The following is a 71,757-nucleotide window of genomic DNA, read 5'->3' as shown; positions in this document are numbered from 1 at the left end:
TAAATTTTTCCAAATAAATAATGAACCCTTTTGCTCAAAAACTCCTTACCTACGATCAAGAAAAACTTCCTCGTGCAATAATACATTCGGTTTTCGATAAAATGAACCAGGTTAATTTCTTAATATAAAATACAAATATGTAACTACTTCCTCGCGATAATGTAATTTTCACTTATCATAGAAGCGTTTAATGGAACCTGAATAGATTCATTGTGACCAGAGACGGAGCCAAGAGGGGGTGGGTGCGACCGCCCCCTCGATTTTTTAATTTCAACTAAGCATGTTCATATTTTCTTCACGCATGCAAGAGATATTAAACTCACCATTTTCTTCCAATTCATCATAACCATCTTCATATTCATAATCATAGACATCATATGCATCATCATAATCAACACTGTAGCCCGCTTGACGAGGCATGTTCACGAACCCTGCCACATACAGAAGAGCATCTACCAGTTATGAACATACAAATCTGAACTATCAACATATTCGAATATTTGAAGTAATTGCCACTGCCATAACAACATAGCAACATCACTCTTTGAAATCGATAGAAGAGTTGAGACACGAGCAACCTCCTACCTCAGAAATCAGATGACCAACCCACAATAAAGTGTCATATCAATATCCAAACACTCTGCATTTGTTTTTTATAAACGATAAATCATCCCCGAAAGGCCTAAGCGTCTAGGGTTAAAATAAGGTAAAATCCCGAATCCAATCTGAATTTGGATATGTGTGGAAGCAAAAATCTAGAGAGATTTGTGAGAATTTAGATTTGTAAATTTTAGTTTTAACAGTTTGTTAGTTGGATTTTATAGATATAATTGGATTTTACTGGTTAGATTTGATCGGATTTGGATTTAAATAAATTTAAAAAAATATTCATAATAAATTTTTTAAATTACTGTGAAATGAATAAATTATTTTTTATTTTAGTATATTTGATTTTTGAGATTTATTTTTATAGTTGTCATGAATATTAAATAATTTTTTATTCATTAATAATTTATTTTTTTATTTATAAAATTAAGATATGATTGAATATTTAATTTTGAAATAATCTATTTCTTAAAATTTAAATTTGAATGTTTAGATTTTATGCTTTATTATTTTATTTTAATAATTTATTTTATGTTCATTAACAGTAGTTGATTATATAAGAGTTTATATAGTTTGTATAACATAAATATATAATTGAAACGGTATAAAAAAATAAATGTTAAAATTAATTTTAATTTTTCAATTTTTTAATAACGTGAATAATATATTTTAAATATTGATTTATGTAAAAGAAAATTAAAGTTATTTTAATAAAATTTAAATTTTCAAATTCAATTCTTGTTTTTTCCAAACAAGAAATGAAATTTAAATAAAATTTTTAAATTTCAAACCAAACACAAGATAAAATTATAAATCTATGGATTTTCAAATCCAATTCCAAATACAATTCTACTTCCAAATCCTAAATCCAAAATTTTAAACATCCAAATACATTGTTAAATTTTGGATGGATTCTAAGTAGAATTCGTGTTTATATATTCTTAAATAATTAGTTAATAAAATGTAAAACTAATAATTTCGATCTATTTATAAATTCAATTATAGATTATAAATTGAATGAATAATATTATTACGTTCACATATCTAAATTGGGAGTTAATATTAAAAATCGATTGGACTATCACTAATGTATTTTCGCATGTATTTATCACTAAAAAATCTTTCTTATATTTTAAAAGGTTAGAATTACATTTTGATTTAAATATAGAAATTAGAATTCTAAACTATTATTATTGAAGAAAATAATTAAATCTCCCAAAGTACAAAATGGGTAAATATAAAAGTATTAAATATTAATTGTCCGCAAAGATGGGGTTAACATGGGCAAAGTTTTAGGTTTATCTTTTAATATCTAAAATATTAAAGAATGTTTTAGAGCAAAATATAAACTCGAAAACATTTTCTTTATCCATATCTCATAAAAAAATTCTTGAAACTTAGTCTTCATATAGGATTAAGTGGATATCCATCGTTTATCCTTAAATTTAGTAGTATAAATAGACTTAAAACTTTATTTGTAAATCATCCCAAGTTTTTAGAATAGTTTAAATTAAATTAATCTTTAAGAATATATAGGCTTTCATAAATTATTATTAAATAAAACATGAAATTAATCAGTTAATAAAATATAAAAAAAATCTTATATAAATTATTATTATAATTTTACACACAAAACATATGTGCATAATTTACTAATTATTATAATTAGATTATGATTATAATTTTACACACAAAACATATATGCATAATTTACTAATTATTATAATTAGATAGAGACTAGAAGAGTTTAATCATACTTGATTTCTTTTCGAAAAAATAAAACAAATTATACTCGATTTACTTCTCCGGCTATTATGATTTTGATTCAAACACAATATATAAATTATCTTCAAACAGATTATTATTCACAAATTTATATTCACGGTGTCTGTATGCCGCACGTTGTAATGAGATTATTTGATCTATTTGCGGCCCTGATTATTTAATGGACATAAAAATCTTATGGTGCAATTATTTTTTTTTAGAAAAAGAAATTTACTTATCCGGCTATTATGATTTTGACTCAAACACAATATATAAATTATCTTCAAACAAATTATTATTCACAAATTTATATTCACAGTGTGTGTACGCCGCACGTTGTAATGAGATTTAAAACTGTGATGCTACGGACCAAAACGAACAATATCACAAGTGGGTTGGGCCGTTACATTTGGTATCAGAGCCAGTGTGTGTGGACGTCATACGTTATGACGAGTTTTAAACCTGTGAAGCTGCATGCGAAAGCGAACAATATCATAATCAGCATACCTATATATAACAAAACTACAAATGCACATACACACACAAATCAAATATCATAATTGACATTTGAAAAAAAATAAATCAGTATTTTACATCTCTCTTTCCATTACAACAAATGTTCAGCGGATTTATCCTTTCACAACCGAATGCAAACAAAACAATATAAAGTTTGCCACATGAACTAACACAAAAATAAAATAAAAAAACCTTTAACGATTTGGTATTAGTCAATATTGAATTCAATAACAAATAATCAATCGACCTTTAAATTTTAAAAATCGAAAGGCGATCAATCGAATGAAACAGACCAGACATCAACACTCAGATAAAGAATTAAAATGAGACATGAATTACGGCATTCCATTGCCTACATCTACGAGAGTCACCAACTTCATTAAACCAATTCAAGTTTTACAATTACAAACAACGATTCAACATAAATGAAAGATTAAAGTAAGTACTTTATTCCTCTAACCAATTTGACAGCCTTTCACTTGAACTTCTTTGAATCTTGTTCCCTTGCTCCTCGAATTTCAAGATGTGAATTCTCTGTGTGTTTTATCTTGAAGAATGGAAGAAATCGAAATAATTCATAACCGAGAAGAATAGTTTTTATAATTTTCAACTGATTAGTCACCATTGGCCGATTCCATTTTTCCTTATTGGGCCTAACTTAATGACTTGGCCCATGTATTTAACTAAGTCCATTGTCCAATAACCTTCCTTCCGCCTTTCTTTGAACTCTTCATCCAACTTGATAGACACCACTTCAACAAATTCAGATTGAAATGCCTAAAATCTATATGTGAGTGCATTAATTTAATCAAGAATATTAGACTATATTTAGTAATTATATTTTGTTTCGGAAAAATATCATTTAAAATTTTGATGGATTAATAAATAATTTGTAATATTCTCATAATATAAGTATACTTTTTAAAATTTGATTTATGTTATCCACTTAATAAATTTAAATATCAACTAACTTGTTTCATAAGTAATTATTAATTTACATGATGATAGAATAATTAAATGTTCTAGTTTTATATATTTTATTTATATTTATAGTATTATTTTATTTCCTACTCTCAATACTAAATAAAATTCAAACCAATTTGAGTTATCCATGAATTGATTTATCCATGGATAAAAAGTGGAAATTACGTTTTTTATCTCGTAATTAGCACGTTTTCTAGTTTTGGAGCTGTTATAAATCAATTTACAGTTTTAGTACACTAACCCACTTTTTTTTTTTTGCGATTTCCGACTTTTCTGGGATCCCAAGTGATGACCGTAAAATGCTTGTTTGGCAATCAAATATGCTAACGCATACTAATAAAGTGAGCATTTTTGGATTTTGGAGGAAGAATTAATACTTTTTACACATAGTCATAAAACATTAACTGTTAACTAATAAATATGATATTCAAATAATATGAGAAATCTTTACACATTGAAATCAATAAATTTGTTACGAAAATGAAATAGTGGTCCACACTTAATTCTGTAGTTATGTCGATGCTCACCAGATTCCGGTGGGATGATCCCCTTGAATCTTCATTGTAACTTCGATTTAGTCGTTAGTCTAGGGTTTTGATTCGGGTTTGTGATGTGAATGAATGTGTTGATACTTTTGGGGAAAATGGAGGAAGACATATATTTCAAAATTTCACTAATGATAAATTTATTCGAGAATTTTTAATTTATAATAACACACATAATAATTACGAACTATATAAATATTTACAATTTTTTTGTAATTTTCTTACAAATATATATTTACATAAAGTTTTGATATGTTGCACACCCACCGTACACGCTTATGTGAACACCGATGAGGTGACTCTCATCTATTGAATTGAGCAATCGAAACGTGACGTTTGTGCTGCTGTGCGGTTTAAAAATTTGAGTTGTACCATTAGCATGAGCTATAGTTTATAATAAAACAACAAACAATCGGTCCTACAATTGGTATAAGAGTCAATGTTATGTGTTCGATTTTCATTGATTGCAATTAGTGCAATTATTGAGAGGAAGATTGTTGGGTGCAATAATTGTCGATGCTAAGTAGACCTAACCGAAACTTGACGCTTGTGCTGTTTTACGGTTTAAAAATTTGAATTGCACAATCAACACTAGCTATAACTTTAGTAAAACGACAAACACTAAATTTCCACATTATATATAGCAAGTCCGCCAAAGGTAATATGCTAAGAAAAGAAATGCACATCAATTAATGCATTCACCTTTATATATATATAAATATAAAGTAGAGTTGTTGCTATATACAGTAGATTCCCACAAAAAAACTTAATGCTAAAAAAAAGAAATAAATGAGAAATAATATCATATTTAATATTTTTTTTATTTTAATATCATTAATTACTTAGTTTTAAAAAAATAATAATACGCCCCCGATATATATATAAAAGTAGAATTATTGCTATATATAGTATACTTCTCTAAAAAATAATATGCTATAAAAAGAAATAATTATTACTGTTAATAAAACGTCTCGCTCTTTTTTTAAAATTCTACTGGACATTTTTTTTTTAAAATAAAAGCTTCACAATCTCGCAATAACATTTAAAAATGATCTTAAATATTTGACAATAAAAATAACGCAGTTTTAAAATTTCCAAACTACTCCAAAATCCAACGTAAACGTAAACGAATAAAAAGCTTAAAATCGTCAACGTATCAAAAGGTTCATCTCCTCTCAAATTTCATAAATCATAATGCGGAAAACATGCGGTCCTCGGGTCGTGTCACCGCATCAGAGCTGCCTACTCAGAGTTCAGGACCTCCAGTCTCCTCAGCAACAAGCTCACCTGCATCACACACGTCTAGTGAGTCTAAAGACTCAACACACCTGTACCAGTAATAACAAGTACATATACATAGCACACAGCAGTGAAAAATAGCATAATCAAAATACATTTCATGAGCTTAAAAACATGAACATAAGCGTGTCGTGTAAAATCGTAACCGTGTCAAAACATGTCTCATCATGTTATCATATCGTATGCGTAACTGTGACCTGTCAAAACATGGTAATAGCATGTATCATCGTATCAGCATATACGTGTTAAAATCTTAATTTGAATTCCGTTCATTAGCTGTGACTTTCGTATCATCATGTCATCATGTCAGTCGATGGATCCATCTACGTGTAACCGTGGTACCCGACGGCGGGGGACATCAGCGACACTGTCACCCGTCAACTGAGCCCGAGCCTATCATGTCATCATATCATGTCAATGAAAATACGATCGTCGGGCTCCCTCTGGGGCCTTCTCCCGTAAACGGGCTCCCTCTGGGGCCTTTTCCCTCACGATATCTCCAATCATATCATCGTGTCATCGTGTCAGTCACAACTAAATCACTTCCTTCAAAACGTGTCATCATATTCATCACTTAAAAAAAAGCATGCATATACATAATTTTTCCTTTAAACCAATCATGCACTGTATTTATCATAATTGCGTAAAAATCATAAACATGATATATAAACATTTAAAATATCATAATTTTGTGTTCAGGACGCTGCCAAGACCAAAACCTCACCCCGGGTGCAAATTACCATTTTGCCCCCGGGAACCCAAAAATTATCGTTCACCCCTGGACCTCTAAAATTGACCCGAAGCTTACCACAATCCTTAAAATATCCCAAAACATTTTTAAAAGTATTCCTAGACATCAACTCGAGCCCAAAAAACCAAACTTAATCGATTCGTTTTAAAACTTAGACCGGGGTCCCGGTTTTAATCTGAATCGACTCAGAACATAACCAAATGTCTTCCGACTTTTTATCATATCTTATAAACATTTAAAAGTCCTAAAATAATGTCATTGGGTCCCCAAATGAACTACTGAAAATTTCAGAACTTGGCCAAACAATCGGTCCTATCCTTATACACCACTTCATCCACAATTATCTCTTAAAATCTCTCGCCTCAAGCTTAACCGATTTCCCAGCCATGTGCCCGCCTATTAAGGACCTCGATCAGACCCTAAGACACCTAATACTTTATTATCCTACCCAAAGCTCTCGACTACCAATCCAGAAGAAACACAAAGCTCTCGGTCACCCCCTTTTAGTGCAATCAACAAGCCACACATGGCTCCCACCCTTGAAATATTCGGTCCACCTCCTATCACCCGTTTCCAGCCTTAAATTCTCATCCTTAAGACCATAAGAGACCCTCTAAACTAAGCTAAACCAAAGCAAGCCGCTGCCCACGTAATCTGAAACCAAAAATCCTCACACACAAGCCAAGAATGATCGGCCTTTGCTAGACCTCGACTCGATCGTGGTTCCAGCACTTACACACGTTAGATTACATCATTTCCACCCTTAGTTATCTGGACTCGGCAGCCCTTGCACAAGGAATCAAGAATCGTGAGTTTACAATTAAAATATGATCAACTTTCATGCAAAAACCGTGCATCACATCTCGAACGTGTATGATCTGATTTTTAACAAATATGGTACACACATCAGCAGTATATGGCGTGCGAGATGCAGAAATGAAAGTACATAACGTGCCTTAGATGATACGAAGACGAGGAGATCGAAGAACGAGCGTCGAGAACAAACCGGGGAATTTTCTAGCTAGCCAACGAAGGGGCCGAAGCTTCCTTGGGGAGATTCTACTGAAAACCGAGAAGAACTGATGGTGGAGAGGAGGTGTCGGCTGTTACATGTTAATTAGGTTTAGGGGAGGGTTAAACACATTATTTAAAAGGTTACATTGTACTAATGGGCTCTAACTTTGATAATTAAAAGTTTAAAAATGATTTTAAGTCCAACAAGCTTAAAAGTAGGTCCATTAAGTCCAAACGCACTCCCGATAAATATTTCATGTTGGAAAGATTTTGAAAATATTAGCCGAACCCTTAAAAAGTCTCCCGATTTGATAAAATTTGGGTACCATTAAAAACTAAAACCATGTGGGTAAAAATACCCAAAAATTCTCATTTTCGAAAAATACACTTAAAAACACCCTGTAATAATTTATTAAAAATAAATCGTGTAATTAAAATAATTTTCCTGAAATTTCTCCGGTCTCCGTTCCTCGCTCGAACGTGAAATGCATCTAGAAATCCTAATGCATGAACTTATAAAATTTCATGAATTGAATCCTATTATGCATGAATTATGCATAAAATACACAAAAATAAATAAACACAAACTAATAAAATAAACATGCATTTTATGTTTTAAAATAATTTAATAAAATACCAAAGAAATTTAATAATTTGCATGCATGTGGTTCACGTGGACCCTCAATTTTCGGGACGTTACAGTTAATGCATTCACATACCATATTAAAATATTTGAAAACAAATTAAAAATAAACGTGTAATTAAATATGAAATATTTTCAACTTCTTTTTTAAAATATAAGTTTGAATATGATATCATTGAAAATACAAACTACATTAGATGTCTACATTAGTTATATAATTTGATTTAATTTCAGTTATAATTTTGAATTTTGTGTTATTTTTATATCTTTTAAATATCTTTTTTAAAATTCAAATTTTAATCTGATCTCCTTAAAAATATAAACAACATTTAAATGTTACATTAATTATATCATTTTATTTAATTATTTATTATGATTTTAAGTTTTATGTTACTTTTTCTATATTTTCTTATCATTATTCTCTAACATTTAAATGAAATATAATTTTTTTATATAATATTATGTTTTTTTAACCATTTTAAAAAGCGTCGTCGTGAAATTTTGATGTATCAAATTGCTATTATTATTATTATTAATATTGTTATCATAATCTTAAATATAAATAATTTTAATATATTTTAAAAAATAATTAAAATTTCTATTCAATATTTATTATGACAAATTTTTTTGACTTTTTTGAAAATTTTTATTTATTTATTTTAAAATTTTAATAAATAAAATAATATATGTTTTTGAAATATTTTTTTATTTGTAATAGATCTTTTCACTCAACACCAAAACTAAAAAGTCAATTTAATAATTGAAAATTATTATCTAATTTTTGCGTTATCTTAAATGAACTAAACAATTTGATATAATATTTTTTATAATAATATTTAAAATTTAATTATATTTATTACATTATATCTATAATTTTAAATATTTATTAAAACGTTAATAGTTAATCATCTAATAAATAACAAAAATATTTATTTATTTTTTAAAATTTTGATTGATAAAATAATATATGATTTTGTAAATATATATTTTTATTTATTAGTAAGAATTCTAATCAATCAAAATAAAAAAATAAAATTTAATGATAGATTATTGTTATTTTTATTTGAATATTATCTAGATGACTCATTTTTTTGTAAATATTAAATATATTTATTGTATTATATATAAATAAATATTCAATTCAAATGTTGATATTTGTTATTTTTAATCATTAATTAATTATATTTTACAATACTCATGTTTTTTTTTAAAGTAATTTAAATTTTAAAATTTATTTCAAAACTAATTTGAAAAAAATAGGTTTTGCACAACTAATGCAATCCGTGCTTGGTAAGCGCGCACGGTGCTCCACGTAGGAGTGTCCGCGCTTACCAAGCGCGGATCCTACGTGGAGCGCCCACGTGTCCCTACTCCATTCATCCAATCCTTACCTTACCGCGCCCACGTGTTCCTACTTCATTCATCCAATCCTTATCTTACCCGATTCCTTCTTCGTTCCTTCCCTCCTCTTCTTTCCTCCTCTTATCTTTACTCTCTCATTCTCTCATTCATCGGTTTCTCAATTCCGCACCGAAATTTTTTTTGACAAAGTTGAGAAGATCTAGAGCATAGTTCAGAATGACAGATAATCGAAATCCAGAAGATCCCAGTGTCCTCTATTTACAAGCGACACATATGTCATCAAGCGTGTCTTCGTTAACAGTTGATGATATTGTCAAAGTGAAGAGGTCAGACCATTTGATTTGAAAGTTGTATACTGATAATTATTTACACAGGCGTGTACTCGCATATTTAAATCATATGGGTTTTTATGGAGTTTTAGAATGTGGCTCTCAAGTTCTTGATAATCATTTGATTACTGCGCTTGTTGAACGTTGGCGACACGAGACACATACGTTTCATTTTACATGTGGTGAAACAACAGTGACATTACAAGATGTTTCAATAATTTGGGGTCTGACAATTGATGGTGAAGCAGTAACTGGAGTAGATGTGTCACATAAAGTTGAGGAATGACAACACATATGTTTGGATATGTTGGGATTTTTGCCAGCTTCAAATTATTCGAAAGGTGGTCATCTATCTATGATTGCACTACACGATCATTGTATATCTAACCTTGTTAATGATGAAACTTCAGAAGTAGATGTTGTGAAATTTACTCGTTGAGTTGCGTTAATGATTATTGGAGGAATAATGTTCCCAGACTACCAAGGAGGGTCAGCTAGACTTATATTTTTGCAACTGCTACGAGATGTTGATAACGTGAAGTCTTATAGTTGGGGTAGTGCAGTTTTAGCATTTCTATACCGTGAGTTGTGTAACGCGTCACGTATAGAGAAGACTACAATGGCTGGACCTTTATATGTCCTGCAGGTATCATTAATGTGATGTGAATATTTAACATAATATTTTGGTTAAATTTGTTAATTTTTTTTATTATTATAAGTAGGTATGGGCATGGAGCAGGATTAAATGTGTTAACCCCGATCGAAATGGGTTAACATTAGTTGTACCTCCCGTTGATGCGGATGCTTTCATTCCAGTTTCTCCATATGGTGCACGGTAATATTTAAAATTTATGGTGGTAATATCATATATATCTTGTATATTTTGTTGATATGTATTTGTTTTTTTTTTTATAATTGTAGGTGGAAATATGGATTTAGTTACACACATTCGCCAACACATTCTGTAAGAATTATAAGGGATTCTCTAAATCGTATGAATAATAATGAAGTATTATAAAATGTTAATACGTAATATTGATGGCACGAAAACTATTTTGTTTTGATTTATTAAATGAATACTGAAATTTAATTTACTTTTTTTTTTACAGTTTAATTGGAGCGTATATCAGAAAAATGGCATAGATGTGAAGACGATTATTGATTCATACGACAATAAAATATGGCGATGTGTTTGTCCCCTTATATGCTTTGACATTGTGGAGATGCATCGTCCTAATCGTGTAATGCGACAATTTTGAAGACGGCAATCAATTCCAGGGTCTGCCGTCGATTGCCTCCATTATTGATTCAAACTTACAAATTTGATTTTGTGTGCCTGCCGCCCAGCATAAATATTTCAGATGCACGTCTTTGAATTTAGCGTTAAAGTTTGAACACACGTGTCTCAAACAAAAACGATGCACACCGTATGGAGGTTGAAAATATGGTAGCTCTGCAGTTGCGCGCACGATTCCCTTATGTCTATCAGAAATAAGACACACGCCGTTTTCACCACGAACAACATGTCTTCCTACGCTCTCCAAAAACCATTTCCAAGAATCTGTTGTTTCTTCCTCCACAATAGCGAATGCTAGCGGTAGAACCTGATTGTTTGCATCCAGAGTGACACCGATCAACATTTTATGCTTGTATTTGGTATACAAGTGTGTACCATCAACACTAATTATTTTCCGACAATGCCGAAACCCATCAACACACGGCCTGAATGCCCAGAAAACATAGTTCAGTGTCTTACTCATTTCATTGTTGGCTCTCAGATGCTTCCACTCCACAACTGTTCTCGGATTATATTTTGACAAAGCGCACATATATTTGGGGAGTAATTGCACGGAGCTCTCCCATGTACCATAAGCAATTTCAATAGCACGTTTCAGAATTCGCCATGCCTTCGTGTACGAGATTTGATATCCATATTTATCTTTCACATTTTCGATGATATACTTAATCTCGTACGAAGGATCACAACGAACAACTCCCAATAGCGTATGTGCCACCATATCACTGTTCAGATTCTTGTGGTCTATACCAATAGAGGTAGATATACATGTGTGAGGCCCGTCATATTTTGTTATTTTCCAATAACCAGTCTTGGCCTTCAAAGAAACGCGAAGTCCCCATCGACAAATGACCGTAGAAGAATTATTTTTACAACGTAACTTCCACAAACTGCGTGTGCTAACCACGACACGGTACTCACGCCTGACAACTCCGACTGAATAATCCTTGATAGATGCAATAAGATCATTCTTATCTTTAAATAACATATTGATGCATAATTCACCTCTATCCGGATTGTAATAGCTTGATTGCACTCCACAAGGAGCATCGACAGAATCATGAGGCTCTTCACCAAAATATTTATTGAAAAATGATGGCATCTCAGAAGTGTTTGACAGAAATGGTAGGGTCTGCCTCTGTAATGTGTCACGTGGTGGTTGTCGAGATGATGTACCCTCATCAGGATTTGTAAAAGTATTCACTTCATCATCAACATTCACTTCTTCTTCTTCAGACTCGCTGTATGACATATCGGGTTCGGAATCAGTCCTCCAAATATCATCATTATTGGCCTGATCCGGACAACGAGCGCTCGTATCTAATGTTGGATTCGGCCAATATGAGCATTATTTTGTTCCGACGAGACATTTATATATTGATCCCAAGGCCCACTTACATCATCGAAACTCATATTACCGAGTCCTTCAGTAACCTGTGGAACATAAGATTCTTGCTCCTGGAAACCACCATATGTAGACGTACCGGGTTGGTTATAAAAACCTGTATCGGATGCATGTGGAACGTAAGATTCAAGATCATCAAATCCAACATTATGCTCAATTGAATTTGCTTCCACGTATAGATGCAAAACATGCATGTTGTCACATTGCATTATGAACTGTAAAGCATCGTCATCAACGAGATTGACTTCAATTTCATGCCAAGATGCTCTCTCCATGAATGAATACTTTGTTGACATCTTCAGAGAAAAATTCGCTGGATCGATTGCTAACATTTTATGCACAACTTCAACTAACTCCGTCAAATTAATAGATCGTAATACTCGTATCGGTCTAACAAATGGAATGCTATATTCAATCGATCCATTATCGCTAATTACATGACCACCAAAATATAAGAGTACGTCGATGTTAGACATTTTGTCAACGAAAATCGAGAAAAAATTTAAGAGAAAGTTGATACCTCGTTCCTCGAATTTTTCATCAATTATATAGGAGAATAAAATGTGAAGACTGTATAGCTTCGAGTCTTATTTGAATTATTGGTCTTCACGTGAATTTTCAGAATCTCATCTTTCACGTGAAGTTCTCAGGCATCGACTGAATGAACGCCTTTCACGTGAAGTTGTCAGGCATGATAATGAATGAACGTACATTAAAAATCGAAAAAATATAAAAAAAAATAATTTACAAAATACACCGTCCGCGCTTGGTAGCGCGGACGGTGCTCCACGTAGGAGCGTCGGTGCTTACGTAGGAGCGTCCACGCTTGCTCCACGTAGGCACCGTCCGCACGGATTGCACTGCGTGCAAACTTAATTTGTGCAGGGCTTTCATCTGATGGAAAACTTTGGGATGTCACAGCTTCGTGCCGTACGTAATTTCATCCTTCGCTGCAAATTTCTGTATTATTATTCTTTTGATCCACAATTTATAGACTTGTGAATTGGATCTAACATATGGATTCATTGATTGGGAATTTCAATATGACTTCGTATGTATTGTTATTCATATCTGACACCATTTCCTCGGACACAAAACCATTTTTTTAAAAATTTTGTTGGCAGATGTGTGATGACTATTTCGAGTATGACCCACATGAAATGGATGTCGGTGGAGGCAGAACAAATGTGAACATCAACACCAGCATATTTAACGTCAACAAATGGGCAAATCTAGCCTTGGACTTCTACAAAAAGCAAAAAGTTAGACATATTATTTGATCTATTTGCGGCCCTGATTATTTAATGGACATAAAAATCTTATGGTGCAATTTTTTTTTTCAGAAAAAGAATTTCAATCTCGTGAAGGTTGTGAAGCTCAACAGAGGAGGTACATGTTTCTGCATGACTTTCTGGGCACATGATGCTGTAAGTGAAGAGCACCATCTTTTTCAAGGCGTTGTTTGTGTGGTGGATGAGGAGGTATTGCTTTGTGAGATTAAGGTACCATCCTCACCATGAATATCCTAGTTACTTTGATACATATTACATTAGAGTTTTTGTAATCTTTGTTATTGGTTTATATGAATGTTCGATGATTGTGTTGTGTGGTGTTTGGATGCACTTGTGTCAAACAAAATATCTTTAAAAGTCTTAAAAATTCAATCGTCAGCAAAGGCACAAAGGCTTGGCATGCCAATTCAAATTAACTTAAATAAATTAAAATTCTCAATCTGTCATCAAGAAGTTTGGATTTACAAGCTAGTTCATTTTAGCTTTTAAACATTGGGCTGTGGGGTTATTTTAACTGTATGATAAATGTGTTTTTCTTTTTTTCTGTTTTTGTTAATTTTTCAACTTTCAAAGTCCATAGCCATAAGAGATGAAATAGGGAGAGGTTGTATTAAGATTTAAGGCAAAGTAGAGATATGGTGCATGCTGGTTAGCAAGTTTTAAATGTAGCCGGCCAAATGGAGTTTGATGCTTGTGTCAAGGTGGATTTAAGCGAGTGCTTGAGGTCTTTTCTCGAGTTTCCGGCTGGTGCAGTCTTTTGCTACAGTCTGAGCTTGAGTTAAACCTAAAACTGAGTGTGACACAGACGTCAAAGCCATAAGGTGTAAATTTTAGGGTAGATTTTAAATAGGAGAAAGAGAAAGAGGAATACATTTGCCATCAAATGTTGTGCCTTTTATCATTAAACTTGTTATTGACTAAGAAGTTTGAAGGTTGATTTCTGTCTTATCTTTTAGGGGATGTCCATGAAATTTCAATTCTGATTGACTACGCGGACGATTATTTCCAAAAACTCGGTGAAAGTGGTGAAGATCAGCCCTCTAACACATGGTACAAGTTTATCCAGAAATTACTTTTTAACATGTTCCGGTGTTTATTTGCCATTGATTGAGTATTTGTATGTTCTATCTTCTACCTTTAACATTACGTTAGTTGTTAGGGCTATCTATTCATGAATGTGCTATGTAATTAATTGGGCCATGATAAATCATAAAGTTTTACTTTATTTGCTTCCATATATTATTAATGAGGACAGTGATGTCAGATTGATCAAAGCACCTTTATTTAGTCGCTATGCTTGGGGTGTTCATTGTTTTTCCACATATATTGGTCTTTTTATTTTATAACTGTGTAGTGTATCTTGGTTCCCTGAAAGTTCTCTTATAATTGAAAAATTTTTGAGATCAGGTTCATGATTGTACAACATTTTCTGAATAGCTTTTTTTTCCCATACATGAAACCAGTAAAAATGATCTTGGAGGTGGCTATGTTGCTGGTGTAATTCTTGTCTCACCCACGAGTAAGAGTTTGTAGTGAATATTTATGTTTCATCGCATTTAATTTTTATTTGCTAGTGTCAGCGTAAGCTAAGAAATTTAGGTGTGCTGGTATCCTGCTCATCCCTTTAGTTCTGTATAATTTAAGTATGTGTGAAGCTCTTTCTTATGTTTGATAGAATTGTTCTCAAATTTTTTCAATGCCACAGGACCTGTATATGATTGATGATGGATCAAACACAATAAAATAATCATGAAAACTACAATTATTAGGATCAATAATTGAATCTTTGCATAGCATTCAATGTATTTTCACTTAATCAGGTGTCGTATGACTTCATGGGGAAAATTATTTATCATTTTTTGTCTAGTTAGTCGATCCGAAATATTTTTAAAAGCCACTGATAAACAATTTGTTACACTATCAAAGCATGTGCTTGTTGGTATTCATGACCGATTATTGATTGAATAGAATTTAGATTCATATTAAATGTTTGGTATAAAAATAATATGTTGGGCATGCAAATGATGATATGATTACAATTTTTGCGACAAAAAATGGTTTCATATGGACATGATAGTTGTCTCATCGTTGAGATTTGCTTAAAGGAATTTTTTTTATTAGAAGAATGAGTGATAATGAAAATATAAAAATATTATAAATCAAAGTCCTGATGTACATCTAACATTGTACGAAGCATCCGTATTTTTCATGATGAAATTGGGGAAAAAACAAAATTGTATAGTTCTTCACGGATATCAAGATTGAAGAATTGATGATGCGAAATCATTTGTGAGGACATAGGGATGTTAGTTGAACTATGTTTGCATTATGAATGTTCTATCTCCAAAATAAAATTTCTATTTCCGTCACATATTTGCAATTTGTATTTGATCTTGGTTAAAAAATCGGTCAAATTAGTACATATCAACATCAGCATAAAACTTCAAAAGACATGTTTGCGCCGCTCTTCACCTCTTAAAAGCTCTTTACATGTGTTAGAAACAAAAACATACACGTAAGTAAAGAAAATGAAAAATATCAAACAACTTTTGGTTTTTGACTGAGGTTGTGATATGATATGATACTTATCTTCAAAGAAAGATTGTAGTGCTATCATTTCATCAATACCACCGTTTTTTCAATAAGATTATAGGTGGAAGAATTTCTTATTGAAACGGAAGTTGATAGTAATAGTTTTGCAAGTATGATTGACGTGTTGGATGCCCAATCCTCGTGAAAAGATCACTTTAATTTAGAGTAACTTGAGCATTTTGTGATTAAATATGTATGGTGGTTGTTTTATTTGTTTGAAGAAAATGCATCAATCTTTAATGCACAACATTTCATTTAAATCATTCGCTTCTATCTTCTCCTGTAGTAAACAAAAAATCCTTACACCACTGAATCACTCGTATATTATTCTAATAATCGTGTTGTTACACGCACACGCACACACACATGCACAAACACCCACACGCACAGTCACATGTATATATATATATGCAGTGTGTTCTTTCATTCCATATTTTGTTGAAATCATTGACACATAGGTATTACTCTATTGTTATTCGCATATATATATTATATGCGAAATATTTTGTACTGCGAAAAAATATTCGATTATTTGTGAATATAACTTGATTACTGACAAAAGAAATTAGATTCAATCGTATTGCTATGCTAATTTTGCAGTGTTTCATACGACTGGAGATAAATTGAACTCATATCATCAGGTATACAAATTTCTTCTTTTTTACTCCATGTGATTCGTTTCTTTGGATCTTATTCTGTCCTTGCTTAGAAGAAACACAATTTGGAAAGAATTTTCTGCAAGTTGTTTCTTACCATCATATTGTTCTTTTGACCCACAATTTGTTTCGTGAATTGGATCTAAATTGGATCTGTTAATTGGTGGAACAATCTGTGTCACTGAGTGTAAAAAACTTTAACTTTATTTAAATTTGTTGACAGATGTGTGATGATTATTTGGACTCTTGTTTGTATAAGAACTGTGGAATGATGACAGCAGTGGATATCAAATGCTTTGACTGGGTTGGAAAATACGCGGAATTGACCATAAACATCTACAATCAGAAAGAAGTTAGACATATTATCTAGCAATTTTGTAGCCCTGATTTTGTAGCACACTTCCTAATTTTGTTCTGCATATTTTTGGGACAATAACAGCAAAAGCATTTCGGTCTCATAAAGGTTGAGAGGCTCTACTCTATGTCGTCTCCGTCTTACTGCATGACATTCTGGGCACGGGATGGTAGAAGTGATGAGTGTCGTCTTTTTCGAGCTGTTGTTTGCGTTAAGGATGAGGTATTGCTTTGTGCGTGAATAATGCACGATCCTCTCGCTGTTCTTGCATACTATCCTGATTCCTAGTTTATATGAATTTTCAATGTTTGGTGTGTGTGGATTGCTGTTTCAAGCAAAATTTACAAATTTGTAGTTTGTGTTAATCATAGGTTGGTGCAAAGGCTAAGCACGCCAATTCAAACCAACTTCAATGAGATAAAATTCTCAGTTTGTCATGAAGGAATTTGGATTTAAAAGCCAGTTTTTTTTTTTTTTTTTTTTAATCTTTCACACTATGGGTCGCTTGCTTGTTGTAATTGGATGACAACTTCGTGAATATTTGTTTGATTCGATTAAAGTCTCAAGTCTATAGTCATAAAATATGAAACGGGGAGAGATAACAATGAAGGCAGGGCAGAGAAATGGTGAAAATTGGTACGAACGCCAATTCAAACCAACTTCAATGAAATAAATCTCTCAGTTTGTTCATGAAGGAATTTGGATTTACTAGCGAGTTGCTTGTCGTAATCGTAAGACAGCTGTTTGAATTTTTATCTGATTGTGTTATAAGTCTAAAGGGGAGAGAGAACCTTGTAGGCAGAGCAGAGAAATGGTCAATGTTGGTTAAATTGTAGATGTAAGCCACCAAATAAGCCTGATGCTTTTGTTGGGGTGTTTTTTTCAAGTAAATGCTTGAGGATATTTTTTGATACTGCTATCATTTCTACTTTGGTGATTCCTCTCTGATAATACAAGATTAGATGTTTCTTTTGTCCAATCACCTGTCGTTTATGTTTTTGTACGTGTATGTATGCATTTGATATTCCTCCTTTAAAATAACATACATATATATATATATATATATATATATAAGATAGGGGCTCTGCTGGTGGTAACCGTGCCTTTGCCGTCGGTTCTGGCGGTGCAGAGGGGAGCTTTGAAATATTAAATTAGTACGGTTGCCCAAAACTAACATTTCAAAATTTGTGAGTTGCAGGTGCTAGCAAGAATCAGGAGAGAGTGGTTATCAAGCATTATATTTAGAAGATGTTATTATATCGAGTTTTACTTCATTGTGAAATTTATACTCTGTTTTTCAAGCTCTTTCTTGTTACTATGTGATGTATTGTTGAATGCCACCGACTAGTATCTTATTTATGATGGATTGAAAGCCAAATATTATCGGTCACGTTTAGATAGATTTTCGGTCCTACTTTACTTGAATGTTCAAATCGAAATATTTCTTCTCAAAACATTGTTTTTTTTAATATGTCTTGATGAACTTCTCTAAACATGGCTACTGCTTATTCGCTATTCATTTGTATCTACTTTTTCTAAGTGATTTATTTCTTGCAGCTTTTTCATTCACTCACTGCGCAGTTATTTCACTACACAATACATCAATTTTTGAGTTTTATTCCAAGCACAAACACTGACTGATCGAAAATCAAACCATTGTGTACTTAATTTTACATCTGAAACTAAATTCGATGCCTAACCAAATATCAAGCCTGAAACTGAAATTTTGGGGGGTTTTTTTTAATTAAAATTATTTAATTTTTAAAGAAACAAAATTTCAAAATTAATGAGCCTGAAACTGAAATTTTGGGGGGTTTTTTTTAATTAAAATTATTTAATTTTTAAAGAAACAAAATTTCAAAATTAATGTGAACAGGAGAGTTTTGCAAAAGTATTGCAAAAATACCCTGGAACTCATTTGCAGGGTACGCCAAGCGCCAAGCACGTACGTGGTGGCGGACGCTACAATACAATGTCCATTTTTATTTTATTTTTGTGTTCTTTGGAGCCATGTGGCGAATGCTGCAAATTTTATATTTTTATTTTTTCTTAAAAAAATATGGGGTCGTGTTTTTTTATTTTATTTATTTTTTTAAAAAAATTCAATTATGTTATGACACATTATATTTATTTTGAAATATTTGATTTAAATATAATATCACAAATTTGCATCTGGTCACTCAAGCATATTGGCCACCATTCAAGAATTTTGCAAACCAAAATTCAAGGTATTTGCAAATCTTGCTTATGCATAACTTTGAACTAATAAATAAATTACCTAATTCGACAACTAAAAAGTTCACGATAAATTAAAGACTTTCAATAATTCAAATTTTATAAGAGGTTAGACGCATTGTCGGTACCTAACCAACAACGAAATTAAATCATATCAAATTTGAATAATAAGTTACTCAAATCACGGTGAATTTTCTTAAATTAAATATTAGACTCTCTCTCTAGAATAAATAATCATATTTTTATTCAACGGTCATAGATATTTTATAAAGATGTAATCGAATGAAAATGCTTAGCAATTTGGTGAAAGTTCATTTTTAACATAAACTGCATGTTGAAACTGAATAATATTCCATCAGTCATTTGATATTTTGAAGCTAAATTGACATATTCGTCTCTAGATTCACAGAAGATCATGCAAATAATTGTTCACATGCAAATTAAAACTACATCCAACGATATTTGAGAGTAGACATCAAAAAATTCAAGCAGCAGTGAATTTGACAATGCAAATAAAGTTGAATCTGCATATGAAACCAACTCTTCGATCTTTCATCTTCATTGAGAGCTCAATTTGTATTTCTTGTAGCTTTGCAGCAAAGAGTCTTTTCTTCTATCTAGTACTTTAAACTATGTTAGCAAGTTTACTGTTGGTCCCATGTGCGAAAATTTGAGATAACTTCAAGTTATCCTCCGAAATGTGTCATAGCAGTGAAGCAGAGATGATGAAGATGTCTCGAATACCATATGCATCAGCAGTGGGAAGTTTGATGTTCGCCATGATCTATACAAGACCGGACATTGCTCAAGCAGTGGGAGCAGTTAATCGATATATAGCGAATTCTGGACAAGAGCATTGGAGCACGGTCAAGAAGATCCTTAGATACATTAGTTCTCATGTATTAGGAGATTGTGTGTTCTCTTTGGAAATACAGTGAATGAGTTGAGTTGTACACCATAAAATATTATAATGGAAATCTTTTCATATTGCCCGTGTTTTTTACCCTAATAATTTTTAGGGGTTTTCCACGTAAATCTTGGTGTCCAGTTTATTCTTTATTTTCATATTTATTATCTCAAATTACCGCACGTGGGACCAACAAGTGGTATCAGAGCCTTGGTTTAAAATTTCTTAAAATTCTGAGTATGCTATGTGCTTGCAGCCTAGACTGATCTTCCACATCAGAAAAGTTTTTTTTTGAGATTTTTTATTAATGACGGGCAGGTACGAGATGACAAAGTTCAATAGAAGCAATTTTATGCTATGAAAAATAAAGATACAAACAGTATTAAGAAAAGAGAATTACTTGGCGGCTATTGGAGATAGACCGGTGGAAATTACGGATGATGGAAAGTGGAATGAGATGAATGATAATGTTATTGCCAATTTAGACTTGGCTATAGCAGACGAAGTACTATCAAGTATCTCTGAGATAAAAACAACAAAACTTATCTGGGACACTCTGACAAAGATGTACGAGGTCAAGTCACTACACAACATGATTTTCCTAAAGAGAAGGCTTTATACTCTTCGGATGGCGGAATCCTCATCGATGACCGACCATATCAACACATTAAATACTCTATATGCCCAACTCACTTCCATGGGGCATAAAATAGAGGAAAATGAACGTGTGGAGCTTCTACTTCAAAGTCTACCAGATTCATATGATCAACTTATCATCAACATAAACAACAATATTCTTATGGGCTTTCTAAGATTCGACAATATCTTAACTGCGGTTCTCGGAGAAGAAAGCCGACACAAGAATAAGGAAGATATGCTGGTAACCTCGAAGCAGGCAGAGGCTTTACCGATGATAAGAGGAAGATTCATGGACCGTGACTCTAGTGGGAGCCAAAGACGAGGTAGATCAAAGTCGAGAAGTAAGAAGAAAAATATTTACTACTTTAAATGTGGCGGTAAAGGACACTTCAAGAAAGAATGTACGGGTATAGAAAAAAATTCTCAAGGAAATGTCGTCAGTAATTCAAGTAGTGGTGAAATATTATTCAGCGAAGCAGCAACAGTTGCAGAAGACATGCACAAATTTTATGATACATGGATTATGGATTCAGGAGCGACGTGGCACATGACGTCTCGGAGAGAATGATTTGATCATTATAAACCAGTCTCAGGAGGATCTGTATTCATGAGAAATGATCATGCCTTGGAAATCGCTGGTGTATGTACTATCAAAATAAAAATGTTTGATGGCACCATTCGCACCATACAGGAAGTACGACATGCGAAAGGACTGGCGAAGAATCTTTTGTCCTTGAAGCAATTGGATGACATCGGATGCAAAACCCGTATCGGGAATGGGATCGTGAAAATTGTGAAAGGCGTGCTTGTGGTTATGAAGGCGGAAAAAATTGCTGCAAATCTGTATATACTTTTGGGAGAAACACACAAAGAGGCAGAACTAGCTGTTGCATCAATTGGTTCAGGAGAAGAATTAACAGTGTTGTGGTATAAAAAGCTCGGGCATATGTCAGAACGAGGGTTGAAAATTCTCTCAGAATGGAAGATGTTGTCGGGACTTACAAAAGTGTCACTACCCTTTTGTGAGCATTCTGTTACCAGTAAACAACACAGATTAAAGTTTGACACTTCTACTGCCAAAATCAAAAGTATATTGGAGCTGATTCATTCGGATGCTTGGCAAGCACCGGTTGTATCCCTAGGAGGAGCGAGATACTTTGTCTCGTTCATTGATGATTTATCTAGGAGATATTGTGTGTATCCAATCAAGAAGAAATTAGATGTTTTCCAAGTCTTCAAAGATTTAAAAGCGCGGGTTGAACTTCATTCTGAAAAAAAAATCAAGTGTCTGAGGACTGACAATGGAGGAAAATATACAAATGATGAATTTGATGCATATTGTCAACATGAGGGTATCAAAAGACAGTTCACGACGGCTTACACACCTCAACAGAATGGAGTGGCGGAGCGGATGAATAGAACCTTGTTGGACAGAACAAGAGCTATGTTGAGGACTGCGGTCTAGATAAGTCATTTTGGGCTGAAGCAGTCGAAAACCGCTTGTTATATTATCAATCGTTCTCCTTTAGTAGCGATTGATCTGAAGACTCCGATGGAGATGTGGACCTGGAAGCCGACATATTATTCTCATTTGCATACATTTGGAAGTCCTGTGTATGTTCTGTACAATGAGAAGAAAGATCGAAGCTGGATTAAAATCCAGAAAATGTATCTTCTTGGGATATGCTGATGGAGTAAAGGGGTTTCGCTTGTGGGATCCTACTGTTCACAAGCTTGTCATAAGTAGGGATATTATCTTCGAGGAAGATAAAGTAAAAGAAGACAAAGACACCCCGAATTCAGAAACTACTATTTTTCAGGTGAAAAATAAGACAGACGAAGGTCAAGTTTCTTGTGAAGCAGTACCAGAGTACGAAGAACAAGAACATTTTGAGTCTGAAGTTTCCAATATGAAGCAGTCAAGTCGAGACAAAAGACCACCAGTTTGGCTTTCAGATTATGTCACTGAAAGCAATATTGCATATTGTCTATTATCAGAGGATGGTGAGCCATCAAGTTTCCACGAGGCTACTCAAAGCTCGAATGTATCTTTGTGGATGATAGCAATGCAAGAAGAGTTGGAGGCATTAGACAAGAATAAAATTTGGGATCTTGTTACACTATCACGAGGGAGGAAAGCCTATTAGAAACAAAAAGGTCTATAAGATCAAGCATGATGGTAATAACCAAGTGGAGTGGTATCGTGCTAGGTTGGTGGTAAAATGATATGCTCAGAAAGAAGACATCGACTTCAATGAAATATTTTCACCTGTGGTTCGGCTTACAACACTCAGAGTAGTGTTGGCATTGTGTGCAGTGTTTGACCTACATCTAGAATAGCTAGATGTGAAAACAACATTTCTTCATGGAGATCTTGAAGAAGAAATCTATATGATCCAGCCAGAAGGTTTTGCGGAAAAAGACAAAGAGAACTTGGTTTGCAGGTTGAACAAATCTCTGTACGGTCTCAAACAGGCGCCGAGGTGTTGGTACAAGAGATTTGATTCCTATATCATGAGCTTTGGATACAACAAACTGAGTGCAGACCCTTGTACGTATTTCAAGATGTCTGGTGATGATTATATCATTTTGCTGTTGTATGTGGACGACATGTTAGTAGCAGGCCCCAACAAAGATCATGTCCAAGGATTGGAGGCACAATTGGCTAGGGAATTTGATATGAAGGACTTGGAACCAGCAAAAAAGATTCTAGGGATGCAAGTTCATCGAGACAGAAGTAACACTTGTTGGTCCCACGTGCGGTAATTTGAGATAATAAATATGAAAATAACGAATAAACTGGACACCGAGATTTACGTGAAAAATCCCTAAAAATTATTAGGGTACAACCAACGGGCAAGATGAAAAGATTTCCACTATAATATTTTATGGTGTACAACCACTCACTGTGTTTCCAAAGAGAACAGACGCTCTCTTAATACAGGAGAACAAACACCTCACAAATATTATAGAACTAAGCACTCAAATGCTATAGAATGAGAGAAAACTCGAAAAGAGATGAATGAAATGATCGAATTGTGTCTCTATTTATAATCAAATTTTGAGGTATGAAACCGCGTGCATTTATTAATTTCGTATGAAATTTCGTTTCTTCTGCAACTAGCAAAATACGACCCATCATTTCCGCAAAATTAATCACCACAGGAAATACATTTCCTATTTGCCGACATTTACAAAAATATTTGATACTAGACATCAGAAAATTTAAGCAGCAATGAACTTGAAAATAAATAAAACGAGATTTAACATGTTCAACAATAAAATGAATTGTAATTTTTTCATCATATAAATTTTTTTTATAAAATTAATCACACATACTCAAAGGCACGCCGAAGTCTCCCCCTTTTCATGTTGTTCCATAACATCCAAATGTTTGCGCTTATGAGTCACCTTGAATGATGATTTATACTATGTTAACATGGGAAGAAAATGCTAAGAAAAAAAAGTATAATAATTTCAAAATAAATTGTTCTAAAATGCTCGTGCCGCGTCGTTCCATTTCGGTTTATCCAGCTTCCAAAATTCTTTAAATACACCAGGATAGTCAAGTTTCATTACTACTAATCCTAAGAAGCCAAATGTGCATCCGTGGCTATTTTGCACTATAACGTATTCCTCACATTGGCTCTCAGCTTCGATCTTAACACTCCCAACAATTACCGTCGCCTGTTATCCGATTAGCTTTTCTGGGATTGATTTTTCATCCTCACTCGGTCCATCATATACGACTTATGCAAAAAATTGTTTCATAGTTCCGAATCATGGACAAAAGATAAAATATTATTTGCAAATAATGTCATAGATAGATTCATACTTTTCGGCAACCAATAAAGGTCCGGTAGGCAACCATGACAAAAATAACCGGGGCATCCTTCACACTTTCTGCCACCTCATAGCAACGCAACTTCTGATAGGAGCTGGTTTGACATCTTGAAGCCTATAAAAAAAGACAATTTATTATAAAACATGTTTAAACAGATATTAATATAATAACTATGTTATTTTACCTTCTCATGAAATTGAGAGACCAAGTTTTTTAGCCGTGGATCATAGCAGCAACTGGTTGGTGGTAGACCATACTTTTTAACAAATTCAAGGACAAAGTTTACTCGAGTACCTTTCCATCCCTTTACATCATTTTTCTTCTCTTTGGCCCCAGGAAGATTTGGATATACATCATACAAATTGTCAAACACATCGTCGATGTAGAAATATTGGCCGGACCACTTAGAGAGATGGACTTTTGAGATCCTAACCATGACTTCCAAACATGTTACTGTCGCCACAAAGGCACATTGCCCCCCTCTTCCTTGATTCCTCACCGGGGATAGATATTCCTTTAAAAAAATGAATGAGTGCATATTCCTCCCCAACTCCCCAAGATATTCTCTTAGATGTCTATATAACCTATCAAAAAGCAAACAAATATCTAGAAATAACTCTCGCAACATACACACATATAACAAAACTACAAATGCACATACCCACACAAATCAAATAGCATAATTGACTTTTGAAAAAACAAAACATTATATTAACTCTCTCTGTCCATTGCAACAAATGCTCAGCCGATTTAATCTTTAACAACCGAATGCAAACAAAACAATACAAAGGTTACTAATCATTAAACGATTTGATATTAGTCAGTATTGAATTCAATAACACAAAATCAATCTACCTTTAACTTTTAACAATCGAAATGCGATCAACCGAATGAAGCAGATCAGACATCAACACTTGGACCAACACAAGGTTCATGCTCAGAAATATAGCTAATCACTGGAGAATGACATTTAAAAAAAGCATTAGCGGAACTGCAAAAAAACAAAACTCTTAATGAAGCTTAGAGTTGTATTGAAATTTCAGCATTTAAACTCATGTGTAACATATGTTCAGAACCCCAATTCATTGATGGATGAATAAATATTCATGTTAGGCATCAATTCTGTCATGGAATCACTCAATATACACACAAGATATCACTAATCTGAACAAGCCAGAGAACCCAAAAACAATGAACACTCAAGAACAAAAAAATGATTATTTGTCAATCAAATATGCTGACACAGACTAATAAATTAAGCATTTTGGATTTTGGAGGGAGAATTAATACTTTTTACACCTAGACATAAAACATTAACTATTAATTAATAAATAGGATATTCAAATAATATGGGAAGGAAACATGGGAAATCTTCGCATTGAAATCAATAAATTTGTTATGAAAATTATTTTGTTTATAAAAGACAAGACATAACTACAGAAAGTGTGGACTACTATTTCTTTTTTAAAACAACGATTGCATGAAAAAACACAACAATGAACTTGAATAACACAAGATAAAATGCATTCTTTGTAATAGCATATTTACTAAAAAATTGAAAAATGCTCAACACATTCCCGTGATCTGCCCCTTTGATACTCACGAAAAATTTAGGATCCGATTCCAGCAAGTGTCACTAGTTTAGACGCATGTTTCGAATTTTTCCTGAGCCTGAAATCATGAATAAGACTGTTAGAAGGGGGCCAGGAGGGTGTCCCGACATAGCCCCTCCGACGCTCAAATCAGAGACTGAGGATATAAGTGAAGAGCAGCTAAGGGTGCTGCAGAAAAATAATATAGTGATTGCTGAATTAGACACTCAAACCTGGTATTTATAGGAGAATATCTGGGCCTGTCATGGGCCTTCCTTCTGGGCTAGAGATGGGCCGGAGGTTTGGGCCTGATCTTGAGGGCTCATTTATGGGGTATCACTAGTCTCTCTCTCCCAAGTCGAACTGAATCGTAGGTTCAAAATTCGATTAATTGTGTTGTCATCGGTTTACAACATGTGAGTTGTGTATTCTTCTGCTGCTGCTCGTTAGTCTCCAAAAATTTGGAAACAAATTAAATCACCTCCCCACTCTGATGGGGCAGATCTATGTGGGGCTCCCCTAAAAAGAGTCATCCATTCCCCACTTTATTCTCATTTCCCCAACACAGTATTTCCTCTGCACTTCATTCACCAGCTCTCCCTTGCCTACGCCTCACCCGCGCGCTAGCCCTAGCGCAGCTTCACCCTCGCCCTCGCCCTCGCCAACCTCCCCTTGCCCGATCACCTCACCAACAGCCCCGCCCATACTCACTTACCTCGATCGCAAGCGTTGCACCAGCCTTCACCCTTGCCCCTCCGCCATAACCTCCTCTCCCCACCGCCAACAACCTCTCCCCGCACCCCTCGCCAACCTCCTCTTCCCCTCCCCTCGCCCCGCAGCCACAGCCTCACCCTCGCCCACCTCGTCTCGCCAGCACCTTCGCCCCTCACCATTCCACAGCCTTGCGTGCGTCCACGCCCGTCCTTCCACTGCTAGCCCCTGACCTCGCCCCTCGCACAGCCGCCTCGCCCCGCTCCCCTTAACCAGTGCCCCGTCTTGCCCACGCCCTTCCTCAGCCTCGCCCTCGTCCCTCCACAGCCCCTAGCTGTCGCCTACATAGCTCGCCTTTGCCTTCACCATGCGCAGCGTCTCCCGGCTTCTTCTCTCCCAGCCTCGCCTGCCTCCCCTTCTCCACTCTCGCCCTGCTGTCTCGCCCAGGCCATGCCTGCTTCCCTGCACCTCGCTTTCTTTCCTCTCGACAGCCGGCCTCGCAACTCCCACCCACTTTTGCCCATAAACGTTGCTCGCCATCCTCGCCCAGCAGCCCTTGCCTCGCCCTCCTTCCTTCCTGCTTTCCCTTTCCCCCTCCAGCCCTCACCCTTACCCATATCAGTCTCACGCCCCCCCCCCCCCCCCCCCCCCCCCCCACAAACTAGCCTCCCCAACCCTCGTCCCTCGGCAGCCTCGCCATCCACCGCCTCGTCTCACGCAACCAACAGCCACTCTCGCCAAGAGCAGCCTCGCCCTCCTCCTGCACACCCTCGCCCAATACGTTGAGAATTTTATTTCGAATAGGATACAATGAAGATATTCTCTTGCGAATGATTGCAGGTCGATCCCCGCGACCTGACCGGGCAGGTCGATCCCCGTAATTTTTGCAGTGGCAAACATCGTTCATTATCGACAAACAACATACATTTTTCTAACACGGTATGCCCTCATCGCCCCCATCTTCAAGGTCCTCTACTAAGCTTTTGAAGGAAAATAATTTTCACTTCCCCATGCCCTTGACTCATCTGCTAAAATAGTCCTTAGCAGGAAAAATAAAACTTCAATTTCCTCACCCTCTAACTCCACTGCTAGGCGATGTCTTACTAGAAAAATAAAACTCTCACCTCATCATCTCGTAACTTCTCTGCTAAGCCGGACCTTAGTAGGAAAATAAAACTCTCACCACATCATCTTGTAACTCCTCTGCTAAGCCGGGCCTTAGCAGGAAAAATCAAACTTCAACGTCCTCATCCTCTGACTCCTCTGCGAGGCGATGCCTGAGCAGGAAAATAAAACTTCCACCTCCTCACACTCCGACTCCTCTGCTAGGCGATTACTCAGCAGGAAAATAAAATTTCCACCTCCTCGCCTTGCGACTCCTCTGCTAGGTGATGCCTCAGCAGTAAAAAAATTTAATTTCCAACTCCTCACCCTCTGACTCATCTGCTAGGCGATGCCTCAGCAGGAAAATAAAAGTTTCACCTCCTCACCCCAGTCTCTTCTGCAAGGCGATGCCTTAGCAGGAAAATAAAGGTTTCACCTCCTCGTTCGTAACTCCTCTACTAGGCTCAGCCCAAGCAGGTAAAATTTAATTTCTCCTCATTAACTCTTCTCCTCTACTAGGCGCAGCCCAAGTAGGTAAAATTAAATTTTTCTCCTCTCCAACTCTTCTCCTCTACTAAGCTCAGTGCAAGTATAGGTAAAATTAAATTTTTCTCTTCTCCAACTCTTCTCCTCTACTAGGGTCAGTCCAAGCAGGTAAGTTTAATTTCTCCTCATCAACTCTCCTCTACTAAGCGCAGCCCAAGTAGGTAAAATTTAATTTTTCTTCTCTCCAACTCTTCTCCTCTACTAGGCTCAGTCCAAGTAGGTAAGTTTAATTTCTCCTCATCAACTCTTCTCCTCTAATAGGCACAACTCAAGTAGGTAAAATTTAATTTTTCTCCTCTCCAACTCTTCTCCTCTACTAGGCTCAGTCCAAGTAGGTAAGTTTAATTTCTCCTCATCAACTCTTCTCCTCTACTAGGCACAACTCAAGTAGGTAAAATTTAATTTTTCTCCTCTCCAACTCTTCTCCTCTACTAGGCTCAGTCCAAGTAGGTAAATTTAATTTTTCTCCTCCACTCTACTCCTCTACTAGGTGATGCCTTAGCAAAAAAATTTAAATTTTCTCCTTCACTCTGCTCATCTACTAGGCGGTGGCTCAGTAGGAAAAAATTTAATTTTTCTCCAACTCAACTCTACTCTTCTGCTAGGCGATGCCTTAGCAGAAAAATATAGGTTTTACCTTCTCACCCCTGACCCTTCTACTAGGCTCAGCTCAAGTAGGTAAAATTTAATTTCTCATCCACTCTGCTCCTCTACTAGGCGATGCCCGAGTAGGAAAAATTTAATTTTTCTCTTTCCCAACTCTGCTCCTCTGCTAGGCGATGCCTTAGCAGGAAAACTTAATTTTTCTCTTCCCAAACTCTACACCTCTGCTAGGCGATACCTTAGCAGGAAAATTTAATTTTTCTCCTCTCCAACTCTGCTTCTCTGCTAGGCAATGTCTTAGCAGGAAAATTTAATTTTTCTCCTCCACTCTTCTCCTCTACTAGGCGATGCTTTAGTAGAAAAATAAAGTTTTTCTCCTCCCAAACTCTGCTCCTCTTCTAAGCGATGCCTTAGCAGGAAAAATTAATTTTTTTCCTCCCCAACTCTTCTCCTCTGCTAGCCGATGCCTTATCAGGAAAACTTAATTTTTCTCCTCCCAAAGCAGGAAAATTTTATTTTTCTCCTCCACTCTTCTCCTCAGCTAGGCGATGCCTCAGTAGAAAAATTTAATTTTTCTTCTCCACTCTACTCCTCTACTAGGCGATGCGTCAGTAGGAAAAATTTAATTTTTCTTCACCCCAACTCTACTCCTCTGCTAGGCGATGCCTTATCAGAAAAATTTAGGTTTCACCTCCTCACCCCGGACTCCTCTATTAGGCTCAGCCCAAGTATGTAAAATTTAATTTCTCCTCCACTTTGCTCCTCTACTAGGCGATGCTCCAGTAGGAAAAGTTTAATTTTTCTCCTCCCCAACTCTGCTCCTCTGCTAGGCGATGCCTTAGCAGGAAAAATTTAATTTTTTTCACCCCAACTCTGCTCCTCCCAAAGCAGGAAAATTTTATTTTTCTCCTCCACTCTTCTCCTCAGCTAGGCGATGCCTTAGTAGAAAAATTTAATTTTTCTCCTCCACTCTGCTCCTCTACTAGACGATGCTTTAGTAGGAAAATAAAGTTTTTCTCCTCCCAAACTCTGCTCCTCTGCTAGGCGATGTCTTAGCAGAAAAAATTAATTTTTCTCCTCCCCAACTTTGTTCTTCTGCTAGGGGATGTCTTATCAGGAAAATTTAATTTTTTTCTCTGCAACTCTGCTCCTCTGCTAGGTAATGCCTTAGGAGAAAAATTTAATTTTTCTTCTCCCCAACTATGCTCCTCCGCTAGGCGATGCCTTAGTAGAAAAATTTAATTTTTCTCCGCCACTCTTCTCCTCTGCTAGGCTATACCTTAGCAGAAAAATTTAATTTTTCTCCTCCACTCTGCTCCTTTACTAGGAGATGCCTTAGTAGAAAAATAAATTTTTCTCACTTTCATAATACACTAACATTCATGAACTGAAAAGAAGAACTTGATTTTATTGAATTCCAACAGATTACATGAGAAAATGCAAAGATGAAATACTTCAAAGATAAAATCTAGAATGATATTCCCTAAGGTGGTAAGCATTGCAGGGACTCTTTAAAGCATTGCCTTGAGCATTCTCCAAATAATAAGCTCCAGAATTAAATTTATCGATCACTCTGAAAAGACCCTCCGACTTTGGGTCCAAATTTCCCCGCTGCTCTTCTTGTACCTTCACCAAGACCAAGTCACCCACTTCTTCATTTCCTATTCATGTTAACCTCCACACGCGCTCTTTTTCCCTCTTCCCTCACTACCCCTTCATAACACCAACGCGAGATTTTTTGGTCCCCGCACAAGACTCCAACTCCTTTTCCCACATGAAACTTAAGCTTCTGATGATAAGTGGAAGCTACGGCTCTAAAATCCTTCAGGGCTAGCCGTCCTAGAATTCCATTATATGCTGATGGGGTATCCAGCACGGTGAAGGCTATCAGTCACCAAGGATAGGGGAATAACAATCTGACCCAAAGGCGGGATGGCGTGTCCTACAAACCCATACAGCGGGGTGGAGACCGGCTCAAACTAAAATCCTTCCAAATTCATTTGATCCAAGGTGCCTTGAACAAGACATTTACGGAGCTTCCATTATCAATAAATATTCTCGCCACATCATAATTGGCAATGGTGGCCGTCACCACCAAGGCATCATTATGCGGAGTGACAACGCCTCGGAGGTCTTCTGGCCCAAAGCTGATGACGGGGTCTTGTGGTAAGTCTGCACCCCTAGATATCTAAAAGTTCTCCAACCTTCTCCCATGTGCCTTCCGAGATCGCCCAGAGTCTCCATCAGTAGCACCCCCCGAGATCATATGAATCATTCCTATCGTACGGTGGTTATCTTCATTCATTCCCCTCCTCGGTTCGACGGGCTCCTGAAGGACATCTTGACCTCGACCTTCCCTTCTCTGCTCCTCGACCCTGTGATTTATCCATGGAGGGCCTTGACCACGCGTAGAGGAAGGGCGAGACCTCGGTCGACTCCCGGATGAGGATCCTTCTCGTCTGTCCCGTGAAGACAATCTAGCACTGCTCTCAACCCTTTGTGACTTCTCCCACCTCCCCTCGGACTCCCTCACCTCAATCACCTTGTCAAGACTCCTATCCAGAGGAACATGGGATGAGAATTGTCCTCTGCCCCTAGCTTTATCCTCATCCCTCTCGCCCGCACCTCTCTTCCTACCTCTTCTTTCCGCTCCCTCAACTCTACTTCCCCCAGGCCGCTGCTCCATCCTCTTATGTTGCTGGGCATCTTCAAGATTTACATATTTTTCCGCCCGAGATAACAGATCATCATAACTTGATGGAGGTTTCTTGACCAACGATTTAAAGAACTCCTCTCCTCTCAGTCCTTGGGTAAAGGCACTTATCATTATGTCAGGGGAAGCAGCTGGTATATCCAGCGCTGCATCTTTGAAACGCCGGATAAATTCTCGCAGAGTTTCAGTTTCTTGCTGCTTCATAACAAACAAGCTCAAATAATTTCTTTGGTGCCTCTTGCTGCTAGCAAATCTATGCAATAAAGCAGCGAAAAAATCCTCGAAAGATCATAGGGAGTTCGGCTGCAAGGAGTTAAACTATTGCTCGGCTGACCTAACCAACGTGCCCAGAAACACCTTACATTTGACTCCATCTGAATACTGATGCAACATAGATGCGTTCTCAAACCTTCCCAAATGTTCTTCTGGGTCAGTACGCCCGTCACACTCCCCTACGCTTGACTGTCGAAAACTTGGAGGAAGCCCTTCTTCCAAAATGGCCAGGGAAAAGGACTTCCTTTCTTGGGCTCTGCAGATTTGTTCCCCAATTGCTGCCTTAACATCCGTATCGACCTCCACATCACTTCCATCTCCGGATTCTCCTCACTTGGGAGGGGTCGCGTCTCTTCAACCCTGCTCTGATGGCCCTCAACATTCTCATCTCGTTCCTGGCGAGTGGCTTGTCCTTAACCAAACATAAACTCTTGGTTCCTCTTCATGGCTTCGTTTACTGTCCTGGTGATGAACTGGCCCAATTGTTCCAAGGTCAAGTTCCCTACATTCTCATTGGGACGAGGTTGCTCGTCTGTCGTCTCAAGACGAGGTTGTTCGGCTCTCATCTCAGGACGAGGTTGTTCCTGTCTCGTCTCAGGACCAGATTGTTCGAGTCTCATCTGAGGACGGGACGATACAGAGTTAGTTCTTCGACTTCCTTTCCGGCCTACCATCTCTACATCTCAGCTCAAAATTCCCACAGACGGCGCCAAGTGATACTCACAGAAAATTTAGGGTCCGATTCTAGCAAGTGTCACTAGTCCAGACGCAGGTTTCGAATTTGCCCTGAGCCTGAAATCACGAATAAGACCGTTAGAAGGGGGCCCAGGAGGGTGTCCCGACGTAGCCCCTCCGACGTTCAAGTCACATACTGAGGATAGAAGTGGAGAGCAGCTAAGGGTGCTGCTGAAAAATAATATAGTGAATGCTGAATTATATACTCAAATCTGATATCTATCGGAGGATACATGGGCCTGTCATGGGTCTTCCATCTGGGTTAAGGATGGGCCGGGGATTTGGGCCTTATCTTGAGGGGCCATTTATGGGGTATCACCCTTGAATATTCATTGTAACTTCGAATTAGTTGTTAGTCTAGGGTTTGGGTTTGAGATGGGAATGTCGATACTTTTGGGGAAAATGGAGGAAGACAAAAAATATTAAGAAAATATTTTAAATTTTATTATTTGTATATTTTATTTAATAATTAATTAATAGTTAATGTTTTATGTCTATGTATAAAAAGTATTATGTCACATGTGTAATCCTCCCTCTAAAATCCAAAATGTTCAATTTATTAGTCTATGTTAGCATATTTGATTGCCAAATAAGCAATTTCCTGTGATCTGTCAGGTTCCAGCAACAAAAAAAAAAAGAAAAAAAAGACCGAAATCGAAAAAAATGTGAATTAATGTATTAAGATTGTGAATTGACTTGTATCCACACGAAAAAACGTAGCCCAAAATTGATCAAATCATTCGATTTTTTCATGAATTCATTTATGCTACAAAGAAAAAACCAAATTTGATAAATATAAAGCCCAAACCTCTATATGGGTGGGTTAGACTGACCCATATTGGTCAGTATCCGGACACGTGCACGTCTATTAAAGTTTTTTAGTGTTGTATAACTTTTTGGGTGAAATATTTAGATAAGATATTAAATAATTTAAAAAGTCAAAAGTATGGAAGATAAATATATTTTAGTAGTTTTAAAATTTATTGGAAATTAAATACTTAAGTTTGAAAATAGAACCAAAATAGAAAAAAATACAAAAATAAAGTACCAAAGTTGCAAGTTAGCCAAATTAACGATTGAGGCCTTAATTCTATTCTATTATGATTAATATCCATCTGTTGTCGTAAAGAAATGAAAATAGAATAACTGTTTTATTTTTGCTGGAGTTCCGATAAAAAAAAAACATATAATTTTTATCACAAAAACTCCCGTGAGACGGTCTCACGGGTCAATTTTGTGAGACGGATATTTTATTTGGGTTACATCTAAAAAAATATTATTTTTTATGTCAAAAATATTGATTTTTACAGTAAATATGAGCATGGTTGACTCGTCTCACGAATGAAAAACCATGAGACCGTCTCACAAGAGATCTACTCAATTTTTATAAATGAATGGAGAAAAAAAATTGAATTTATTAAAGAAATCATTCAGCACTTCCCGGCCCGAGCATGGACTTAAATTTGGAAAATCTACTACTAGAAAAAAATGAGCCACACAAACAACCATTATCGATGATTCCTTTGATCACAGCTAGCAAAAGACATGCTAATAGTTCAACATTTGATTCGTAAGACAACCAACCCCATTGGATTAATTGGCATCAGGTTCGACTTCGACGAACCATCTATTAACTCGTTTCTGAGCGATCGCTACCTATATCCACAACAATAGAATAAAATAAATCGATCAAATGTTACAAAAAACGCATCATCTTAAATATAAAACGAGCATTTTGAGTAGAACATGTACGTTATGTACCTGTTTCTCCCAATCAGTTCTGTAAGTTATGAAAACAAGCACGATAGTTTGAACCAGTACTCCGATCAGCATTCCAATCCAAACACCCTACATTGTATATGTTGGGTCGATAAATCAGAGGATATAATTATTGATTTTGTGCTTCAGTAATATCAATTAATTTGAGAGTGCAATCTTATTCTTTTAGTGGAGTAGAATAAGATTAATAAATTATTTTGATTAATCATGAGTTGATTGGATCAAATTAATTTATTGGAGCTTAATTTAATTGAATCCGACCAGGTCCCTTTGGTGGCTCTAATATAAACTCGGATAAATTATATGAGTTATAATTTATGGTATATGTGGGATAAATTTATCTGGACTATTATATTTCATGGAAGATTGAGATATCAAATCTTCTAGATATGGTATAATATATTCTGTCCATTTAAATTTATATTTTAAAAGATATTGTTATTATCTTTTTGTTACAAGATATCACAAATATTTTATATATATATATATGTGATATTGTAACTTGTGACCACACACAATCATACGTTAAGAGTTTGAGAGAACACCAGAGAAGGCTTGGAGGTTTGGAGCGTAGATCCAGTGCAGAGAAAGATCGTAAACACGCTTCAAATGTAATCTCTAATCTCTGTGTGTTGTAATTAATCAATTCGTGTTAAATACGTAGAACAATCGATCCTGTGAAGAAGAGTTGATTGAAATCACAAGAAATTAATTTTTGTGATCTGATCTTCTCGATCTTGGCTAACATATGGTATCAGAGCCACGGGTTTTGATATTGTTTTGCGTATTTCGAATTAATTAATTATTTATGCATGTTTTAGTTTAAAGCGGTGTTAGATTTATGTGATTATGGTTTGAATGGATTGATTTATTTAATTTTTGAATAGTTTATGGCCTTAGTTTTTGGTGAAATTGTATTTCGTATTTTCGAGTCTGTAACCAAGGGGGTGGATTACGACTCCATGTTTCCCCTTGTTATTTTCGTGCAATTTTTATTGTATTTTTCGGATTTGGGCTTTTCTGCTTCGCTTCAAAGATCTGGAGGGCCGGATGCAATTCAATTAAAACTACAAGGACCAGAATGCAATTTCGCCCAAAGAGTTCCAGGGACCGAAGTGCATCTTCTTCAATTCGTCAGGGACCTGTTCTGCAATTTCGAAAACCTCCATGAAAATAGCAAATCTGGGTCGCACGATCGGAAGCACGCGGCCGCGAGGATGAGGGACGTATGCGAAGGTGTTTCTCGGTCCTTCTCATGCGTTGTTCTTCGCGGTGGAGCGGCGCGGAGGAGATGCGAAAATCTTCGATTTTTATGCGCTGGATCTGTAAAAATCGGGCACCTATTTTCGATTTCGAAATGGATATGGTGTCTCGGTGGTTTTCCAGTGACCGGCGCGGTGGAAATCTTCACGTTCGCAAGCTTCCGGCGAATCGGCGGCGGCGGCGGCGACGGAGACGGCGTTTTTTTTTTGTAGGGTGGAAGATGGGTCACGGTTCTGGATCACGGGTTCGGGTCATGGTTTTCGGGTAGGATCCGGAAAATTATCCATGGGCCAAACCAGATTGTTTACTACTTGGGCTGAAAATTTTTTAAATTAAAGTATTGGGCCAATTTTTGGGTTCAATTAGATCTTTAATTTTTGTGTCTAGGTTGGGCCATAAATTTGTTCTTGCTTAATTATTGTTTATATTTTATCATTCATGTATCATGCCATTTAGATTGCATAAACACCCCTTTAGGTAACCAAATTATCATGCATAAAATTTTACTTATTCTATTTTTAGAGAATAAATATTTTGATTAATAATTGAACTATTTTAAGAGTTAAAATAGTCATGATTTTATTAATCGGATAAAACCCAAAATTAAATTTAAATATTAAGTGTGAGAGGGTATATTTTAAATAAACTCACGGTCTCCCTTATTAGTCCATTAGTAAGAATTATGTATGCCTCGTGCCAATTTTATTGGTCTCCCTATAGGAGGGCTACATTGTTTCGGTTACTTGATTGGACTCATTATAATTATTTTATAGTAAAATTAATTGTGACCACCCTATAGGTGACATAATTAATTTGGTACTTGATAAATAATTAATTTAAGGGTATACACTTAAGTCAATGATATTGTGAGAATTTCCTATAGAATGTTGTTACAATATCTTTTGATGGCCAAAATCAAGCAATACTAAATTGATATTGAATGAGTTGCTAGATATATTGAATTTAGTGGGAGGGTCTCAGCCTAGCTGTAAATAACATGTTTTTTCCTAAAGAAAAAATTATGTATTTTGAAGTTTTAGGTAAATTGCTGTGTTGTAGTAGTTTTTGGGATCTACAAATGCATTCATGCATAACACATAATTTTATTTATTGCATTGCTCATTTAAATTTATTTTAATTTCAGAAAAATGACTGGAAATTCACTGTATATGATATTAACCAACAACCAACTAGTCGGAGAAAATTACATTGATTGGAAAGGTAATTTATTGATTGTCTTAACTGCGGAGAAACACAAGTTTGTGCTCAATGAACCCTGTCCATCGGTGCCTACGGACGGAGTCCACAGTAGCTCAAAAGCAGGCTTATGATAAGTAGATCAGTTCTGATGAGATGGCCCGTTGCTACATTTTGGGATCCATCTCAAATGTGCCTGCAACAGAAACATCAGAATATGGACACTGCTACAAAAATCATGGAAAGCCTCCAAGAAATGTTTGAGCATCAAGGACGCCAGGCACGACAAGCAGCCATTAGAACCATTATGAACATGCGCATGAAACCTGGGACGCCCGTGAGAGATCATATGCTTGCATTGATCGCTCAGTTTAACGTGGCGGAGGTGTTAGGGGCTGAAATCAAATCAGAGACTCAGGTTGACATGACACTTGAGACTCTTCCTGAGATGGTCTCACAGTTTAAGGTTAGCTATAACATGAATAAGCTAAACATGTCCCTGACTGAGCTGATGAAGGAACTCCAAAATGCTGAAAGTGTTCTTAAGACTAAAACTGGTGATGCATTTGTTGTTGCTTCTGCTGGGCCGTCTTATTCCAAGCCGAAAGGTAAAAATGGGAATAAAAGGAAGAAGCCCAACAAGAAGGGTCCACAACAAAATGAGAAGAAAGTCAAGGTAGATGGCAAGCCTAAGGGAAAATGTTTCCATTGTGGAGAGAAGGGTCATTGGAAGAGAAACTGCCAAGGATATCTAGCTTCCAAAAAGCAGGGTAGTGGTGAGTTATCTTTTATTGAGTCTTGTTTAGTGGTTGATTCTACTGATACTTGGATTGTAGATTCTGGAGCCACTAATCATATATGCAATACTTTGCAGGGGTTCCAAGTAACCAGAAACCTCAATGAAGGGGAATATACTCTAAGAGTTGGCACAGGGGCTGTGGTGTTTGCAAAAGCTGTTGGAATTGTTTATCTTTATTTTTCGAATAATAAACATTTGGTTTTAAGACATTGTTATTATGTTCCGGAGATTACTAGAAATTTGATTTCTGTTGCTTTATTGTTTAGATAAGGATATTATGTCTATTTTTCACAAATGGTGGTTGATATTACCTTGAATAAAGCCCTTATTTGCATAGGACATTTGAATAACGATTTGTATGTCTTAAAATAAGATGACAGCTCTTTGCATCACATTGAATCCAACAAACGAATTAAATTGTCTCCCACTAATGAAACTTATTTGTGGCACTTGAGACTTGGTCATATCAACCTTAATAGAATTCAACGGTTGGTCAAGGATGGTCCTTTAAGTAATTTAAAGGTGGAATCCTTGCCTGTATGTGAATCCTGTTTGGAAGGTAAAATGACTAAGAGGTCTTTTAAATCTAAAGGACATAGAGCCAATGAAGTTTTGGAATTAGTGCACACTGATGTATGTGGACCAATTAGTGTACAAGCTAGAGGAGGATTTGAGTATTTCATCACTTTCACTGATGATTACTCTACATACGGTTATGTTTACCTAATGTCCCACAAATCTGAATCTTTTGAAAAGTTCAAGGAATTCAGAAATGAAGTGGAAAAACAATTAGGTAAGAGCATAAAAACACTTCGATCAGACAGAGGTGGTGAGTATCTATCCAATGACTTTAGAACATACCTATCAGATAATGGGATAATATCCCAATTGAGCGCACCAGCTACACCTCAGCAGAATGGTGTCTCTGAAAGGAGAAATAGGACTTTGTTGGACATGGTCAGGTCTATGCTAAGTTTCTCTAAGCTCAGTACATCCTTTTGGGGATATGCTATCCAAACTGCAATATACTTATTGAACATGGTTCCTTCTAAATCTGTCTCTAAAACACCTCTTGAATTGTGGAATGGGCGCGTGCCTAATCTAAGACATATTCGGATATGGGGATGTCATGCTTATGTGCTAAAGAGAAAGATGGATAAAATGGAACCTAGATCAGAATTATGCATGTTTGTTGGATATCCTAAGGGAACAAGAGGATATTACTTCTATAGTCCTCAAGACAAGAAGGTATTTGTGAGTACAAATGCAACCTTATTAGAGGACAAGCACATAGAAGAGAGTGAATCAAAGAGTAAGGTTCTTTTGGAAGAGATTACTGAATCATCTACTCCAGAGATCCGCACTGAACCTACTCAGTTTGAATTCACATTTCTACCACCATTAACCACTGGTTTCCAAACAAATGAAGTGGTAGAAAACATTGGTTCTAATGATCGGTCACCCCATCATATCCAAATGGAAAATGAAGGAAATGATCAAGAAGAGAACTTAAGACAACGACAATCAATTCCAATCAACCAAGAACCTCCACAACTTAGACGTAGTGGGAGGGTCATTCGACCACCTTCTAGATACTTGCTCTATGGAGAATCGTTTGATGCGGTTTCCATTGAACAAGAGGAGGATCCCATCACGTACAAAGAAACTATGGAGGATGTTGACGCTGACCAATGGAGGAGTGCCATGGAATCAGAAATGAGATCCATGTACACTAACTCCGTCTGGGTTCTTGTAGACATTCCTGAAGGTGTGAGACCTATAGGGTGTAAGTGGGTCTACAAGAGAAAGAGGGGAATAGACGGAAAAATAGAGAACTTTAAGGCTAGATTGGTAGGCAAAGGTTTTAGCCAACGAGAAGGAATCGATTACGATGAAACCTTTTCACCTGTGGCTATGATAAAGTCTATTCGGATCCTCTTATCCATTGCAGCTCATTTTGATTATGAGGTGTGGCAAATGGATGTCAAGACAGCATTTCTTAATGGAAATCTTGACGAAACCATTTATATGGTATAACCAGACGGTTTTATTCACAACGATCAAGAGCATAAAGTATGCAAACTGAAAAAGTCTATTTATGGACTTAAGCAGGCGTCAAGGTCTTGGAACATCGTTTTTTATCAATCTGTGAAAGATTATGGTTTCGATCAAAATCTTGATGAGCCTTGTGTCTATAAGAAAATTTTGGATGACAAGGTGATTTTTCTTGTGCTATATGTGGATGACATCCTACTTATTGGGAATAATGTAGGGGTGATGACATCTGCTAAAAATTGGTTGTCTCAACAATTTGACATGAAAGACTTGGGAGAAGCAAATTATGTTCTGGGTATCCAAATCCTTCGGGATAGGAAGAACAAACGGATTGCTTTATCTCAATCTTCATATATTGATAAAATATTGGTGAGGTATGCAATGCAAAATTCCAAGAAAGGTCAAACACCTTTTAGACATGGAATTCACTTGTCAAAGGACCACAATCCCAAGAATCCAAGTGAAGTGGAATACATGAAAAGAGTTCCCTATGCTTCGGCTGTAGGAAGTCTTATGTATGCTATGCTATGCACTCGACCAGATATTTGTTATGCTGTTGGGATTGTTAGTAGATATCAGTCAAACCCAGGACCAGAGCACTGGATTGCTGTAAAGCATATTCTCAAGTATCTTCGCAGAACTAGATGGTATATGTTGGTTTACTCGGCTTCAGAGTTGGCACCTGTGGGTTATACTGATTCTGATTTTCAAGCTGATAGAGATTCTCGTAAATCCACATCAGGATCTGTGTTCACATTGGGTGGTGGTGCCGTTGTTTGGAGGAGTATCAATCAATCATGTATTGCTGATTCTACCATGGAAGCGGAGTATGTAGCGGCTTGTGAAGCAGCAAAAGAAGCCGTTTGTCTGAAAAAGTTTTTGCTAAGCCTTGAGGTTGTTCCTGCTGCATCAAATGCCATTACTTTATATTGTGATAACAGTGGTGCAGTGGCAAATGCAAAAGAACCAAGAAACCATCAGCGTGGAAAACACATTGAACGAAAATATCACCTAGTGAGGGATATTGTTCAACGAGGAGACGTGACAGTGTGCAAGATAACATCTGCTGAAAATCTTGCTGATCCTTTCACCAAAAGCTTACCTGCTAGAGCTTTTGAGGAACATATTCAAAATATGGGTGTACTAGACATGACTCATTTACTCTAGGGCAAGTGGGAGGAAAATGTTCGATAGTATGATGCCCATTGAGTACTTTTGTTATATATTGATGACATTTTGAAATTAAAATAATGTTCATTTATTTCTTTAAATAAATTTATTTTTGAGCAATGCATATGTCCATTGGATTGTTGTATAATTATAAATTGAGTGTTTAAGTAGTTAAACACAAAAAGATTCAATTTGTAATTCAATCCAAAGTATTATTGTCCACGATCGGTAAATAAATAAGGACAAATTATTTTGATAAGATCGTCTCAATTTTATTGAAGCCTATCTTTGGTTTGGTAATAAAATTAAGGATACATTTTGTTGTATTGGACTGGACCACGTGAGATTTGAATTTGATTTGACCATACTAATTCAAAATCACTTGATTGTCGTACATAACACCTTAATTCTGAGCGGATAATGAACTTTGATTACTAACTTGAAGTTCTTTGATGCATCAATGAGTGAGACCAAACTATTGGTCAATATATCGATGTTTTGGGAATCAAAGTGAAATAACAAAGAACATATATTCGTAATATGGAATCTGTCACCTAGTCAATAGGTATGATCATAAACTCACAAGTTCTTCTAGAAGACAGTAAAATCTGAGCTCAGTAGTTCAACATTCTTGTTGAATTAATTATGTGATGTGATCACATGGGACTGTCAAAGAGAAGATGAGGGTTGAGAAGCTATGAATATCTAATGTGGGTTATATGGTCTGGATACCATGTTTTAGATTTTCTAATTGATCGACAGGGGTGATATGTTGGGTCGATAAATCAGAGGATATAATTATTGATTTTGTGCTTCAGTAATATCAATTAATTTGAGAGTGCAATCTTATTCTTTCAGTGGAGTAGAATAAGATTAATAAATTATTTTGATTAATCATGAGTTGATTGGATCAAATTAATTTATTGGAGCTTAATTTAATTGAATCCGACCAGGTCCCTTTGGTGGCTCTAATATAAACTCGGATAAATTATATGAGTTATAATTTATGGTATATGTGGGATAAATTTATCTGGATTATTATATTTCATGGAAGATTGAGATATCAAATCTTCTAGATATGGTATAATATATTCTGTCCATTTTATATTTTAAAAGATATTGTTATTATCTTTTTGTTACAAGATATCACAAATATTTTATATATATATATGTGATATTGTAACTTGTGACCACACACAATCCTACGTTAAGAGTTTGAGAGAACACCAGAAAAGGCTTGGAGGTTTGGAGCGTAGATCCAGTGCAGAGAAAGATCGTAAAAACACTTCAAAGGTAATCTCTAATCTCTGTGTGTTGTAATTAATCAATTCGTGTTAAATACGTAGAACAATCGATCCTGTGAAGAAGAGTTGATTGAAATCACAAGAAATTAATTTTTGTGATCTGATCTTCTCGATCTTGGCTAACAGTATATATGTGTGAGAGCTTGCGCAATGAAATCTAAATGGCTACAGATCAAGTATTAGTTATACGAATGCTTTTAAAAATTGTAATGTTGTGACAAAATAATATTTAAACAGACCTCAACTTGTAGATTGTAGGCATAACCAAGCACAACTCCGATAGGAACTCCGATGAAGTAATATGATCCGACGTTTACCCATGCCACAATGCTCTGCCATCCGGATCCAATAGCCACACCTGTATTGCACAATAATCTTGTTTTACTTTTACATAATAATGTCTGAGGAAGAGCGGGAGATTTGCTCTTCTAAAATCAGTCTCCCCTGCCTCCACCCCCGAATTCGTAGGTGTGTAATATATTCATGCTCACCGGAAAGAACTGGCTGTATGCTGTTCAAAAGTATCGAGAACGCTAGAAGAGGGGACAGTTGAGCAACTGAAGATGACACAGCTTCACTCTCTGTGAACAGATAAGTGATACGTCCCCGGAAGAGTATGAAAAAAATGAAGAGCACAAATCCAATGGTGAATGATGTTGACACTATATTGGCTATTGAAAACTTGGCTGCTTTGGAGTTCCCACTTCCGAGTTCATTCGCTATTCGAACGCTGCAGAAGCCAGCAAGAAAACACTAGGATTTTCAGTACTTATATGACCGAATATCCGGCTTTGTAATTAACGTTGAGTCTAGTAGACTACAAGCATGGTTCTATGTTTCAACGAACCATAAAAGAGAAGTATATTCAGTACCTTGCTGCTGCCATGAAACCAAGGGATATCATCATTTCCCAGCCGTTAATGTTGAGGCTGCAGGCAGGTAAAGAACAAATTATCATTAGTTTTATTTATTGATTCCCACAGCACATAAAATAGGAGCCCAAAATAAGATGAAAGGAAACTTGTTACCAGATAGAAAGGGCATCAATGGCAACCTCGGCATTTTTCATATTTCCTGTCAAAAGAATCAGCACCGTGTTGTACCACACTTCGAGACTGCCAAAGAAACAACGTTCATGATATTCAAGAAAGTGCCCCGGCCAATTGAAATTTGTAGGCATGAAGATGTAACAAGACTAACCAAAGCATCGCCCCGGCGGACAACGAGAGCTTAAATATCGGCCATAAATCTTTGAAAGCTAACCACGAGAATCCCCTCCACGTTTGTGGACAACCCCCGGATGTAACGAATATCAATTGACCAATATTAGGGATCCAAAAGGCCAAGACAGTCGATATCATGGCACCTGTGACTCCAAATTTGTACTTCACTGTCAAAAGCCACGAAAGAAACACGTGTAATGATAAAGAGATAGCTGCCAAATACGCGATGATCATGTTCTTGCTTTGAGATTGCAAGTACATTTGACATGTATAGGACACGATGAATGAATACACTACGGGGATCATCCAAAGAGCCATCGTTCTCGCCATGTCTGCAATATCTTCATCTTGGCCAATAGCTTTCAGGATAGGGGATACAAAGATAAATAGTGGCAAAAGAACAGTTGAGGCTATAAAAGAAACTAGCCAGGCACGTTGAAGATATATCCCGAGCATGTGGTACTGTCGCGCACCATAGGCTTGCCCACATAGAGTTTCCAATCCGTTCGCCATACCCAACTGCATAATGCTCAGATTGTTAATCTCAAGAACTCAAGAAATGTAATCATACCAAGGACTCAATTGGATCAAAATTTTCAACTTTCTCGAAAATAAATCCATGATAAAGAAAAGAGGTTAAAGTAGGGTATAACGAATGTACCAGTATGCCTTGAGCAAACCTCAAGAACACGGTGAAAACGAGGGCGAATGCAGCTAACTCTCTAGCTCCAATGTGGCCTAGAAATGCCTGGGTGATGACTCCCGTGCCAAAGGTCGTAAACCTGGTAAATATAGCAGGTGCAGCCACAACCCACATTTTCTTGTTTTCCTTCCATATCCTATCCTTCAAACTCTCTTGCTTATTGCCATTTTCTGCATCCCCCAACAACTTCTCCGTGATTTCACCTTCCATTTCTTCACTAATATTCTGCTTTTTGTGCGCTACTACATGCTCACACAGTTCCTGTAAAAAGATTTAGTTCAGTATAATGGTTCCATCGATGATATGGTTAAAACATCGAATCCGAGTGGAACACAAATAATCAAATCAAATTGGGTTGTGCTCTAGATATTTATGCACGTCATGAGTAAGTTTCTAGCGTGACGGCTCTCATAAATCTTTATCTGTGAGATGGGTCAATCCTATCGATATTCACAATAATAAAAAATAATAATACTCTTAGTATAAAAAGTAATATTTGTTCATAGATGACTCAAATAAAAGATCTGTCTCACAAAATACGATTCGTAAGATAGTGATATCTATATTTTCTCGCAAATATCCGTCATCATCTGATGCTAACAACTCAATCATTTTTGTAAAGCCAATTTGACAAATCGATTATTGGACCCAATAATTAGCTTAGTTGAACGAAACATAAACATTTAATAATATGAGAACAAACCCCTTATGTTTTAATACAATATTTCAGTTAACCATTTGGTTGGCCAATTTAATATATAATATATTATATTAAAACATAATATAATGTTACTTAAAAGTGTAATATAAATCGATCCGACTCTGGATACAGCTCATACTTTTTAACTCTGTATGTTAGTCAAAAGTCACATCATCATATTAAAAAAAATAAAAATAAAAGATCATATCGCTTCTAAATCCTCAATATCACAGTTAAATAAATGTTGAGTTTCTGTTAGATCAAAACTTTCTCTATAGTTTTTTATTCTCACAAAAATATTTATGTATTCGTGGTGCTCAAGAATATTTTTTCGAATTAAATTCAATATAAAATATTGAAAATCTAGAATACATATATAATATTATAAAAAAAAGATTTAAATATGATACAAATGATAAAATTTTGGATATAAAATTAGAAGCACTATATTAATATCGATACTTACTATAATTGTTTGTGTGCTCAAATATCATGTATTAGTACTCGATCTGAAAGAGTTTATACTGAAATATCATATATTAGTAGCAAACTTTTTTACACATGTTTGACAGTTTGAGTACTCAAAAATCATATATTAGTATCCGATTTTGAATATTTAATACTCAAATATCATATATTAATACCAAATTTTTAAAGTTGTGTACCAAATTTTCATCCGAAAAAACACGTCATTAATATCAAATTTTGTTATACATGTTTGGATACTCAAAAAGTATATATATCAGTATCAAATCTAAAACATTTTTAATCATGAAATATCATATATTTGTTCCATATTTTCAATGTTTTATACCAAACTTTATTCTAAAAAACACATGTGGATATAGGGAATGTAAAACAATTTTTAGATTAGTCAATTTAAATGTGACTAAATTCAACACAAATTTTTAACTATAGAGATGAAGATTTATTTCTCGTGTGTTGACTTAATATATAATGTGGACACATATTTAATAAAAGAAATTGTCCCCACGTGTTAAATCTAGTGATCGAGACGTATACGCACCTATATTTTTTTTGTACTTATTCTAGATATTTCTTAATAATAGCTTCATGTTTTATTAAAAAAAATTTGACCGTCGATTTTATTTTTATTATTTCCCGATCATGAATGGAAAATTCCCGAGCCTTATATCGTTTACCCTAAAAAATAAAATCCGAAAGTGGGAAACACGACAATAATAATACAGATCCCTGTTGGCGAAAATTCTTGCATTTTGTAGGGGAAAAAAAAACAAAAATTGCTTTTATTTATGTGAAAATATCAGCGTTTTAAAAAGCCCGCTTAAGCGAACACCCTTAAGCTTGAAGCTCGACAAAAACGCTCCGCTTCGAAAAGCTGAAAAAGCTATTAAACTGTAGTTTGACCGAATTAAATATAATTAAGGTGTTTAATTAAGTGTGATTAAGTACATTTAATCGCATGTATTTATTTTTAAATTTTTATTTTGAAGTTATGTCTTTTTATTTTAAAATAATATATTAGGTTTATAATTTAGATGTTTATTTTTAAATTTTAATTATGAATAAGCATGTTTGATAATGATTTGACAAATATCTAGTAATTTTTAATGTGGTCTAGTTGCAAAAAACAAATAAAGATTGCAATTTTGAGATTTTTTTGTTTTTTTAAATATAAGAATTAATGCATCAGAATTAAATTTATCATATTTATGTATTATTTTATCTATTTATTGGTTTGAGATAATTACAATTACACTAAAGATAAAAACGCTTTTTCACGCTTAATTCCTAGTGCTAATTAGCTTGAAAAGCTTGGAGCTCGACATCCGTGCTTCGGGGCGCTTCACGCTTTTTAGAACCTTGGAAAATATAGGATATCGCAAGCAAATTAAGAGGTTAAATTTTTTGCGCAATCAGTTCCGATGGTTCTCGAGTTGCAATATTTTATAATAAACTAAAATTTTTAAATAAAAGTATATATTATTAATTTCTGAAGATACAAATTTCGTTTCGAAGACCATAATATGTATGTAAATGTCTACTACATTATTAATTTTAAAAGAAATACGATCACTAAATTTTATTTGATCCAATACTATTTCTCCTTTATTTTTTTAAAAAATCTTTCTAATAATGCTTATAGTCTGTACATATTCCTGGAGAAAAAAAAAACAAGGAACAAAAACTAAAAGTCTTTAAAATATATTATAATTGTTGACAATAAAAGTTTACGATAAAAATTAAAAATCTCAAACTCAAAAATATATTAAACTACACATATTATAAAATTTTGTCTACTCAATTGTTTGTTTTCTTCATAAATTGAGAGACCTTTTTATAGAATTTCTTTGGAAATAATACAAAAATAAATATATAATTATATACATCATCACACACTAATTTTCAATATTTACAACTTTTATTTTCATCGTTCGATAATTTTAACACTTATTTTCAAAAACAATAGTAATAATAATAATATCATCAACTCAAAATATTGCATGTAATAAACTGGGTGAGGCGGGCCCACTGATCCAAGAGCTGTACCACACGATAGAATATTGAATGTAATATCTTGATAAATGATGAATGTGTGTACATTCTCCTTTTCGCCAAGAAATTCATGTAAGCAATAATTTTATGGTAGAACAAATGTGGTTGAATTATTGAGGTTGCTTTAATAAACAAATTGAATTTATGATCCTCGTGAAAAAAAAGGTAAAAACAACGATGTGATCGAATGCAAATGGAATTCGATGTTTTCGACAACAGTAATAGAGGTCATTGGATTTATTCAACGCATAATAATAGTACTGTCGTTTTTACACATTTCGTAATTGACAGTGGTAAATTTATGACTAAATGAAAATATCGACCATGTTTTGCTTTGCAAACTTTACATTATATATACAAGAATTATAGTTCAACGACAGAAATTGTGAATTATTCATTGTCTGCAATTTACAAGTTCTGTCTTTCTTGTTTTTTTCTCTATTTTTGTATGCCTTATGAATTCGCTGTGCCGTCGTTGTTGCCCCGAAAACAGAAGGGACATGAGAGGATTGAACAATTATTGGATATATAGACAATAACAATTATATAAATATATATTTTAAAAAATGGTCTATTTTTATTTTTTCTTTCATCTTTAAGGTGATTGTACTTCTCTAGCAAGAAATGACCACATTTTGAATGGGCCGAAATCGTTATTAGTTTGATAGTCCAGGCCAATCTGTGAGTACAATGTTTTTCACTTTAAAAAAAAAAGAAAAAAAAAAAGAAGAGTGGGCAATATTAATATATTTATAATGGATTTTTAAATTTGATTTCCTTATGCTAACAAATTTTGATATTATGATTATTTATATATTTTTATTTAATATCAAATTTATGTTTATTTTATGTTTATTAATGTTCGTTCTTAAAGAAAAATAATCTAATATCTTAAATTTATCATGTCTCATTTAAACATTATTATAAAAATAATCTATATACTTTTTATTTCACTAATTTTAATTTTTTTTTTTCAGAATAAATTTTTTTAAGCGTATCGATAGATATAATTTATCGTCCAAGACACATCCAACGCGGATTTATTTCTGATTGCAAATACATATATTAGTATAGTCCAAGATACATTTTATTAAACATCAGTCTAAATATATTTTTTATCTCAGTGATTGTATATTTATTGAATTCAGATTATATGGACAATAACATTTATGAGAAAATGTTAAATAGCTAATTTTTTGAAAACTAAGTAGATCCAATAATAATTTGTTTTGCAACTTAATTGTTAATTACATAAAAAATTAGCGAAATAATTAAAAATATAAAATATGGAGTAATAAACCCGAAATTTTGGTTGTTGCTATTACCAACAAAAATAAATTGATCAAGGATAAACTTATACGCAATGTTCTAAAAGCCTATAAGGCAGTGTTTAAGCTCGATTAAACAATCATTTTTACGAACAAAACATTTCATTTAATTTTTAAAATAATATATTTTTATAAATATATATTTATAGATAACTAATAAATTTCATAAATATAAGTATGACATACTAATAGATAATCACCTAATTTTTATTGTAATTTTTTGAAGATTTGTGAGAAATAATTAATTATACATTTTTTTAGTACTTTTAGCCCATCCAAATGATCTCATTTAAGTTTAAAATTTGATCACTACGCTTTACGGTTTTTCAAAAAATAAAAAAAAATACATTTATTGTACATGCTTAAGTGGCAAACGATTGAATACTTAATATTTTTTTTAAAAAAAATTCCCTATTTAACATTTTTCTCATAATTAGTGTGATTGTTGGTACAAGTTTAATTTAATAATTAAACAAGTTTGTACCCATATAAAATTAACAAAAAACAATTGAGTTTGCAAAATAAAATTTAATTTTGTAAACGTGATGGATGAATATGAATTCTACACCTACATTAATGATATCAATACAAATTTTTCCTTATTTATTTAATATTCATTATTAAGGAAAAAATATATATCTTAAATTTATCAACAAATGAATCTATTTGAATATGATCTTAATTGAAATGATCATATCATTTCTCATTTAAAAATTATTATAAAAACCAAAATCGTATAAAAAATTATAAAATCTTTTATTTTAATTTACTTTTTCTATAATATGAAATATTTGAGTATGCAAACAACGTATGCCAAATGATACTAATTAGAAATTTAATTTTACTCAAGTACATAATATAAACACCACGTCCAAGAAACATTTAGTTAAACATTGGTGTAAATAAATTTTTTATATCAGTCACCACAATCCATAATTGCATCTAAAATTATATGTTCGATTACAACGAATTATATGTCGATGCCATGAAGAACTTATGCACCACAATAATATCGATCAAAAGAATATAAGAATTTTAAATTGATTTAGGCAAAAAGAGACGGTCTCACCGGTCGTATTTTGCGAGATGAATTTTTTATTTGGGTCATCCATGAAAAAATATTACTTTTTATTGTGAATATCGGTAGAATCGACCGTCATGAAACCGTCTAACAAGATATCTACTCATTGATTTAATAATATACAATTCAGTAAAGTTACAATAGGATTGATAAATTTGATTTCTACGATGAAATTTGAAGTATGAATTTCAAATGACATAATCTGAACTTCGTTGCAATAACTATTAAAATTTCATAGATATTCATTTGAAACAAGTTAAGAAATTTGAAATTCATCGATTATAAGAAGAGCGCAAGAAATTCAATTTAAAATCGAACGAGAACAGAACACCACTAATCAAATACCAAAAGCTGCCCTAAAAAACAACCTACAATGAAACATAAATCAAATTTAATCCAAAACACTAGCTAGATCATCATATCTAAAATAACTCGATCAAACAAAGCCTGCAGAAACCAGAGAGATAGCAAAAAGGAAAATCCCAACAAGCAGAGAAAACGAAGCGCTTAAGCCTGGTGCAGCCGATGGTGCAGGCGCCGGAGCATGGTGAGGATAGGCAGGTGAGCTTGCATGCGGCGAAGGTGCAGGGTGGTGGTGATTCTCCACATCTGGCTGAGGTGCACCCTCGCCATTCTTTGGAGATTCAGCTTTTGGGGACGTTGATGGTGCAAGATGAACTGCTGGAGAAGGTGAAGGAGGTGTCTTTGGTGTAGATGGCGGCGGTGAATGAGCGTCTGGAGATGGTGTCGGGGCTTGATGGTGTGGAGATGGGGATGGAGAATGAGACGGCGAGTGTGGAGGGTTCTTGGGGGAAAGGGATGGGGTTGGTATTGGTGATCTGGTTGGGGAGGTCTGAGGAGCTTTGCTGGGTGGTGCGGAGATAGTAGAATGAGGCGGCGGCGCTTGTGTAGGTTGTGGAGTCGGTGCGGGGGCAATGTGGGATGAAGGAGGAGGGGTGTGGGAAGGTGGCGGCTTTTGTGGCGGTGAATGGGTAGGCGTTTGAGAAGGGGCGGAGGGGAGATGCGGCGGAGGAGCATTATGGGACGGAGGTGGTGGAGAGTGGGAAGGCGGTGGTTTCATTGGTGGCGAGTGGGTTGGGGACGGAGAAGGTGGAGCATTGTGGTGGCGGTCGGAGAGGACCACAGTGACAAGCTTCTGCCCCTTCTCACAGTGTTGTGTACGGCCGCTTATGAAAAAGAACGGGCCCGACTTGTCGAACTTGAATTTGGAGTCCCCATCCTTGAATACTTGTCGTGGACTGTCCTTGTTGCATCTTTCATAGTCATCTTTTGTCACAACAAGGACAGAATCGGATCCTTTCTTGTACCTGAAAACTGCAAATTTTAACAAAACATTGTATTATATATCAGTTCCAAACGATCACAAATACAAATAACTATTATATATATATATATATATATATATATAGATATAATTCGTAAAATTAGTTATGGAGAGTACGTACCAAGACTGTCGTTGATTTGGAAACGATTCATTTCAGCCCATCTATGGTAAGAAATATTGGATGGATGAGTAATCCAGCCTTCATTGCCGCCAACGTAGAACGTATACGCCTGCGATGAACACAAACATCCCATCCAAATCACTAACACAAGGCTCATCACTCGAGACGCCATTTCCATACAGAAAGGAAGCTTCATCCACTGCCAAAAAGAAAAATGGATTAAAAATAAATAAATTTTTTCAAGTAATTAAAGGATAGTGAGACGACAGAGATTTCTTGAAGGTTAAGGTGAGGTTTCATGGGAATATGGATCATCGATGGCTATTTATAGAAATATCGTGGAGATCTTGAGAAATATATTGCAGGATTTTTGTTTTATATTTTACTTTCTTCCCCCTTTCAAATATCAGTATTATTATTATGTACCATATTTATATAAATTATCATTTAAAAATATTAACCACATAATTGGCGTTACTGTATATAGTGACCATTGATTTTTTTGTTTTCGGTCTTTCCTTTTTTTTTAAATTAATTCTACCTTTTCTTTTGTTTTTTGAAAAATTTAAATCAATATTGCAAAGTATTTCAAAATAATACATAAATTTGACTCTATTTTTTAAACTTTGGAAAGATCTCATTGCCCTAGATTAATCTTGAGCAATACTAATCAATCCGTTTGTTCGATCCTATCCACATTGGTAGTGTTCTAAAATCACTGAGGAGTTGACAAGTGTCAAAATGTGTCAAATTATGACATGTGTCAACTTTTCAGTTGCATGAAGTTGACATGTGTCAATTTCTCGATAGTTTTAAGACACTACACCTATGTGAGTAGAGTCGAGCAAACCCAATCGGATGCTATGCAAATGTTATTTCCTCGATATCTAAACCGTATGTTGGAATTTTTAATATGAATTGAATGCAATTTGTCTCTTAAACTGCAGTCAAAGAGGGAGTGGCCTATTTCCTTGCAATCGTTATTAAATAAGGACATCAATCTCGTGTTTCAGTAAAATATATTAAAGTCCAGGGCAAAGAAACTGGTAAATCATAATAAATTTGAATTCAATGTTATTAATTTAATTAAAGACTGAGCAAGCATTTTTTTAAGAAAAAATTCTTACCACATTTTTCCATTTGAAAGATCAGTATATATATCTGAAAATATTAATTAAAAGGGAGATAAAATCATAAAATTTCATTTAAAAAAACGTGATTAAATTTAGATACTAAAAATTCTTTTACCTATGCGATGCACTGAGCAATGATTGTATGTATAATTTTCGATAAATCTAATCTAATAGAAAAAGGCTGACTAAGTTTGAACTTTGAAGTTATAGAAAAAATCGATTAATACCATTAAAACTGGACCAAACAAGAAAAGAAGGAAAAAAAAGGAACTAAGAGTTAATTGGTTGTTTTCAAAATGCGTAAATTTAATTTTAGTATTCAAAATGGGGTAAAAAAAACCATCATTCTAAAAGGCGCCGCTTAGTAACTGGGCCGTCCTCACCGTCTTGATTTTTAGAAGTCGATTAGGTGGATGTCTAATATAATATATAGGAATTTTTTAAAAAAATTAATTTATTTAAAAAAAATTGTTTGAAATATTTTTCAATCAATTTGTATCGTACAAAGAGAAAAAAATATGCTATTGATTTTAAATCCGATATAGAATAATTTTCGGAGAAATACAAAGATAACCAAAAATTAGATATTTAGGTAAAAAAAAAAAATCGCCTAGTCAGCTGCCTAAACATCTAAACAATAGATAGTGGGTGATCATCTTTTATCGCTTGACACGTTTTAGAACACTTAAAAAAATAGATACGAAATTGTTTGAATTTGTGTTTTCACACGCATATGCACGTGACTCCTAGTATTTATAAATTAAAGTCATAATAGCCCATAATTAATATGTTCATGAATTTTAATTAATTTTCATTTGTACACTCCACGATTCATTAATTTCTGATTTTTTTTTTTCGGTCAAAGGAGTAATCACTATTATTCTCGTAACCCGTTTAGCAGGCTGGTAAAAAAAGGGGCATGCATGCATTTAGATCGAAATCTCTTAGTGGTAAATTAATTAACAAAAAATAATCCTTATAGATTTTTGACATCTTAATTAATTTTTGTCCATTTCCTGAAATTAAAATACTTTATTTTTCTGGTAATATAAGAGAAAATGAGAAATCAATATAGTGAAAATTTGATCAGTTTTTTGGATTATTGTAAGAACGTTTTTTATCCGAAATTATGAGTACAAACTACTGTTCTAAATTCATTTTCAAGAAAATGTTTTTTAATGTGGAATCTGATTGTTAACATAGCCGAGGATCTAATATCAAGCCCAACACCAAAGCATGATATTATAATTTCAAATCCAAGACCACTTCGGTCCACAAAAGTCTCGGCCCATATATTTAGCAAGATTTAGTGGATAGATTTCACAGCTCATTGATTTGTTAGTTTGTTATAACCTCTCGACAGTTTTCTACCACTTGTCAATAGTTCATTAGTTGTAGGAATCTATAAACATGACTGATTGTAATTATCTTATCAAGAATGAAATAAAGTTCTTCGGTTATTTTCTCAAACTTATCGATCCTTTAGTTTTCCAAACGGAAATGATGACTCATCGAAGGTGGCATGTCCTTTATTTCTGCCCAAAGTCTCTACCCCCTCAGTCCTCTACTTCCCTTTTAAGTCCATCTGCTCCTACCTCTGTGTATAGTCCATTATCAAGTTCTGGTACTCTTTCTACCTCAACTCAATCTGTTGTTGCTCCTTTGAATTCTCCTGTTAATATTGAAGAAAACAGACGTCTCTCTTCTCCTGTGAATACTCATCATATGGTTACAAGGTCTAAAGCAAGTGTGTTTAAGCCAAAGGTTTTTGGTGCTTCTTTGACCTCTTCATGTGAACCTCAGAATGTAAGAGAAGCCCAGCAGCATCCTGAATGGATCAAGGCTATGAGTTCCGAATACAATGCTCTCATTCAAAACAGAACTTGGTCCTTGGTTACAGCCCCAGCTAACGCTCCAATCATTGGGTGTAAATGGGTGTTTAAACTCAAGACGAATCCTGATGGTTCTATTGCTCGACACAAAGCCAGACTTGTAGCGAAAGGCTACTCGCAGACACCAGGCTTAGACTATTCGCATTGTGTTAACTCTTGCTGCTTCTCGTGGCTGGAATATCAAGCAACTAGATGTAAATAATGCTTTCTTAAATGGCTCTCTTACTGAGGTTATGTTCATGCAGCAACCACCTGGATTCGAAGTTCAAAGTGGTGGTACTCCTCTTGTGTGTAGGTTACACAAAGCTCTTTATGGGCTCAAACAAGCCCCCCGTGCCTGGTTCGAAAAATTACGAACTGCTCTTCAGCTTCTGGGGTTTATCACATCGCGCGCTGATTCCTCTTTATTCATTAAAATTGCTTCTACATCTGCTATTTATATCTTTGTCTATGTTGATGACATTGTCATAACAGGAAATGATCAAGTTCAAATACATTAGATTATTCATGATTTGGATGCTCAATTCTCTCTCAAAGATCTTGGTAATCTGTCATATTTTCTGGGCATTGAAGTACAGAGGAATTCCAATTGTTCGTTGTTTCTTTCTCAGTCTAAATATGCACAAGATCTACTTTTGAAAACTAAGATGCATCAAGCTAATCCTTTGCCAACACCTATGTCCACGAGTGTTAAACTCTCTGTCAAGGATGGTGATCCGTTTGAAGAAGTGACTCTATACCGAAGTACTGTTGGAGCATTACAATATTTAACCATCACGAGACCAGACATTGCTTATAGCGTCAATAAAGTCTGCCAGTTTATGCACTCTCCTCTTCTCACTCATTGGAAAGCTGTAAAACGAATTCTTCGATACATCAAAGGCACTTTACATCTTGGTATTCACCTGAGTCCTTCTTCTTGTCTATCGCTCTCTGGATATTGTGATGCGGACTGGGGGAATGACCCTGATGATCGACGTTCAACCTCAGGTTTTTGTTGGTTTCTAGGTAATTCGCCAATAGCTTGGAGCTCAAAGAAACAACATGTTGTTTCTCGATCTAGTACTGAAGCCGAATATCGAAGTTTGGCTAATGCGGCTTCTGAATTACTGTGGATTCAATCATTGTTAAAAGAACTTCAAGTACAGCAGCTTAGAGTTCCTGTTTTATGGTGTGATAACATGAGCACGATTTCTCTTAGTGCCAACCCAGTTCTTCACTCTAGAACTAAACATCTTGAGTTGGATCTTCATTTTGTTCGAGAGAAAGTGTTGTCGAAGCAGCTTAGTGTTCAATATGTTCCTTCGTTTGATCAAGTCGCAGATGCTCTTACCAAACCATTATCTGCTTATGTGTTTACTCGATTCCGTGACAAGCTCAGTGTGTGTTCTTCAACCTCCACTGTGCTTGAGGGGGCAAGTCAAGGATCTAATATCAAGCCCAACACCAAAGCATGATATTATAATTTCAAACCCAAGACCACTTCAGTCCACAAAAGTCTCGGCCCATATATTTAGCAAGATTTAGTGGATAGATTTCACAGCTCATTGATTTGTTAGTTTGTTATAACCTCTCAACAGTTTTCTACCACTTGTCAATAGTTCATTAGTTGTAGGAATCTATAAACATGACTGATTGTAATTATCTTATCAAGAATTGAATAAAGTTCTTCGTTATTTTCTCAAACTTATCGATCCTTTAGTTTTCCAACTCACATGCTTCTCAACATTCGATCCCTCGATTGAGGATTAATGGCTCTATGTGATCGTTTTAACACGAAGGATGTATAACGATGGCTGTTCGTGCTTGGTGTGTGTATGTGTTATGAGTAGGGCTTTTGTGAAATGATCTAAATGATATTTATTCGTGAGAAGGATTCACAATTCAAAGTAATATTTTTGGTGTAAAAAGTTATATTTTTTCATGTATAACCTAAATTAAATATCTATCTTTAAAAATTGAATATTAGACCGTCTGAGTTTTACTGAATTGGTATCTATTATTTATCTACTTTATGGTTCGAAACTTTATTTATTTTCAAAAATATCATATTCATTTATTTAGATTTAACTTCTTACGACCAAACTTTTTCGACAAAAACTTGTGTGAGACGGTCTATTGGGTAGTATTTTGTGAGACAAATCTCTTATTTGTATCATCCGTGAAAAAAAATTACTTTTTATGCTGTTAGTATTACTTTTTATTATGAATATCAATAAGATTAATTCGTCTCACAGATAAAAATTCGTGACATCGTCACAAGAGACAGCTCAACCTTTTGCTAACTAATAATAAGTTGTACATTTGGAAACATGAAATATATGCAGTTCATTAAATTCACAAGGAAGACAGAAGCATTGCGATCTACACAAACTTGTCCTCTGCAGATTTCTTGTAATTCCCATGTCCATCAACGCTTTCAAAGAGGCCCTCAAACCTTGCACATCATCCTCCGCTTCTTCTTCTTCTTCTTCGAAAATTTCTCAGCAGATTGGATCGACAATTTCGTCAAGAAAGCCCCCCAAATCCTCGCTCTCCAGGCAGCTTTTGCGCCTTCGGGACGACGACGCTCTTTTCCCACAAACCCAACCGAAAAGTTTGAAAAAAGAGGTCAATTCCAGTCCCAGAGGTGAAAACAATGGTGGTGATGGGCAAAAGCACGAGGAATTTACACTGCGACGAAATCCCGAATTGGAGTCTTTCCGTCAATTTGATATCACTGGACCCTATGAGCCTCTCGTTCTCTCTGCCCCCGGTGAAATTCAGGCCGTGCAGGTATTTTGAGCGTGACCACTTGTTAAAGTTCGATCTTTTTTTATTGTTATGTTTTTATTTTCCAAAAAATTGATTGTTCTTCTTATTTCACCACTCCGAAATTTAGGAGGTTTCCTCTTGTTCCTAATGGTGGACCGGCTCAATTAAGAGTTTGAATTCCGGACTTAATTATCAAAATTCTATCACCCTAATACAAAAATTCATGCTGGAGGTCTTGTAGTTTTAAGTATGTTAGCAAACTATTGATTCGAATATCCTCTTGAGTTATCAAGTAATACAATTTGGGCTTGAACTTGGCTAAAAAATGTTTTCAAATATGTTCAAGTAGTTCAAGTTTCATTTTTTCTTACAATGATCAAATTATGTTGAAGCCAGCTTGGAACCAAATCAATTTGTTTTCCACCCTTAGTTGTGAAAACCAACACAAATAATGAATTTTCCAAGTTTTTAGAAGGTGGCATATGTGTTTTATTATGAATATATGCGCTGTTATATTTTTCATGTGGTGCTTCCAGGCCAACTTTGGAATTTTAATACTTAGTTAATTCCTTTTCATTAAATTTTTACAGGTTCCTGCATCTATAAATTCTAGACTTTTGGAACATCAAAGAGGAGGAGTGAAGTTTTTGTACAAGTTGTATAGCAACAACCATGGAGGAGTTCTAGGAGATGACATGTAAGTTTCTAGGAGTTCTGTAATTTGGCATTCATTCAGCACGGTTTTGTCACCAATGCAATTCTTACTTTTCTTGGTTCCTTTTATTCTTTTCGTTGTGATCCTGTAAATGACCCCCATGCCTTCTCAAAAAATAAAAAAATAGGACTAGTATTTCTTCCTCCTTTAGTATCTCCTTTTTTAATCTATTCAACTTGCATGCATTAGGGGATTGGGAAAGACAATTCAAACAATTGCTTTCTTGGCTGCCGTATGTGGCAAAGATGCAGATTCTTCTGACCCAACACCGGACAAGGGAAATCGCTCAAAGAAGAATGGCCCTGTACTAATCATTTGCCCCAGTTCTGTTATTCACAACTGGGAAAGTGAATTTTCACGTTGGTCCTCATTTAGTGTTTCGGTTTATCATGGACCTAATCGGGATTTAGTGATAGACAAACTAGAAGCACATGGTGTTGAGATTCTTATAAGTAGCTTTGACACGTATAGAATACAAGGAAACATTTTGTCGGACATCCAGTGGGAGATAGTGGTTGTTGATGAGGCACACAGGCTTAAGAATGAGAAATCAAAACTTTATACTGCATGCTTAAAAATTAAAACCATGAAACGTTATGGTCTTACTGGTACTATAATGCAGAACAAATTAATGGAATTATTCAATGTATTTGACTGGGTAACACCTGGTTGTTTGGGGACACGGGAACATTTTCGGGAATTCTATGATGAACCTCTTAAGCATGGCCAGAGGTCAAGTGCTCCGCAGCGATTTGTCCGAGTTGCTGATGAGCGAAAACAGCACCTGGTGTCAGTTTTGCAAAAGTATATGCTAAGAAGAACAAAAGAAGAAACAATAGGGCATCTTATGATGGGAAAGGAAGATAATGTCGTGTTCTGTGCAATGAGTGAGTTACAAAAACGGGTTTATCAGAGGATACTGCAGCTACCTGATATCGAGTGCCTCGTTAATAAGGACCTTCCATGTAGCTGCGGGAGCCCTCTCAAGCAAGCTGAATGTTGCAAAAGAACTGTTCCAAACGGTCTATTTTGGCCTTATCTTCACAGGGACAATCCAGATGGTTGTGATTCTTGCCCCTTTTGCCTTGTTCTCCCTTGCCTCGTGAAGCTGCAGCAGGTGTTTGTTTTTAATATATTCTATCCAGTATGGTTTGTGCTTCTCTTGCTTTTATTTATGCTTTCACATCGACACTGAGATCACATGCTTATAAAACCAGTGTGAACTTCGTATATGTTTTTTAAGAAAACAATTGTGTAGCAGGGTCAAGGAAGATGATATGTACATCCAATCCTAACTTCTATCTCCTTAATTATCCATCTCATTTAATGGTTAGAGAAAGCGTAAATGTGATGAAGCTATTTATTGAAATTTCTACGTTCTATTTCAGCCCTCAATGATGGCGACTAAGGACTTCTTTGATGATCCTGGTTGATATATGGTGGAAAATGTTGATTATATAGTATTATTTAGGTTTCTTCCTCCATGCGCTCATCTTCTTTCATTTCATTTATTTAGATAAGCAATCACCTGGAGCTCATCAAGCCTAACTCAAAGGATGAACGAGATAAGCAAAGAAAAGATTCAGAATTTGCTTCCGCAGTGTTTGGTACCGATATCAATTTAGTGGGAGGTAGTTCCCAAAATGACAGTTTCATGGGCCTGAGTGATGTCAAACATTGTGGAAAAATGAGGGCGTTGGAGAGATTGATGCACTCATGGGTTTCTAGGGGCGACAAGATTCTTCTCTTCAGTTATTCGGTAAGGTAATCAATTACAGTTTTCTCTATTTTCATAGTCAAAATTAGCTTTCCTTGTTTTAGTTTCTTTCTTTCTTTCATTGCATTGACCTTTCTATTATGTGTACAATCTCTATGCATTGTCCTTCTGTTAGTTTTCTAGCTGAAACACTAATTATTTTAGTTTTGTAACAAAGGCATGTTGTTTGCTACTAAAGTATCTCTTGTCTACCAGGATGCTCGATATACTTGAAAAGTTCATTATACGCAAAGGCTATACCTTCTCAAGGCTCGATGGTTCAACCCCAACTAGCTTGCGCCAGTCACTTGTGGATAATTTCAATTCAAGTCCAAGCAAACAGGTCAATGTTTGATCATGTACCTTGAGTGTTGAATATTTTATTTGACAGGATAATTAGAACATTAACTTTTTGTCCATACATTGTACTTGAGGAATATCGGAGCTTTCACGCATTATTTGAATTTTAACTTGTAGGAATGTGGAATGTTATTTCAAATTTGAATTCCAACAAGTTTCTGTTATACTCGACATTTTATATCATGATTTCAAAAACGAAAATATCAGAGTTATTTCTTCAGGTGTTCCTGATTTCTACTCGGGCTGGTGGTCTTGGACTTAATCTTGTTAGTGCGAATCGTGTAGTGATATTTGATCCGAACTGGAATCCTGCTCAGGATTTACAAGCTCAAGATCGTTCATTTCGTTTTGGTCAAAAGCGACATGTGACAGTTTTCCGTCTTCTTGCAGCCGGTTCTCTTGAAGAACTTGTCTACTTGAGGCAGATATATAAACAACAGCTATCAAATATTGCCGTTTCCGGGAAAATGGAAAAGCGCTACTTTGAAGGTGTACAGGTAAAGTGGTAGAGTTTCCCTTTCATAGTTTTGTCAAAATCCAGCTTACAATTAATCCTTTTTATCGACTAACTTGAAAATTCCATGTTAAAGGACTGCAAGGAGTTTCAAGGTGAACTTTTTGGAATCTGCAATTTGTTCCGCGACCTCTCTAATAAGATTTTCACAAGTGAGATTGTGGAACCTCATGAAAATCAAGAGAAAGAGCATGATAGCACAAAACTTGATTTAAACGAACTTGGGATATCTTTTGATCACCCTCAGAAAGAAATATTGGATGAGTGCTTAATAGAATGTGAAGGGATTACTCTTGGTGATAAGAGAGAGACCACATCGACGCCACTGCTTGAAGATCTTGGTTAGTTTACTCATTTTCCTTGTAATTTTTTTCTGCTGTCTTAGCTCTTTTTCTGCCACAAAATAAATGGAATGAAAACAAAATTATATGAATGAACAACGTTTTCATATCTATTGTTTTACTATCTCCGAGAGAAAAGAAACTAACATGATTTCGTTAGGATAAGCAAATGTTGATTTCCTAATTAACCCTCTATAAGAGGTTATAAGCTCGGGGATATTTAGGAAAATAGACCTGAACAACCATTTAAAAAAAATGATTTCTCCATATGTATTTGAAATACACTGCAGAATGTCATTTTTTTTAACCTCTTCATTGGCACGTCGTTTAGAAATTTATTTATCTAAAAATTCCATCTTGCTCCATTTTTACCGACGGTTGCATCGCTTCATTTGCTATTCAATTGTTCATATATACACTTTATGTAGGTAAGGTGCTTGTCAACAACGATAAATATGCAACTTTTCATTATAATAATAATCAAAATGTAAAACTGTTTTAATCTTTTTCCTTTTAATAAATTGGTTGACTTCATTTTTCTCTGATCAATCATTTAGGTATTGTATACACCCATCGGAACGAGGACATCGTCAACCTGCGGAGTATGATTGGGGAAGAAGGAAAACAGAGAGGAAAGCTCAAGGAAAATGTCAAGAAGCCTAGATCACCACGCCAACCCCTGCTCCCACCCCAAGAAACAGAAGCATCAGATGCATTGGAACCAAAAGAGAGTACAGAAATCGTCGGCACGTCCAGGGAAAGGAAGAGCGATGAATGTAACGGGCTTCTCGCAGTTTTGATGGGCATGGAAGAAGATGAATTAAACAAGTTACTTTCATGCACTCCTCATCATTGAGGAATCTGTATATGCATAGGCTGTATAGGCGTACATCTTTTTTCTTTTATGGGCAGGCTTGTGTATATTTGTACAAAGCTTCGATCACGTATAAACTAGAGCTTTCTTTGTTTCAAGTAATGCACGCACAGTTTATGAATTGTAGTTTCTCAAAACAAAACAAAAAAATGAATTGTAGTATAAAATATAATTCTATATTGTAAATTTAATATACAATATAAATTTTTTGATATAGGCTTTTCCACAACAAATTGTGTTTAATTCTTTTATTTTTAATTTTTCAAAATATATTAGAAAGCATTTTGCAGATCTTAATATTAAGTAATTCAGCAAACCACAAACAGCAACGAAAAGGAAAGAATCAAACTACTTTTTAGATCTATGGAAAGAAAACCAACCAAAAAATTGAAGACAATCCCAGAAATTATATTCTCATAACAATCAATGATCCACACTAAAACCAAACAAAATATTAAAAAGCAAATACTAGAACAGTAGAACTTGGAACATATATGTGTTCATTTTCTGATGTGCTTGATCTTATGCCAACCCTTCTTGTAAGAATCGCCCGCTATCTTGAATCCCTTCACGAAATATATTTTCAATTCCTTCGCTCTGTGCTTCATTTGCTTTTCGAAACTCCCCATTTCTCCCAGTTGCAGAGAATACAAAAAAACAAGTTTAACGTTAACGGTTCGATGGGGGAGATTTTAAGGTGGTAGGAAAATGGTGGGATCCAACTCAGAGTGGGACACTTGCCTGCTTTCAATTGAGGTGTAAAATAATTTTGATCACTTATTTTTTTTAAATGATCTTTTTAATTCTATTTGATCTGAGTTAAATAAAAATATCTTTTTTGATCACTAGGATATTTAGAAATATATTTATTTAATTCAGCTCATAAATTAATTTTAAAAAACTTGTATAACGGTTTTGGGGTACATTAGCACATAAAATAATGAGATTTCAATAATAAAGATCACGATAATTTCAATATAAATTCAAATTCAAATTAAAAAAGGAAAAAAAAAATACAGAGTAAATCAATATTATAAAATAAAAGATGCCCAATTTCTCCAATCACCAATGGCAAGCAAGATCAGCAAAAGCACCAAGTAGTTTTCAGATTCCCAAAGAATATTTATATATTATGAGAATTAGGGGTGAGTAACTCGATTTGAGTTCGAACTCTGATAGTTGAATTTTTTTTAAGTCAAGTTCAAGTAGGATGCTATTAAAGCTCGACTCGGCTCGATTGTACTTCTACTAATATTGGCTGTATGTGCCCCCACCTTGTAGACTCCAACCATACTTGTACAAAAAAAGATGGTGCAACTCAACTTATAATCAAATTATGCCCTTTTATTCAAAATGTACACTATTCGATCATCGTCCACTCACCCTTTTATTCAAAAATGTACACCATTTGATATGTATAGCTCCATAGTTGTGGACATTGCTCTCAATTAGGCTTGATTTATTTATAAATGATAATATCTTACTTGATTTATTTCTATATACTAGGAAGATGCACATGTGTTGCACGTGTGATAATAAGAAAACCGAGATTTTTTTAAGACAATAGAACAAAATATTTTTATAACTAATTATATTATATGAGATGCTGAATTCATACCAATAAGACAAAGAGTATAAAAAGTAGTTAAATAAAAAGTGAAACGAGCACTATAAAAAAGTTAAACGAGTGTTGATAATACAATAAGAAATCTCATAACGTCTTCTTTATTTGGTCGTCATAGAAGCAATGTTCGTTTTTTTGCATGAAGTCCGTCGCTTAATTCGTTTTGTATACTCCTTAAGAAGCTCGTCGTCCTCACATTCTATATTGATGTAATGTGATTCACTTGTAATGGGAACGTTTCTCTTCGAAGATGTGGAAGCGTAGCTCTTTGCTCTATCTTTGCTTGCATTATTTAGCCGTCTTAACGATCTCTGTTTTTTTGTTGGGATATTTTTGGAGTGAATCGAGCGTGGTTTTTGAACACTTTCAGCAATTATTGAAACCATGTCTTCACTGTTTGTGACAGTCCTGTCCAATTTTAACAGAAATCTATGGTTTTCTATGTTAGGAGTGATGATATCATCGATGTCCTGCACCATATGTGAGATTTATAAACATTAGATTACATACTTGCAAATGATATGATGATGTAAAAATGTTTTTTTCATTTCTGATAAGTAGTAAACGTATTTTATACGTATTATTTCCTACCTTATTGCGGGTTTTGATGAATTCTTCAACAGGACAGCCAATGAACATTGTAACAATTTCTCCAAACATAATTACTTTTGCGATGCAAGTTCCATCTTCAATAAACACACTAAGTTTATACTTGAGATCGTATATAATAGGCGCATCATTGTATGTAGTAATCAGGATATATTTAACAAAAATTGAAAGTAGAGTTAATTAAAACCTTGGAACTATTTCAATGGGTATATTTGTACAGTCAGGGCAAGACATTCCACTTGTTGTCTTTGTGGCAGATTTGTTACAATGGTTGCACGCATCATAAAATAGAGATGAGTTGTTTTCGAACTTCTTTATTCTTCCCTGAACACTGTAGTAGTTGTTCTAAAAAAAAAAGAGAGCAGATTTAGTTATTTTGTTCATATATTTTTTTATGATGTTTTATATTTTCATGCATAATATTTCGAGAGCACAAAGTTGATATAAGTGAACAAGGTTCATCATAAACGTTGAAGAATTAATGAAAGTATGTAGAAATTTGGTTCTTATTCTTGGTGATCTATAATGTAAATTAAATAGTTAAAATAGAATTGATAAACGCAAGTATATAAGAAATGAGATAGACCAAGTCAGTAGCTGAATTTCCCCGCTGCTTCGTACAAACTCGTCAACATATTTTTATACTTTATGTGAAGTAATGTAGTAGTAGTATTCGTTGATTTCATAGTTAAGATATAAGAAGTGGTTAATATGATGCAATGAATCTGAAACAAATAATACCTCAGTCAGCGTGTTCCTTTTTTTGGCAAGTTGTTCTAGAGTTACTTCGACTGCTTCAGCAAACTTTTTCTTGGTCCAAAGTTCATTCACTCCATGTATAGTGTCAGTCGCGTGCAACCTGATATTTATATCCCGTTATGTAATAACATAAATGAAGACCGGGAATATATCATTAAGTAACAAAATATAAATGTTCTAAATCTTCTACATGACACGCGAAAGAATCGTTTCTTTTAGATACATATATTAGCTCGGCGCAAAAGAATATGAGCTTGAAACATAGCTAAAAATAGATGCAATGCTTCACGATGAAGAGATATTAAAAGTGATCTTACCATTCGGTAAGTTCAATTGCTCTGGAGCATTGTGGATTGAGTATAACATATGTTGTTGGTGTAGATTTCAATTGAGAAACATCTAACATCGAGAGCAGAAATGAAAGCTATTATTTGTAAGGCATGATGAAACAATAAAGAGAGTCGATGGTTAGTATAACTATTGTGTGTTTGCATTCTGAGGTTGCATATAGCCGCAATAGGAGCAAGAGCCTCATTTTTTTTATCAACTGGCCTTCATTGATAGCTAAATCATCCCACAAGCCAATATGTATAGTTTCGTACCTGTTGAAAATATAACCATTAAAAGTGTGCACCTGAAAATGGGTAAAGAACAGTAGCAAAGAAAAGGATTTTTGTAGGTGTATTTAGTCACCGTTTATCATCAATAACCGTTCATTCATGAGGACGATATCTCTTAAATGTCCAATTGTTCCGTTCTTCGTGAAATTACGAAGTGGTCGAACGTTTTTGACAAAACCAATTATATCTGCAAAGTTAGCACAAAGTTAATGAAGCATTTTTTTGAAAACAATTTGAAATAATTGTCGAAGATGAATCTTACTGTCACGTCCCCGGGACGGAGGTTGGTTGACACCGGCGTTGTTCTCAAATTTACATTCGACAACAACAAGCCTCAGAGTATAGAATTCAAAAACCAATCTTTTATTCATAATAAGAAATAAATCAATTGTCTGTTACAACTCTGATACTGATGTTTTACAGCGGAAATGTAAAACCAGACACAACATTGCCTTAACAGATACAACGAAATTAACATAACATAACATAAACTGAAAACAATAATCTTCTTCACCAGCCCCAGAACTGGATTTGCTCTTTCTCCTCTAATATTTCTTCATCGTTCTTATCTGAGATGGGTTTAGTGGGTGAGTGATATGGTTGTCACTCAGTAAGCAGGGGCGGGAATAACTCCCAGTTTTCGAAACCATTTTCAACAAAAACAGTAATACAATAATATACAGAAACTCATCTTTTCAGAACAGAAATCAGAATTCAGATATCACAGGTTTCAGAACAGAAATCAGAATTAGTAAGCACTGAGCATGTTAGTGAATTTCATGGCTAAACTGATATCAGTCCCCTATATGTTCTCTCCTCTAAGGGGTGAGGCCAGAATCAGAATCAGAATCAGAATCAGAATTCAGAAATGTTCAGAATATATATTCCTACCATTAGTTCACTAGGGAGTTTCAGTGCTTCAAAATCATATATCAGAAATCAAACATACAGAAACTGAACTTAGAAACAGAAGTATCAAACGGGTTTCAAGATATTTATACATAAGCCCACTTACTGTAATTTGCTTAAAGAATTTCGGTTGAAGTCTGGAAATCTGCTTGCCTTGCTACTGGATTTTACAGCTTCGAAAATGTACTCTCTTAGCTCTAATTTCAAGTGATAACTCCAGATTTTTGGTAAACCAATTCAGAGGTTTGAGGGTGATATTTATAGGTGAAATTCTGACTGTTAGCCTCCCAATTAAGGTCATAATCTGACATTAACAATCTTTATTTCGTGTTAAATGCTTCAGTTACAAGCTATGGTCTGAATTAGTAACTGTCTGCTGGGATTTCGTGCTGCTGCTGCTGGATTTTATCTGTTGTCTGCTGCTGGATTCCATTCTGCTGGAAAAATACCAGCTTCTGAAATATTAGCTTCTGCTGGAATTTTTAGCTTCTGCTGAAATTTGCTAGCTGCTGCTACTGCTACTGCTGGAATTTCAGGTTCTCACATCCCTCCCTCCTTATGAGAAGTTTCGTCCTCGAAACTTGGCTATGCATGATCTTCAAAAAGATAAGGGTATTGTTCTCGCATCTTTTCTTCCAACTCCCAAGTAGCTTCTCTTTCGGTGTGATTGGACCATTGTACTTTTACATATGGAATAGTTCGTCTCATCAGTACTTGGTCTTTGTTATCCACAATTCGAGTCGGAATTTCTTCATATTTCAGCTCTTCGTTTAAATTTCCCTCAACCAACAGTGGTCCAGCTTCAAGAATATGATTAGGGTCAGAAATATATCTTCTCAGCTGCGAAACGTGGAATACATTGTGAATTCTTGACATGTCGGGTGGAAGTGCTAATCTATAAGCAAGTGTTCCCACTTTCTCGAGGATTTCAAATGGTCCGACGTATCTGGGATTCAGTTTCCCAGCCTTATTGAATCGGATAACACCCTTCATGGGTGACACTTTCACATATGCCTTCTCTCCAACTTCGAATTCCACGGGTCTTCTTTTAAGGTCAGCCCAGCTTTTCTGTCGATCTTGTGCAGCTTTAAATCTCTCCTTGATCACGGCAACTTTATCCACTGTTTCTTGGATCATTTCGGGTCCAACAATGGCTTTTTCCCCTACCTCATTCCAATACAGTGGTGATCGACACTTTCGTCCATACAGAGCTTCGTATGGTGCCATTCCAATGCTGCTGTGGTAACTATTATTGTACGCGAACTCGATTAAGGGCAGATGTTCGCTCCAATTACCACTAAAGTCTAGAGCACATGCTCTCAGCATATCTTCTAGAGTTTGAATTGTCCTCTCTGTTTGGCCATCGGTCTGAGGATGATAGGCCGTGCTAAGAGTAATTTTGGTCCCCATAGCTTGTTGAAAGCTCTTCCAAAAACGGGATGTAAACCTCGGATCTCTGTCTGACAGTATGCTAGCTGGAACTCCATGCAATCGTACGATCTCATTCATGTACAATGTGGCTAGCTTGTCCAAATTATAAGTCATGCGGACAGGTAAGAAATGTGCAGATTTTGTGAGTCTATCTACGATTACCCAGATGCCGTCATGACTTTCTAGACTTTGGTAACCCGACAACAAAGTCCATGGAGATATGTTCTCATTTCCATTCTGGAATTTCTAGATGTTGCAGAAGTCCTCCAGGTCTTTGGTGCTCTGCCTTGACTTGCTGGCACACGTGACACTTGGAAACAAATATTGCCACGTCTTTCTTCATTCCACTCCACCAAAAATTTTTCTTCAAATCTCTGTACATCTTGGTACTGCCAGGATGGACTGAAAATTTCGACTTATGTGCCTCAGACATTACTTCTTGTCGAAGGTTATCGATGTCTGGTACGCACAATCGTCCTTTCATCCACAAGATTCCTTTGTTATCCGTCTCGAAATCTGGTGGTTTCCCTTCTTTAACTTGCTCTTTTAGTTTCACCAAAGCGGAATCTCTATCTTGACTCATCTTGATTGTCACTCGAAGACATGGTTGTGCTGAAAGTGATGTCAGGATCACCTTACTCATATTCTTTCGACTTAAAGCATCTGCTACTTTGTTGGCTTTGCCTGGATGGTAGCTTATTGTCAAGTCGTAATCCTTCATGAGTTCGATCCATCATCTTTGTCTCATATTTAGTTCTTTTTGTGTGAACAAATATTTGAGACTTTGGTGATCGGTGAAAATCTCACACTTGGCTCCATAAAGATAATGTCTCCAAATCTTTAGTGCGAATACCACTGCAGCTAGTTCGAGATCATGCGTTGGGTAATTTTGTATATACGGCTTCAACTGCCTTGATGCGTATGCAATCACCCTTCCCTCTTGCATGAGTACACATCCTAAACCTTCTTTAGATGCATCACTGTAGATTGTGAAGTCTTTGTCTTCCATCGGTAATACCAACACTGGCGTGGAGGTAAGTTTCTTTTTCAAAGTCTCGAAGCTTTGCTCACATTTTTCATTCCATTGAAACTTAGAGTTCTTCTGTGTGAGCTTTGTGAGGGGTATGGCTATTGAAGAGAATCTTTCAACAAATTTTCGATAATAGCCTGCTAATCACAAGAAACTTCTAATTTCTGTCACAGTCTTTGGTCTAGGCTAATCTGAGATTGCTTCGACTTTCTTAGGGTCCACAGATACTCCTGCTGCTGATATTATGTGTCCCAAGAATGCGACGCTCTCTAGCCAGAATTCGCATTTCTTGAATTTGGCGTACAGTTCCTTTTCTCTCAGTGTCTGGAGGGTGAGACGAAGATGTTCTTTGTGGTCTTCTTCACTTGATGAATATACCAAAATATCGTCGATGAATACCACAACAAACTTGTCAAGAAATGGTTTGAACACCATGTTCATGAGATCCATGAATACTGCCGGAGCATTGGTTAAACCGAATGGCATTACCATGAACTCATAGTGTCCATATCTTGTTCTGAAGGCGGTCTTCGGAATATCGTCTGTCTTGACCTTCAGTTGGTGGTAGCCTGACCTTAAGTCAAGCTTGGAAAAGACTGAAGCTCCTTTGAGTTGGTCAAACAAGTCATCTATCCTTGGAAGCGGATACTTGTTTTTGACTGTGATCTTATTCAGCTCTCTGTAATCAATACACATTCTCATGCTTCCGTCCTTCTTCTTTACAAATAGGACAGGAGCTCCCCATGGAGATGCGCTTGGTCGTATCTGCTTCTTATCCAACAACTCTTGAAGTTGCTCTTTGAGTTCTTTCAATTCTGGAAGTTCGCCAGGCAGTTCTTCAGGAAAGACATCCGGAAACTCTTGTACCACTGGAATCTCTTCTAGTGTCAGTGTGGTTCCTTCTTTCTTTACCTCGTTTAACATAGCCAGGTAAACTTCTTCTCCACTTTTCATGGCTTTCCAAGTTCGAGAAGCAGAAAGAAGAGTCTTTCGTTCTTTTGTCTTGCCATGAAATAAAAGTTTCTCTTGGTGTGGAGCTTGGATGGTTACCGTCTTTCCATGACAGTCCACTAAAGCATGATTCTTGGCTAACCAATCCATCCCAAGAATTACGTCGAATTCCACCATGTTTAGTTGGATTAGGTTTGCCTTGAAATTCTGATCTTCTATGAGAACACCAATATTTCGATATAAAGTGCGAGTTTCTAAAATTCGATTAGCAGGAGTTGCTACTCTATATGATTCTTCTAAGTTATCAGGCTTAGCTCCTAACTTCTTGGCAAATCTCTTAGACATGAATGAATGCATAGCACCACAATCAAATAACACATAAGCAGTTATATTATTGATTAGAATGGTACCAGCTACGACATCATTTGAGTTGTCGGCCTCGTCTTGAGTGATAGCATAAACTCAAGCATTTGGCTTGTTCTCCTTAGGCCTTTTTGGAGTTGTTCCTCCTGCTAGGTCCGTTCCTTGGGTCTGGAAGAGGACATTGAACAATGCGATGGTCCATCTTTCCACAACGGAAACAAGCTCCAGAATTCCTACGACATTCACCAGTGTGTGTGAATCCGCAAGTTTGGCACTTGACTCCTTCTTTGTTTGATTGAGAAGAAGTGGTTCCTTTGGATGGAGCACTGGTAAATTGGTTGCTTGAAAACCTAGGCCTCTTGAATTGCTGGCCCGATTGGTACTGGCTTGGCTGAGGACGTTTTAGTTTGTTCTCGCCTTCACGCCTCTTGATGTCATTCTCAGCCCTGATGGCGGCTCCCATCAATTCATCAAAACTATTGGGCTCGATAACAGCAAGGGCAGATTGAATACGGCTGTTCAATCCCTTCTTGAAGCGATGCATCTTCAAGGCTTCGTCTCCCATGATGGTTGGGGAGTAAGTTCCCAATGAGTGGAACTTGGATGAATACTCCACCACTGTCATGTTTGGTTCTTGAACCAAGCTTTCAAATTCTGACAGCTTCTGCACTCGAACTGCTGTTGGAAAGTACTGCCTCAGGAATGCCTCTCGGAACCTTTGCCAAGTGATAGGTCCCACCTCTAACATAGCTGGTGAGACTCCTTCCCACCATTTGGCAGCTTTATCCACAAGAAAAGGTGTAATCACATCTACTCTGATCCCTTGTGGAACCTCAAGTAATCGAAGATGATTTTCCACCTCTTTCATCCAATTCTGTCCGACCTCTGGATCGGAGCTTCCATCGAAGTTAGGGACTCTTGCTCTTCGGAGAGCCTCATAGTGCTGCTTAGTTCCATTCTAAGCAGGAGGTGGTGGCGGCGGCTGGTTAGCATTAGGATTCACTAACCCTTGTAGCGTGGTTGCCACAATCGTGGCTATAGCCATCAAGTCCACCTGACTGAGGCCAACTGCTGGTGGTGGTTGTGGTGGTTGTTGCTGTGTATCCTCATCATTTCGGTTATTGTTGCGGTTGCCTGTAGCGAGGATTGCGATTGTTTCTAACTGGTCGTCCGTCCATTTCCTACAATTAAGAAAGTTCTAAGG

The 71,757-nt window shown here is 35.5% G+C and overlaps 6 protein-coding genes and 1 long non-coding RNA gene across 10 annotated transcripts in view; 3 read left to right on the top strand and 4 right to left on the bottom strand.

The window, feature by feature from the left end:
- The window catches only part of LOC142535635 (uncharacterized), a 5,747-nt gene extending 4,967 nt beyond the window's left edge, over positions 1-780 (bottom strand). Inside the window, exons 1-2 of one of the 2 annotated variants that reach the window (XM_075641826.1) lie at positions 586-780; positions 324-431 (exon numbers count right to left, since the gene is read on the bottom strand). In XM_075641826.1, coding sequence (XP_075497941.1) covers positions 324-420 — 97 coding nt within the window. In that variant the 5' untranslated portion in view covers positions 421-431; positions 586-780. The remainder of the gene's footprint in view (positions 1-323; positions 432-585) is intronic. The other variant, XM_075641827.1, reaches the window with a different exon arrangement.
- A 4,718-nt stretch (positions 781-5,498) lies between these two features.
- LOC142538023 (uncharacterized) lies at positions 5,499-7,678 on the bottom strand. The gene is made up of 2 exons (XR_012818631.1): positions 7,421-7,678; positions 5,499-5,702 (listed from the first exon to the last, which is right to left on the bottom strand). It is a non-coding gene; the product is annotated as an uncharacterized LOC142538023 (long non-coding RNA).
- A 5,690-nt stretch (positions 7,679-13,368) lies between these two features.
- Positions 13,369-18,810, top strand: LOC142535610 (uncharacterized). Of its 3 annotated transcripts, XR_012817655.1 has the most exons (7): positions 13,369-13,445; positions 13,640-13,777; positions 13,859-14,857; positions 15,271-15,326; positions 17,000-17,040; positions 17,279-17,407; positions 17,495-18,810. XR_012817655.1 is itself a non-coding variant. In XM_075641824.1 (6 exons), coding segments are annotated over exons 2-6 (459 nt in total). In that variant the 5' UTR covers positions 14,693-14,857; positions 15,271-15,325; the 3' UTR covers positions 18,759-18,810. The 3 variants fall into 3 exon arrangements, 2 of the variants coding, with proteins under 2 accessions (XP_075497939.1, XP_075497940.1); XM_075641824.1 differs by lacking the exons at positions 13,369-13,445; positions 13,640-13,777 and having other exon boundaries at positions 14,693-14,857; positions 17,495-17,632; positions 18,609-18,810; XM_075641825.1 differs by lacking the exons at positions 13,369-13,445; positions 13,640-13,777 and having other exon boundaries at positions 14,706-14,857; positions 17,495-17,632; positions 17,782-18,810.
- A 15,910-nt stretch (positions 18,811-34,720) lies between these two features.
- LOC142535596 (protein DETOXIFICATION 21-like) lies at positions 34,721-45,182 on the bottom strand. Its single transcript, XM_075641823.1, has 8 exons — positions 44,764-45,182; positions 44,080-44,621; positions 43,908-43,994; positions 43,752-43,808; positions 43,371-43,609; positions 43,119-43,237; positions 35,074-35,160; positions 34,721-34,968 (listed from the first exon to the last, which is right to left on the bottom strand). The coding sequence occupies exons 1-8, from the start codon at positions 45,013-45,015 to the stop codon at positions 34,906-34,908; spliced, it is 1,446 nt and encodes a 481-aa protein (XP_075497938.1). The 5' UTR covers positions 45,016-45,182; the 3' UTR covers positions 34,721-34,905.
- LOC142537112 (uncharacterized) lies at positions 37,769-38,594 on the top strand. The gene is made up of 2 exons (XM_075642683.1): positions 37,769-38,327; positions 38,426-38,594. The coding sequence occupies exons 1-2, from the start codon at positions 37,769-37,771 to the stop codon at positions 38,452-38,454; spliced, it is 588 nt and encodes a 195-aa protein (XP_075498798.1). The 3' UTR covers positions 38,455-38,594.
- Positions 45,183-50,804: 5,622 nt separating the features above from the next.
- LOC142538022 (uncharacterized) lies at positions 50,805-52,210 on the bottom strand. Its single transcript, XM_075643466.1, has 2 exons — positions 51,919-52,210; positions 50,805-51,787 (listed from the first exon to the last, which is right to left on the bottom strand). Exons 1-2 carry the CDS (start codon positions 52,112-52,114, stop codon positions 50,889-50,891), a joined length of 1,095 nt encoding a protein of 364 aa, XP_075499581.1. The 5' UTR covers positions 52,115-52,210; the 3' UTR covers positions 50,805-50,888.
- A 5,057-nt stretch (positions 52,211-57,267) lies between these two features.
- On the top strand, positions 57,268-62,348 carry LOC142535580 (switch 2). The gene is made up of 8 exons (XM_075641822.1): positions 57,268-57,718; positions 58,288-58,394; positions 58,602-59,529; positions 59,929-60,176; positions 60,385-60,511; positions 60,750-61,025; positions 61,119-61,383; positions 61,941-62,348. The coding sequence occupies exons 1-8, from the start codon at positions 57,347-57,349 to the stop codon at positions 62,237-62,239; spliced, it is 2,622 nt and encodes an 873-aa protein (XP_075497937.1). The 5' UTR covers positions 57,268-57,346; the 3' UTR covers positions 62,240-62,348.
- Positions 62,349-71,757: the final 9,409 nt, after the last annotated feature.

The sequence above is a fragment of the Primulina tabacum genome, chromosome 2, assembly GCF_025594145.1.
Source record: "Primulina tabacum isolate GXHZ01 chromosome 2, ASM2559414v2, whole genome shotgun sequence".
Taxonomy (NCBI): domain Eukaryota; kingdom Viridiplantae; phylum Streptophyta; class Magnoliopsida; order Lamiales; family Gesneriaceae; genus Primulina; species Primulina tabacum.
Note: the sequence above shows the minus strand (reverse complement) of the source record. Positions and strands in the feature narration are given on the sequence as shown.

What these genes read in the sequence shown, in the direction of transcription:
- LOC142535610 (XM_075641824.1), top strand. An exon ending in ACATCTACAATCAGAAAGAA is followed by an intron (nt 17,408 to 17,494) that starts GTTAGACATATT and finishes GGACAATAACAG; the next exon opens with CAAAAGCATTTCGGTCTCAT. An exon ending in TTGTTTGCGTTAAGGATGAG is followed by an intron (nt 17,633 to 18,608) that starts GTATTGCTTTGT and finishes TGTGAGTTGCAG; the next exon opens with GTGCTAGCAAGAATCAGGAG.
- LOC142537112 (XM_075642683.1), top strand. Translation starts at nt 37,769, where the DNA reads ATGGACACTGCTACAAAAATCATGGAAAGCCTCCAAGAAATGTTTGAG. An exon ending in TTCCAAAAAGCAGGGTAGTG is followed by an intron (nt 38,328 to 38,425) that starts GTGAGTTATCTT and finishes AATACTTTGCAG; the next exon opens with GGGTTCCAAGTAACCAGAAA.
- LOC142535596 (XM_075641823.1), bottom strand. Translation starts at nt 45,015, where the DNA reads ATGGAAGGTGAAATCACGGAGAAGTTGTTGGGGGATGCAGAAAATGGC. An exon ending in TCCGCCGGGGCGATGCTTTG is followed by an intron (nt 43,995 to 44,079) that starts GTTAGTCTTGTT and finishes TTTCTTTGGCAG; the next exon opens with TCTCGAAGTGTGGTACAACA. An exon ending in ATTGATGCCCTTTCTATCTG is followed by an intron (nt 43,809 to 43,907) that starts GTAACAAGTTTC and finishes ACCTGCCTGCAG; the next exon opens with CCTCAACATTAACGGCTGGG.
- LOC142538022 (XM_075643466.1), bottom strand. Translation starts at nt 52,114, where the DNA reads ATGAAGCTTCCTTTCTGTATGGAAATGGCGTCTCGAGTGATGAGCCTT. An exon ending in CCAAATCAACGACAGTCTTG is followed by an intron (nt 51,788 to 51,918) that starts GTACGTACTCTC and finishes TAAAATTTGCAG; the next exon opens with TTTTCAGGTACAAGAAAGGA.
- LOC142535580 (XM_075641822.1), top strand. Translation starts at nt 57,347, where the DNA reads ATGTCCATCAACGCTTTCAAAGAGGCCCTCAAACCTTGCACATCATCC. An exon ending in GGAGTTCTAGGAGATGACAT is followed by an intron (nt 58,395 to 58,601) that starts GTAAGTTTCTAG and finishes TGCATGCATTAG; the next exon opens with GGGATTGGGAAAGACAATTC. An exon ending in GCCTCGTGAAGCTGCAGCAG is followed by an intron (nt 59,530 to 59,928) that starts GTGTTTGTTTTT and finishes TCATTTATTTAG; the next exon opens with ATAAGCAATCACCTGGAGCT.